General features: G+C 39.4%; 3 protein-coding genes across 3 annotated transcripts; all 3 read right to left on the bottom strand.

Annotated features, from left to right (window-relative positions):
* Positions 1–25582: 25582 nt before the first annotated feature.
* LOC112167556 lies at positions 25583–35068 on the bottom strand. Its single transcript, XM_024304589.2, is given in 16 exon segments — positions 25583–25795; positions 25883–26083; positions 26255–26590; positions 26932–27216; positions 27652–28179; positions 28590–28660; positions 28663–28765; positions 28847–29047; positions 29416–29751; positions 30038–30322; positions 30807–31331; positions 32601–32798; positions 32888–33088; positions 33202–33537; positions 33651–33935; positions 34373–35068. Coding segments are annotated over 16 exon segments (4611 nt in total). The 5' UTR covers positions 34895–35068; the 3' UTR covers positions 25583–25597.
* A 12510-nt stretch (positions 35069–47578) lies between these two features.
* On the bottom strand, positions 47579–52049 carry LOC112167549. The gene is made up of 6 exons (XM_024304579.1): positions 51873–52049; positions 51510–51758; positions 50142–51083; positions 47957–50039; positions 47709–47803; positions 47579–47614 (listed from the first exon to the last, which is right to left on the bottom strand). Exons 1-6 carry the CDS (start codon positions 52047–52049, stop codon positions 47579–47581), a joined length of 3582 nt encoding a protein of 1193 aa, XP_024160347.1.
* A 12751-nt stretch (positions 52050–64800) lies between these two features.
* LOC112178521 (cytochrome P450 704C1) lies at positions 64801–67361 on the bottom strand. Its single transcript, XM_024316659.2, has 5 exons — positions 66795–67361; positions 66222–66506; positions 65593–65925; positions 65268–65468; positions 64801–65188 (listed from the first exon to the last, which is right to left on the bottom strand). The coding sequence occupies exons 1-5, from the start codon at positions 67314–67316 to the stop codon at positions 64997–64999; spliced, it is 1533 nt and encodes a 510-aa protein (XP_024172427.1). The 5' UTR covers positions 67317–67361; the 3' UTR covers positions 64801–64996.
* Between the last annotated feature and the right edge of the window lie 4728 nt (positions 67362–72089).

Here is a 72089-nt window from a genome sequence, read left to right as displayed (position 1 = left end):
AATGAAGCCATAAAACCAGGTATACATTCGATTAGAGCTATTTTAGACACAAATTATTGGTTATGTTTCACTTTTTAAACTGATTCACTGTTGTTTGATAATGTAGAGAATTTGGCTAAGACTATGTCAGCAAGCATTAGGGCAGGTGTTTCCAAAAGTATGGCTTATAGAGCAAAAAGAGCTGCATTGTTAGAGGTAGAAGGGGGCATCAAGGAGCAGTATGCAAGGCTGGCTGATTATGGGAAGGAACTTCAAAGGGCTGATCCAGGAACCACAATTGACTTGGTTTCTGACTTCAGCAACTACGAGAAGGCACCTGTTTTCAAGAGGTTGTACATTTGCTTGGGAGCTTTGAAGAATGGATTCAAGGCAGGTTGTAGATCAGTGATTGGTTTGGATGGAGCTCATTTGAAGACATGTTTTGGTGGCCAACTGCTAACTGCTGTCGGAATAGATGCTAATAACACTTCATGGGTTGTTGCTTATGCAATGGTTGAGCTGGAGACAAAGGACTCTTGGATTTGGTTTTTACAGTTGTTGTACAAGGATCTGAGCTGTGAGAATAATGGTAGAGGCTGAATATTCATAAGCGATAAGCAAAAAGGTTTGAAACCTGCATTACAAGAGGTGGTTCCATCTGCACAGATCAGGTTTTGTGCTAGACATTTGTGGACTAACTTCACCAAGAAGTTTCCTGGAAAATTTATGAAAGATCAGATGTGGAAGTGTGCAAAGGCAACAACTTTGCCTTATTTTCAGAAGGAGATGGAGGAGATGAAGACCCTTGATAATGATGCTTATAACTGGTTGTCAGGTGATGTGTTCTCGATAAATGTCTTAACTTAGTATTTTAGTGTATTTTAGTTTTCTGTTGACTAATTGGTTCTGGCTTTGTATGCATGAATATCCTTTTGTTTTGCAGACCCCGAGAGGTCCCCAAAACATTGGTCAAGGGCATACTTCCGTGCTGGTTATGATTGTGACATGCTCATCAACAATGGTTGTGAGAGTTTCAATGCATTGATCGTGGACACAAGGAGCAAGCCCCCTGTCACTATGTTGGAAGAGATAAGGCTGAAGATAATGAGGAGGATTCGTACTCGAAGCGACAAAATGGAGGCTTACCATGGAAATGTATGCCCCAAAGCAAGGAATATCATTGAGAAGAATAAGGTGAAAGCGGCGGAGGATTGCATCCCAACATTCAATGGTGGTGGCAAAGCTGAGATTGAGAATATTGATGGCACCAAAAATGTTGTGGACACTAACTTGAGGACTTGCAGTTGCCGAAGATGGGACTTAACCGGCATACCTTGCAAACATGCCATTTGTGCAATTAATGGCATGAGGGCTGAACCCGATGACTACATTGCTCCTTGCTATCTCAAGAAGACGTACATGAGTATCTACAGTCACCTAATTCAGCCAATTAATAGCATGGACATGTGGTCCAAGGGTGATGGTCCAAGTATCCTACCTCCACAATATACAAGGCAGCCTGGTAGGCCAAAGACAAAAAGGATTAAGGATGTTTCAGAGGTGGTCATCAATGGTACTGGAAAAATTGGAAGAATACAAAGGTCCCTTAAGTGTAGCAACTGTGGCCAAGAAGGTCACAATATGAAAACATGTCAAAGACATTTGCCAAGTAAGGGAAAGAAGACTTCAACTGCCGGTATTAAGAAGAGGAAGCTCAAAACTGATGAGGGAGAAAGTTCCCGAAATATGGTGAGTTGAGTGTTTCTGGTATATGACTTGTTTTGCTAATTGAAATGCTTTAATTTTGTGATTTAATATGGTTGTTACTTGTTGCAGTCAAAGAAAGGGCAAAAAGCACCTATGACTGCAAATGAGTTGAGGCAAAAAGCTAAGGAGAGGGCTGAGTATCAAAGGGTAATAATCCACTTTATTATATAGATGTTTCGTATATGTTTGCTCTAATGGGCTGCCTTGATTCATATGCCTCTAAATTAATGTGTGTCAAGAAAAAGATGGCTAACTTGAGGGCAACAAGGCTTGATGCAAACAGACCTGCAAGAGGAAGGCCTCCAAAATCTAGTAGTGAAAATACAAGACCAAGGCCTCCGCCCCAAATGCCTCTACAACATCAAGATCCGTACAAGCTACATCTGCCAGTATCAGTTCAAGGCCTGTACAGCCTTCTAGGGCATCAAGAGACAAGGTTGCAACACCATCAAGGTCTTCACAAAGGATCAAGAACAATTCAGGTAAAGGAGATGCAAATTAGTTATTGAAATGGAAGATTAGTTTAGCTGCCCAGCAAATGAATTAGACATCCTCTTGTTTTGGGCAACCTTGTGCTGTGTCACTTGGTTGCTAGCTCTAATCTTTTGATAAGATGATTAGAGCTATATTAGTTTTCTGAACCATTGAGGATGTAATGCTCTGATTTTTGTTTTTGGTAAATTAGAGCTTTGTTTTAGGGCTGGATTATGCTGCAAAAACTTTGTATTTTTGGGACCATTATGAATGAAGGAAAGTTGTTGGTTTCATTGTACTTTTTGACTATTTTTGGTATCGTTTTGAATCTGATCAATATTTCTACTACAATGTGTCCAGATTTTTTTTGGGCTATTTTTGGTTTCTTTTTGGCTGCTTCATATATGTTTTGGTGGGAATTTGGGATGAAGAAGGGTGAAATTAGGCCATGGGTAATTTGGACATTTTATACTAACGTGACAGGCATCCAGTTGAGCTGGCAACGCAGTATTTGCCATGTTGGCAACTTAACAGAATTTTTTGACGGGTATTGGACGGCGTGGACCTTAAGTGTGAGAAATGAGAGTTTAAGGACTTACCTGTTAAATTTAAAAGTCGAGGGACTAAACTGTTTTTTAGTGAAAAGTATGAGGAGTAACAAGTATTTAACCCTTCTTTTTATTAAACAAAATAAGGCCATTTTCTGCCCATTCGGCCCTATTCGGAAGGCTGGCCCTTTCAGTCCTAGCGGATCGATCCTTTCGGGCGGGTAAGGATTAGCACATTTTAGCCCCGGCCTGACTCTACCCGACCCTAAATTTTGTTGACTTTGACTAGGCCCGGCTTGGCCTGACCCTAAGCCCTAAAATTTAGGGTAGGGCTGGGATAGGGCCGGCCCATGATGACCCCTACGACAAACCCACCTTATAGTACACTTTGACCCCCTTTGATATATACCTGGATATGGGTTTACCAGATCAGCTTCATTCATCAACACCGAACGTGAGAGAGCAGCCTACGAGAGGCGAAGAGAGTAGCCTGTCTGATGACAGAATCTTAGGGACGTGCCTCCAGACAGAGTAAGAAGCTTATCGAGTTTTCCCTAGAGCGCAGAATTTCTTGGGAAACTATCGTATTTTTACTAGGTTCATTATTATTTTTGAGTAATTGGGATAGTCTCGTTCCGAATATAATGGGATCAAAATGGTATTGTAATTTTAATCCATAAATGGTCTCATCATGTTCCAAAATAATTATATTTGTAATTTAAATTAAATATTTAATATGTATCTAATTGTGAAAGGTTGTTTGGTATTGTAGACTTGACCACAACAATTAAGAGTTGAGCAACTGGTTATTTTGAACTTTGAATGACAGATAATGCAAGGTTTATGCTAGTATGAAATTTGTTGTGATATTGGAGGTCTGACAGATTTGAGTTTAATTTCAAGTCTATTTCGGCTCATCCCCGCCCGTGCCCACCTTACTATCTTTGGCTGGTGGTTGCTTGCCTTTAGTTTAATAGCAAACTACATATACCCCCTTGATAAGATTTCAAAATATAAATAACTCCTCAACATTTGGTTTTACACATTTAAGGACAAAAGTTTACACTTAAGGACATTTTGTCTTTAATGAGTCTTTTACTTTCCTTTAGCATTTATCTCTTCCTTCAGTAAAAATAAAATTGACGGAGCGTAGTGGGCCCATACTTTTGAATTTGTTTGATTAAACATATTGCATGTATAAATCCATCCTCTATACTCGAAGGTAAACAATTATTTTCACTATTCATAATTCCGATCATTGACAGACTTGAGTTAACAGCTATCTGTAAAATTGCTAGCCAAGAATTGAAAAAGGAAAGAGAAAAATTGAGAAAATTGAAAGATTTTAGAGAAAATCTTAGAAGAGAAACTCTCGATTATTGAGATATCATCTTCAAAATTCAAACAAGAATCTATAAAGTTGAGCAAGATATTGAAAATATTTTATATATTCTTAAAGAGGAAAAAAAATCTCTTGATTATTTGAGCATTGGTTAGATCCACAAATCACTGGTATCAGAGCTTGTAAAGAGCTCAAAAAGGGAATCCCCAATGGGGACAATGTCTGATTTAATATTAGAGAAGTTAAATTCTCTACTTACATCCTCTGATGAGAAACATCAGAACCTGCTGAAAGAGTTATCTAGATATCAAGATCATCTAGAAAAACTACATGCTATAATCTACCAATTAGAAAAATTGGAAAATAAAATAGATTATATCAAAGAACTTCAAAAAACGGAAGAAGAAAAACTAACAACTGTTAGTAGAAAAATCAATGAACAGCAAAAAACGCTGGATTCTATGAAAAATATACTGCAGGACAAGAAAGTGCCTACAGTAAAACGAAAGAAATCTAATGGATTTAAACCATTAGAAAAACCAGATAAGAATTTTGTTCCTAACATGATTTTTCTGGAACCATCTACTAGTCATACTAGTATTCGGTACGAAAACCCGAAAGAAACAAGAGATGTCAAAATGATGAGCATCTTCGGGAAAAAGAAAGGAGTACAACTCCTCAATGATGAGGAATTCGAATTCAACGAAATTGAACAAGAGGTAAAAAAACTCCTCAATTCCAAAATTAGATTTCAAGAAAATCTATAAAAGGGGAAAATTTGATGTGTTGGATATCTATCATTTCAAATTATTGGAATTCACAACCCCCTCAACAACAGGAGAAACAGATCTTCTGATGATCACTCCTGAAGAAGTTGCCAGAGCAAGAACAAAAAATTATCAATTTATGCATATTGGAGCAGTCCAAGTAGGCATAAAACTTCTTGCCCGAGAAGGTATAAACTGTTCAGTTCTATGTGTCTTACAAGACAATAGACAAACATATTTTTAAGCTAGTCTGTTGGGAACACTTGAAGGTTCTTTATGCAATTAAGTGGCATACTTCAACTGCTTTCCAAATTTCTCAACCAGCTTGAAGGATGCAGCTCACTGTCTAAGACTGAGAGTCAAAACAGATGGCATATCAATGAAAAAAGATATGCAAGAACTGGCTATACTATACAGAATATACTATAAATTGATGAGTACCATAGTAGAACAAAAAACCAGGATATCAAATATCCCAGGTCTTACTACTAGTTTCCTCACCAGCCAAAAGAACCATTCACAACAGATTCACAAGGTTACTTGGAATGAAGTAACTTTTCCTATTTAATGGAAATTGTCTTGTCCGAAAAAACCAACAGAAAATGCCAAAGCTGTAAAAGTAAATGGAGATTAGAATGGTCTACTCATTTCATTTCATAGTCCCTTTATATAGGGAAGAAATTACAACGGAAATATTGATTACAATTATGATATTAAATACTGATTGATCTATCTTTTATGCTAATTGATTGGTAATCACTGATTCCTTGATTCCCTCTTCGTCAGTTACTTTGACGAAGGCACATAATATGTTTTTCCTTTAACACTCCCCCTTGTGCCAAGTCAAAGACGAAATGGTGCATAAGTTGTTGCCTCACTAAAAACCTTGCCAAGTAACAATAAAAACCTTGTGGGACAAAAAACAAAACTTGGTCGAAGGAAAAGAGCACAACGCACCTTCTACATTTGAGAATGACATGTGTGTGTTAGACTCCCCCTGACGTCTACACCTCCCCCTGATACTTACATTAATCAAGGGAGCTTGGAAAGTCTTCGCATTCCTATACTTTTCACATGTTTCTCAAATATGGCTTTAGGCAATGATTTGGTGAACAAATCTGCCACATTCTCCTCAGACCTTACTTGATTCACTTGAATCTTGAGGAGGGCCTATTGTTGCTGATTGTAGAAAAACTTCGGCGATATGTGTTTTGTATTATCACCCTTGATATATCCTATCTTCATCTGTTCGATGCAAGCTGCATTATCTTCATAAATGCAAGTAGGCTCTTTAGTGGTAGAACTCAGTCCACTAGTCCCTCGAATATGTGTGATGATAGCTCTTAACCATACACACTCACTAACCGCCTCATGTAGGGCGATGATCTCTAAGTGGTTCGAGGAGGTAGCCACAAGGGTTTTCTTGGTTGATCTCCAAGATATCGCCGTGTTCCCAATGGTAAATACATAACCAGTTTGGGAACGACCTTTATGTGGGTCAGAGAGATACCCAGCATCAGCAAAACCAACCAAAACATCATTTGGCGTTTCGGTGTAGTGTGTGGCACTTTCACCATCAATATTTCCTTCAGGGATTGCAGTTCCATCTGCGGTCCCTCTTGTCTCTCTGTAGGGAAAGAACAGTCCCAAGTCAATGGTTCCTTTTAGGTATCTGAAGATGTTCTTGATACCATTCCAGTGACGCTGCGTTGGCGCTGAGCTAAATCTAGCTAACAAGTTCACTGAGAATGCAATGTCTGGTCGAGTACATTGGGCTAAGTACAATAATGCACCTATTGCACTTAGGTAGGGAATTTCAGCTCCCAACACTTCTTCGTCATCTTCCTTTGGACGAAATGGATCTTTCTTTGCATCCAAACTTTGACCGATCATAGGAGTGCTAGCAGGATGCGCTTTGTCCATGTTAAATCGCCTGAGCATCTTTTGGACATACGCAGACTGGTGGATTAGTATTCCACAAACTCGGTGTTCTAGTTCAAGGCCTAGACAGAATCAAGTTTTCCTAAGATCCTTCATCTCAAATTCGGATTTCAAGTAGCTCGCAGTTTCTCTTATTTCATCAAGAGTACCTATTATGTTCATATCATCGACATATACTGCTACAATTGCAAATCCGGAACTTGTTTTCTTTATGAATACGCAGGGGCATAGTTCATCGTTCTTATATCCCTTCCCAATCAAGTAGTCACTTAGACGGGTATACCACATCCGCCCAGATTGTTTCAATCCGTAAAGTGAGCGTTTCAACCTAATTGCAAATGCACTCCGTGGTTTAGAGTCACTTGACTTGGGTAATGTAAGGCCATCAGGCACTTTCATATATATCTCTGAATCTAGATCCCCATAGAGATATGCAGTCACCACATCCATGAGCTGCATTTCCAGTTCTTCGGAAACTACTAGGCTAACTAAGTAGCGGAACGTTATAACGTCCATTACGGGAGAGTATGTCTCCTCGTAGTCAATTCCAAGGTGTTGGTAGAAACCTTGTGCCACAAGGCGAGCCTTGTACCTCAGGACTTCATTCTTCTCATTACGCTTTCTAACAAAGACCCATTTATGTCCTACAGGCTTTACACTTGGTGGGGTTAGCACTACTGGACCAAATACCTGTCTCTTTGTCAGAGAATCTAATTCTGCCTGGATTGCTTCTTTCCATTTAGGCCAATCTGCTCTTTGTTGACATTCTGCAACAGAGCGTGGTTCGATGTCATCGTGCTCTATGATTTCTTGAGCAACAGTGTATGCAAATACATCATCAATGTGTATGGAAGATCTTTCTATCAACTCATATGCACTCTCATAATCCATTGAGATTTCTTTGTTCTCTGAAATCATTTCAAACATCGGAGCGTCCTCCAGTATTGATTCATGGACATACCTATAATCAGAGACAATCTCATGAGAGGGATTCTCTACATTGATGATTAATGGATCGGTTTGTGCCTTACTCGCCCTCTTCTTCCTTGGGTGAGTGTCAATCGAACCTAGTGGCCTCCCCCTCTTCCTTTGAGGAGCCACGGCCTCAACCATACCTCCACTAAGTGTGGTTGTAGTGCCTCTATCTGCGGCACCGTGCCCCTTGTTGGGGACTTCTAACCTTGCAGGCACATTTGCAGCTGGTATATGTGATCTCGTCACTTTTGCGATATCAGAAAAAGCATCAGGCATCGAATCTGCTACGTTTTGAAGATCGATTATTCTTTTCACTTCACTTTCACATTGTGAAGTGCGGGGATCAAAATGAGACAGCGTGCGAACAAACCACAACAATTCCTTTCGTTCCCTTGGAAAATCCTTTTTCCTATCTCCCCCTAACGACGGGAAGACTGTCTCATCAAAGTGACAATCCGCAAATTGAGCGGTAAAGAGATCGCCTGTCAAGGGTTCCAAATAACGGATAATCGTTGGAGATTCGTATCCAACATAAATACTTAATCGTCTCTGAGGACCCATTTTAGTGCGCTGTGGGGGCGCAATAGGCACATATACGGCGCAACCAAATATGCGTAAGTGTGAAATGTCAGGCTCATATCCAGTTACCAACTGGTACGCAGAAAATGGTTGGCTAGCAGTGGGTCTGAAATGAATGAGTAAAGCTGCGTGCAATATTGCATAACCCCACGCAGATATAGGCAAGTTGGTGCGCATAACCAATGCCCTAGCCACCATCTGTAGCCTTTTGATGGTGGCTTCTGCGAGACTATTTTGTGTATGCACATGGGGTACAGGATGCTCTACATCGATCCCAATAGACATGCAATAATCATCAAATGCTTTTGATGTAAACTCTCCAGCATTATCAAGCCTTATAGACTTGATAGGGTGATCAGGGTGGTGAGCCCTTAAGAGTATAATCTGTGCTAGGAGTTTTGCAAATGCAGCATTTCTTGTGGACAATAAAACGACATGTGACCATCGTGTCGAGGCATCCACCAGAACCATAAAGTACTTGAATGGTCCGCATTCTGGATGGATAGGTCCACAGATGTCTCCCTGTATCCTTTGTAAGAATGGAATATTCTGTTTTGTATCTTTAGCATAGGAAGGTCTCGATCCTGTTTTTGCTAAAGAGCAGGCTTTGCAAAACGAGTGATGTGCCTTTGAAATAGTCAATGAGGCATAATGGGAGGGAGGTAGTGCTTCTGGTACTTCATAATGTGATGGCTGTATTTGAGCAATACGAGGACCGACACCTTTCAGTGTGGCGGATTTTTCTCCCATTTTATTTTTCACTCGAAAGAAGGGATGTCCGTGTGAGTTTTTCAAAATGCGGATCATCATGTCACGACCAGGGTGCCCTAGGCGGTCATGCCAAAGCCTGTATGAGTCAGTGTCCCACATTTCATTGTCGGTGACAGCATATGATTCAATGATCCGAATCGTAGTGAGGTACAGTCCACTAGATTGACTCATAAGTTTCTCTAAAATGCGTTTCCTTCCACATTCATTAGAGGTAATATAAAGGTATTCAATTCCATTCTCACAGTGTGTTTCTACATGATAACCGTTGGCACGAATATCTTTGAAACTTAACAAGGTTCGATTAGCTCTAGGTGCATATAGAGCGTCTGTGACTTTAAATGTTGTGCCATTAGGCAGCAAAAATTTGGCAGTTCCTCGCCCTTTTATCACTTGTGATGATCCAATCATCGTAGTCACAGAGGAATTATAGGCTATTAATTCAATAAATAATTGCCTATTCCTTAATATGGTGTGGGTAGTCCCACTATCAACTAAGCACTCGATTTCTCCTCGATTCATTCCTACAAATAAATGGGATATATTATTAATTTTGAAAATATAACTCATATTCTTTAGAGCATGACTATTTTAGTAGAATGATAATTTTTTCATTCTAATAATATGTGTATATATATATATATATATATATATTTTTTTTTTTTCTAGATGTATTGCTTTACATCTTTATAGTGCTTTTTCGAACCATGTGAATATTTGTGGTACATAAAAATCGAATAAATTCAATGCTTCAGAATAAAATCCGAAATTTATTAATAAGCCAATGATAATCAAATCAAGGTCTTATTCAGAAATCTAATTCAAACAATTATTGAAATAAACTTTAAGACTACGTAATAGTCTAATTAAAAAAAAAAAGAGGCATTATGCCTTCATAACTGTGTTTGGAAAAATAGAATAAATAAAGCAGATTGGTCAAAATCTGAAGCATCCATTGACTGAGCAAGTTCCTTGTTACCATTGAAGTCTGCAATTGTGAGGTTGACATCTGGGTCATTGCCTCCTTCTTCCATATAGTGAGCCTCTTGTTCTTGAGACTCCTTATACCTCTTGTAATTGGCTGCTACTCTGTTGCTTGCTTGACAGTTCTTGTACCAATGCCCCATGACTCCACACCTATAGCATGGTTCATTGCCAACTCTTCCCTGTTTGACTGAAGGGTTCTTAGGTGCCCTTTGCACCTTGTTTCCATGACCACTAGGGCCAGCACCACCATCTCTGCGCCATACATTGGGAGGGCCTCCACGACCCATACCAGGACCTCCACGGCCCATACCAGGACCCCCACGTCCCTTGCCACGTGGTGCATAGTTGCCACGTGGTGCCTTGTTGCCACGTGGGTAGGGATCAACACGTCCAACCCTCTTTTCATTTGGGTTCTTTCCACCTTTGACTTTGCCATAATTAGCCTCAGAAATTTTCTTTGTCCTAACGGGTCTGACATTGTTGCTCAAAAGAACCTCATTGTGCCTCTCAGCCACTTGCAGTAGGTTGATCAGTTTATTGAAGGTTGTGATTCTTTTATTATCATACTCCAGCCTATACTGATTCGCTAGTATAATTGCTGAAGTAGGAAAGGTGGAAAGAGTCTTTTGGATCATATCATCTTCTGTGAGTTCCTTTCCACAGAAATTTAGACGTGCCTTTAGGCGCAACATGTCTTTGTTGAAGTCATTGACCCTTTTGTAGTCAAGCAAGCGGATTTCATTCCACTGAACAGTCAATTCTGGGAGCAAAGTGTCATGAATGTTCCCAAAACGTCCCTTAAGGGCATCCCACAATTCTTTGGGTGTCTTCAACTGGAGGTATTCCCAGCGTAGGCTACGATCAATATGTCGCCTTAAAAACATTAAGGCGTTTGCTTTTACCTTATCAGACAGTCCATCGTCTTTGGGGTCAGTGGTAGTTTTGATGGTGGCAGTGTATTCTTTTGCCACAAATGTGGTTTCTACATCGGAAACCGGTGGTACTCAAGTCCTTCTGAGTCCAAAATGTCAAATTCAGGTCGAGTTGGATCAGCCATCTACATCAACAAGAGAGAAGATATAAATTACACAGTCACAAAAGACATCCACGTGTATTATTTTCCAAACAATATGAATTAGATTTCAAGACCAAGATTCGAAATGGTCACACATTTTTTTTTTCGATGCTATGTGAAAATACTTTATCACAGTAATGTTGTGTGTATAAATGCGCATGAATTTTCATTATCATGGCAAAGCAGAATTTTATATGTTGTATTACAAAAATAACTATAACACATTTAATAATAAAACATAGCATATATAAAAATAAATGACATGGCTTGTTCAAAATTTTACAAATATACAACAAATTATATACTACATATAACAATAGCAAGAATATATCATGCATAACATAAAATACAAATGAGAGCATAATATAAAGGCATGCTTAGGAATAATTTATATAAGGATAAATCATGCTTAAAGGTAATTATATAAAACATAAAAACAAGGCATGCTGAAAATGATCAAAATTATCTAATTAAACATGCGTAATAACAAAATATAAAGGTATAAACAATAAGGTATAAACATGCTTAAAAATAGAAAATATAAATAAAATTCACATGCTTTAGATTCCACGAATATATATCACATATATAACAAGCAATAAAATAGCATGCTCAAGAAATAAAATAATAAAAAAATTCTAATGATAAATAATTAAATATACCATAATATGAAAATAAAAGAGAACATACTTGGTTTCGAGAAAAACAATCCTAATGCACGCGCGTGTTGATGCAGACGTGCGATATTTGGGCCGCTTCCTATCTCTTTGGAGCCTTTGTTTTTTTTTTCTCTTTCTCTCTCTTTTTTTTTTCTGGGCCTCAAGGCCTGTTTTTTTTTTTTTTTTTTTTTTTTTTTTTTTTTTTTTTTCAGTTTGGGCCGGGTCTGTTTCTCTAGGCTGCCCTTTACTTTGGGTCAAGTTTTTTTTTTTTTTTTTTTTTTTTTTTTTTTTTCTGTTTTTTTTTTCTCTGGGCCTTCTTTTCTTTGGGCCTTTTTTTTTTGGGCCTGCAGGGCCTGCTCCTCTTTTTTGTTCTGTTCTGGGCCTGTTTTTTCGTTTCTGGGCTGGGTCCTTACTTCGTCCCGAGTTGCCCTCTTTTTTTTTTTTTTTCTTCTTCTTCTTCCTCCTCCGGCTTTCCTTCCTTCTGGTTTAGGAGGATCTGCAGGTGGGCGAGGACGGGGCCGGGCGTAGCTGGGCTGCAAGGAGGTAAGGCCGGGCGCTGCTGGGTTGTGGGGATGGGAGGCCGGACGCGGCTGGGCGGGTCGGAGGCGCTGCTACAAGCGTCGGAGGCTGGGCTGTGCGCGCGGAGGCTGGATCGGAGGTTCGATCGTGCTGCTGGCGCGGGGGCACTGCAGGTGGGTGGACGCAGGGGCGTCTGGGTGCCCTTAGTAATTCGGTGGAGGCCGGTGGTGGCTTGTGGTGCTCGGCCGGAGAGGCGAAGGTGAGGCCGGTCTGGGGATGTCGGAGCGACTGGGATGAGTTTGGGGCCGATCCGGTGGTCGAGTCGGTGCTGCTGGCCAGTTTGGATCGGTGCAGTGATGGGCGAGCAGGAGGTGGGGAGGAGAAATCGGGATTTTGGAGGATGGAGGATGGGGTTTTCGATCTGCTTCTGCAGATTTTTTTTTATTTTTTATTTTTATTTTTTATTTTTTGAAAGCGGCAGAAAAGAAAAACTTTTTCTTCTTTAGGGTTTGGAATTTTTTTCTTTCTTGGCTATTTGCTCTGAGCGTGCTGATAACGTGTAAAAGTAAATGGAGATTGGAATGGTCTACTCATTTCATTTCATAGTCCCTTTATATAGGGAAGAAATTACAACGGAAATATTGTTTACAATTATGATATTAAATACTGATTGATCTATCTTTTATGCTAATTGATTGGTAATCACTGATTCCTTGATTCCCTCTTCGTCAGTTACTTTGACGAAGGCACATAATATGTTTTTCCTTTAACAAAAGCGGCAATTTATGAAAGCAGAAAGACTGGAGATATCAGTCTAAAATTCGATGATCACAGAAAAAGTGACGTCTGTCCTGAAAATGTCAGGATAAACAGAAATCTTCTTAGAAAAAGCTACAGCACTAGAGAAGCTAGTGTCAGCGGTACTACATACTCTGAAGAACCATCAGAGTCTATCACTGAAGAAGATTTAGAAGCTGATCTAAACAGACCAGTAAATATGCTTAGAGCACAAAAGCTCTATGATCTCTATGATGAAGCAGAATCCTGCGAAGATCCTGAACGATTAGAAAAACTAATCGAAGAAATGAAAATTTTCAAACCAGGAAAGGGAAGAAAACTCCTTCCCTATCAAGATATTGAAATGGAAGAAGGAGAAAGCTCCAAAACTTTCATCATAAGAGAAAAGGGAAAAATAAAACTTCCTATACAGAAAGCCCATACGGGGAAAAATGGAGAAAGAAATTCTCAAAGATTTGTCCCAGATGACAATATACCCAGAATACCAATTTCCACTCATGGTATCTGGCTAAATCTAGACAAAGCTCTAGACAAAAGAAAAACTCTTGACCAATGGGTTGATAGCCTGATGATGGCCTCTGCTCTAACCCTCGGAAAATTTGAAGCATCAGATCTTTAGGTGTACTATGAAACTACTCTCACTGGAGTAGCAAAAAAGTATTACTTCTCTTTTAAAGAGACTGCCAGAGGGAAAGACTAGCTTGAAGAAATCAAAAATTCAAAATCTCCGTATGATTTTGCAGTACCCCTGTATGATCAGTTCTGTGGAGATCTCTCAAATTTGAGTGAGAAGGCTAAAGAAACGGCCAAATCAAATATCTATGCTCTCAAAATTTGTGACATGAGATATTTTGAAGAATACTTGAGAATTTCAAGAATATTACTGTACAATCGGGGAATTAGAAAATACTGATCTAGTCAACCTGTTGCACAGGAAACTCCCTGAACCATGGAGAACAGCTATCAGAGAAAGCATAGTTGAAAAACCAATTGAAAGATTTCAATTGGAGGAATTGCCGATAGAATTAGGAAATTACTAAAAGAGCAATGCAAAGCCAATCTTAGAGCTAAGATGGCCAAGAAACAACTCAAAGGAGTTGAAAATTTCTGTTGTGGAATACTGGATATGCCTACCAACTGGGGATGTCATGAAGCCAAATTCCACAGAAAAAGAAAAGAAAAATATTACTCAAAAAAATTCAAAGGGAGTAATAAGAAAAAGGATTGGAAATTTAAGAAAAGTTCCAATTACAAGAAATAACAGGATGAAGATCCAAAATAGAAATTCTTCAAGAAAAAGAAGAATCACCGAGTCAACCATCAGAATACTCAACCAGGCAAAAAGCTTGCAGATGTTGGTTATGCAAAACTGAAGGGCACTATGCCAATGAATGCCCAGAAAAGGGTAAAAGATCTACTAAACCTCTATTTGAAGCATATGTGCCTGTAATAGAAACAGCAAACATGAAGGGATATGAAATAGCCTATTCTGATGATGAAGAAGACGACAGGTCATTTTACTCTGCCTGGTCTGAAAAAGAAGACTCATTTGATGAAGAAACAGATTCTGAAGTAGAGTCCTTAGAATCTAGACAGATCAATGTTCTACATGTCAAAAACTGGGAAGAAAGTAAGACGGAAGCAATATTGTCTGCTTACCAGGTGAACCCTGGTACATTTGTCTTTGACTACTGTTTATGTCATGAAAAAAAATGGATTTCCTATGTTATGTGAAACGTCAAAAAAGACTTATCACAAAGAATACTTCATAGCTGAAGCAAGAAGAAAAACCAAGAATGGCCTTGTCAGCCAAATGGTAGAACAAGAATATGAAGAATATTTCTCTGAGAAAAAAGAGAAAGAATTAGAGACTCAGTTCCAAGAAATTATGGAACCGTCTTCCTCAAAAATAAAGGAAGAAAAAATCAAGGAAGAACAACTCGATCCAACCATTGAATTGGTTGAAATACCAGAAAATGTTCCAAAAGAATGTAAACCATTCATACCACCGGAACAAGCTCAGGAAAACGAGCTTCAACAATCGAAAGTCGTCTCTACTAGTAGATACAGCAACTACATAGAGATCGGACTCAAATTCTCTGATCACAAAAAATATCATCTACATGACTTTGTGGATAATGATCAGGATTTACAGTTGCAAAAAGATTTGTAATTCCAGAAGAACTCTGGAAAGAAGATAAGAAAAGAATAGCTACTGGTGTCCAGTTTGATGGAAGCCACCTAATCATGAGCAAGGTAGCTAGAAATATTCATATCACCATTGGTGGAGGAACATTTATTATCAACACTCTTTGGCAATCAGAAGGCCAAGGATATGATTTCTTGTTGGGAAATGATTTTATTCTCCAACAAAGATTCTTCCAGGATGATGAAGCGATAGGCTTCAGAAAAGGGGACAGAGTGTTCTGCGCAGACCGGCTCACTCAAGCCAAAAGTGTAGTAGGACCAAAATTTACTGCACAATATCAGAGATCGCAACAGAATAGTGGTGATCTTACCTCCTACAAACCCAAATTTGAAACCATCCTTCAAACAACAAGAAGAGTTACTTGTTGAAGAATCATCTTCTGAAGATGAAGAAGAAGAAGAAGAAACAACTAGCGCAGATGAAGAAGCGAGGTTCATACATGAGCATAACCTCAAGCACTTTCAGACTAAGCTTGAGTCTCAGAAAATTCCCACTCTTGACAAAATAAAGAAACTACTAGAGCAGAACATCGATGTACACCCTCAGAAGTTTTGGGGAAAAGACCCAGTGGTCTGTGAATTAAGATTACATGATATGAATGCCATCTGTCATGTCAAAGCCATTCCTCAATACAAAGAGGAAGATAAAAAAGAATTCAGAAAAGATATTGAAGATCTCCTGAACAAGAGATTAATCCAACCATCCACTAGCCCTCATCATGCTCCAGCATTCTACGTGAGAAATCATGCAGAAAACCTCAGAGGCAAAGCTAGAATGGTAATTGACTACAGAGATGTCAATAAGAAGACAGTCAAAGACGGTTATCAAATTGCTCAAGTAAGAGTACTGATCAACCAGCTCAGAGGAGCTAAAGTCTTTTCAAAATTCGATGCAAAGTCGGGTTTCTGGCAAGTCAAGATGCATCCTGAGAGTGTTCCTCTCACTGCATTTGGAACACCACAAGGCCATTATGAATGGTTAGTAATGCCTTTTGGTCTAAAACAAGCCCCCTCAATCTTCCAAAGAAAGATGGACAACATCTTCAAGCATGTGGCTGAATTCTACGTCGTCTATATTGATGACATCCTTGTCTTCCCCAAAAACAGAGAAGAACACATGAAACACCTCTATGAGGTTGTAAAGCTGATAGTTCAGCATGGAATTATCCTAGGTGAAAAGAAAATCTTCTTTATCCTCGATGAAGTTGATTTACTAGGAATAAATATCAAGAATGGAGTAATAAAACTCCAACCTCACATCCGAGAAAATCTGGAAGTTCCCACATAGAATTCCTGATGCTAAGAGTCTAGAGAGATTCGTAGGAGTCATAAACTATGAGAGAGATTTCATTCCCAAAATCTAAGGACTAACAGCAATGTTATCTCCTAAAACAAGTTTCAAGAGAAAATGGAACTTCACTGAAGATGATACAAAAATTGTGAAGCAGATAAAAAATCACTGCAAAACCTACCTCCTCTACAACAACCAGAGGAAAATGATGAAATTATCCTCAAAACAGATGCGAGTGATAACTACTGGTCTGGTGTTGTTCTGGCAAAAACGCCTGGAACTAACATTGAAAAGATCTGTAAATTTTGTAGTGGCAAGTTCAGCCATGCAGAACTAAATTATCCCACAGGGGAAAAAGAAATTTTGGCTGTCAAGAAAACGATTTTAAATTCTCCAGCTTTTCTTGGAAAAACCTTTACTGTACGCACCGATTGTGCTAGAGTAAAGAATTAAAATTTTAAGAACAGTACATGAAGTATAGGCCATTCTGAAGTTCGGTGTATTTGGTTTCAAAGAATTAAATTTGGTATATGATGTTCCAATCCCAACCCACTTTTAGTACATGACATCAATAACACTGTTAAACTTATGAAATTATTCAATTTTCAAAGGGTAATTTTGGGTTTTCTCATATATCTCTCTCTCTCTCTCTGGGACACCCATTTTTGGGCATCTTTCTTCTTCCTCCTCCTCCTTTTTCTCCTCCTTCTTCTTCTTATTCCTTCTTCTTCCTCTCTCCCTCCCTCTCTCGGACACCCATTTCTGGGTATCTTTCTCCTTCCTTCTTCTTCTTCCTCCATTTTCTCCTTCTCCTTCTTCTTCTTCTTCTTATTCCTTCTTCCTCCACCACCCCCCCTCCCCCGCGATTTGATTTGGATACCCTGATTATTTGATTTTTTCCTCCTTATTCTTCTTCCTTCTTCCTTCCTCCCTCCCTCCCTCCCTCTCCGATATCAAGATTTATTTGGATACCAAATCTAATTTTCTTCTCCTTCTTCCTTCTTCCTTCTTACTTCTTCTCCTTCTTCTTCTTCTTCTTATTCATTCTTCTTCCTCCCTCCCTCCCCGATTTGATTTGGACACCCAAAATCTGGGTACCCAAATATGATTTTCTTCTTCTCCTCCTTCTTCCGTCTTATTTTTCTTCTTCTTCTTCCTCCTTCTTCTTCTTCCTCCTTCTCCTTCTTCTTCCTTCTCCTTCTTCTTCCTTCTCCTTCTTCTTCTTCTGCAATTTTGCTTCTGCAATTTTTCTTCCGTCTCCTTCTCCTTCTTCTTCTTCCTCCTTCTCCTTCTTCTTCTTCTTCTTCTTCTTCTTCTGCAATTTTGCTTCTGCAATTTTTCTTCTTCCTTCTCCTTCTTCTCCTTCTCCTTCTCCTTCTCCTTCTTCTTCCTCCTTCTCCTTCTTCTTCCTTCTCCTCCTCCTTCTTCTTCTTCTTCGTCTTCCTTCTCCTTCTTCCTCCTTCTCCTTCTTCTGCAATTTTTTTGTTAATTCATGAAGAGACGAATTTGCCCTTATAAATTTGACTAAAATCAGATTGACTAATGGGGGCCGTAACGGCATACACTGATGTTGGGTCGGGATTGTAACGTCATGTACCAAAGTTAATTCTTTGAAACCAAATACACCGAACTCCGGAATGGCCTATACTTCATGTACTATTCGTAAAATTTTTAGAGGAAGATTAGCAAACTGGCAATTATTTCTTAACCAATATGATTATAATGTGGAATTAATTGCAGGAAGTAAGAACTATCTTCCAGACGCCCTAACCAGAGAAATGACAATGTTCAACCGAAAAGATGACGACGAAGGTCGCAACCCCAGAAGCAGAAGAACTGGGAAAGAACATGAAACTGCTGAGGATCCTAAAGAAAAAAATCCTCAAAAGGTTTCTGCTTAGTCCAAAAGGACTAGCCACAACTGATCAATCCCAGGGTAAAGGATTGGCTAGCCCGTCTCAAACGGCAGACGGTAAAGGCTCATCAAGCCCGTTGACGGCTGTTGCTTTGCCAAAAAGCAAACCGACTCCAACTGGAGTTATAAATGTTTTTAATTATGAATTAAGAACTTTTGCTGATCTTGTGTTCAGAACTGGCAGGAGGCTAGCTTACCACCAGAAGGTAATCCTAGATAACCTCTTATTTGCCTTTCAAGAAAGAAACAATGGTATTATTTTCCCACCTTTGTTCGTATTAGCTGAAGAACTCTATGAAAATGCTAGACCACAGCATGAAGAAATTCATATACTCAGTGGTGTTAGAAGTGAAAAAATTCACTATCTTGAAGATCCAGAGAGTGCTAGAATTCCTATCATAGCACTAAAAGAATCAGATTGGTTTGAATTCCATAATTTAATTGGAAGCCATAATTCTGAAAACTGTATTCCTCCAACCCTCTTCATTGTTGCAGGACCTTATGTTGGAAGGTACGGAGTTAATGTTCAGAGTGAACATCCTCAAGAACACAAGGTTTGGCTTGTTGAAAATGGTTTTGTCAACAATCTATGGACTAAAACAAATGATGATCTCAAAGGCCTACCCCCTATCATCGTCAACACAGTCAAAAATGTCAAGAAAAATGACTGTACTCTCATACTGAAGTTCAGATCTACTCCGCCAGAATGGATTCAGAGAACAAACGGTGAAGTTAAATATATCTCTCCCTATCATTATGTGAGAATTATTCAAAAAAGATATTTTCAGCCCGCCTGTGTTGGATACAATGGTCAGCCAAATTCAAGTATTCCATGGATGAAGGCCATGTCTCTCGAATACATCAAGAAGATCATCCAAGAAGATACAAGAAATACTTTCCTGGCAGCAGGAGAAAAAACAATTATCACTGCTTATGATCATCCTGAAGCAATCAACAGTGACCTCTTCATATCTCTCACAAGAAAAGAGATAGACTCGACACTGGCATGCTTACAATGGGTTGAAAAGCTTGAAAAGGACAACCATTACAAGATCTATGTAGATACAGATGTTAAGGAAAATGCAACTATTGCCAGAATGGCCAGGATGGATAACAACTCCTTTGTCCTCAGTCACAATTCAGAAACGGACGAGAACATGTGAAGTAGCAGATGTAGAAAGCACCGAAAGCAACTTTGGACTTTTCCCAAAGGCTGCTTTTGCTTTTCAAAAAGAAAGCAGGTGAAAAACATTTCACCTAAAAGGAATCTGCTTTTGTCATCCGACCTCCATCATCAGAAGCATTCACGAAAGCAGATAATCACGGAGTTGTTCTGTACATTTTTATGTTTTGAATTTCGGTTTGAGTTCCGCTCCCTATATAAGGAGCTTTAGCTTCAGTTGTAAGGCATCAGAAAATTGAGCAGAATCAGATTCTCTCAAGAAGTGAGAAAGCCATAGTAGCAGCAGTAGCAAGTTTTCTATAAGTCTTTTGATGCAGTGTGCATCTTATTCAAAGTAAGTACTTGTAAATCAGTTATGAGTAGCTAAACAACTTTCAACTGTTTGCCCAAGAGTGAGGCTCTGGGTTCTGTATCTGTATTTATGTTTGAATAAATAAATTAAGCTTGTGCCCAATACATTGTCACAAAAATATTTTGATTGCTTCTAAATTTTCTACATTTGTAAGTAGCAGTAGCAGTTATTAGCAGTAGCAGTTGTTATGTTCTTGTTTTTAAAATCTCTAAACCCTTTATCACACTAAGACAGCAGTGATTCATCCCTGTTAGTAGCCGCTTAGACAGGAAGTCGTTAGGCAAAATTGTGGCATGTTAAAGGCTAGTCCTTAGGCTGATACTGTGTGAAGACTTTTTAGCAGAAAATATTGGCTGATACTGTTAAAATTGTGAAAGGGTAAAAAAGAATAGGGTTTGTCCTTAATTGTATAAGGGAAAAGGTTGTGGACTTTTGTGTTAAATGAAAGCTTGTCTGGTAGTCCTTTGTAGTTGTCTATTAGTTTAACTCGTATGAAAAGACCACCTTACTATCTTTGGGTAGTGGTTGCTTGCCTTAAGTTTAATTCATATGAAAAGACAGGTGAGTCAAGTGAAGTGTGATACTGAAAAAATTGAAAAATGAAGACAAATTAATATCACATGCAGTTCTGATCGATCTTGTTCTTACCTATTTAGGGACCAAAGTTTGTTAGGTCCACGTGTATCATCTATAGCAAAATGATGCTACCCCGCTAGGGCCGCAAATCTTGAAGATCCGATAATGTCTGCTACAAATTGCTGTGAAGATTAATATGGCGAAGAAATAGGCTTTACTTGAGGACAACAACCTACATGGATTGGGCACCATTGGAGTAAGATAGCCGGTCCAAATTGCGCATCTTTGATGGCTCACAATCCACAGTGAGGGAGACTTCTTCATACAAAGGAGTGAGGTCTCCATTTTCTTGTAGAAATAAATTTTCATATCATTCTTGAATTAGATTACACTTGTTCTCTCAACAACATCTAAATCCGGGTTTCTTAAAGACTCCAAGCTCATTGCCACATACAATTCCCTATCCAGTTCAAATTAGGGTTTATGATGTCAACTCGACCTTAAGATAATTTTACCGTATCAATAATTGAAAATTCTAGCCATCCATCCAATTGTAAAAAGTGCACTTGATGTTATTCAGCCGTACATTCATGTCGAGATGCAAGTAAACATCTGTGCTCTAATTATTTCCCATCAACAGTATCACTACCGCAACGTTACTATACTTTGGATTGGAGTAAGAAATTAATAAGTAAATTTAAAATAATTAATGAATGTTACTGCCTGTAAAATGTAGTGTGCATGCATTGGGATTAGCATTAGATTATCTCACTGGTTGGTCTAACGTGCATATTCTTGCAAGGTCCTCTCCAGTCATTCGTGGAATGAGCTCAAATGAACGTCGAATTAAAAATAGGCCTTGGAAGTCGGGCTATGCTTGTCTTGACTAGAGTGATCCTCCGGTCTTGGTCTTATATTAGTCATATGAATCTTGGATTAATACTGGGTTAGAAAATTCACTATTGCATGTGTTGATGCTTACAAAGGGGTTAGCGGTCGGTCAATCCGCATAAAGAGAGCACCTGCTGTTTCTATTAACTAATTAATCTGTAACTCTAAAACCAAACCCAGTTTTAGAAGGTTAGGGAATCCTTGCTCATCATTTAAATTTAGATTACTTGACGATCAAGCTTCGAAACCTAGTTAAACACAGTTTCCAAATCGGACATGGAATGCTTCTAATTCTAAAACCTATATATGTGAGTTCTATATGTCTGATGCTCGGAAGTGTTTAATTTCGTTGGTTTCTATATATACATTAGTTTGATTCTTCAATTTCCGAAGTCGAGAGACCAAGAAGAAAACCAGATGGAGCTTATAAGTAAGCGAGATTTCGAGGGCAAGGATTTTGGTCCCAACTTGTCAAGTTTGGAGATGTTAGCAATGGTTACTGCTGTTGCTGCAAAGAAATTGAATCGAGAAAAGCAACAGAGGATGATGGGTACCTTCAACTCTAAGAAAGAAGAAACTGAGGCATACCAATCAGTGTCGACTAAGCAAGAATTTCGGGTGGCAGAGAAGAGTGCTTTAAATAAGCCTCTGGTAATAACCTCGAAGAAAGGGAAGCCTACGGTAATAGAGCCTGAAAATACCCTAGGAAGTTATAGTGGGTACCTTCAACTCCAAATGGGTACCTTAAACTCCAAGAAAGAACCAGATTATGTTGTAGAGAAAGAATCTGGTTCATTCATTCCGAATAAGCCAAGGGGATGGCAGCCCAAGAAAGAAAACGGTGTTAGAGAACAAAAAGTTATGAGCTTCAAAAAGAATGGTTTGAAAAGAAAATTCCAAGATGAGCATGATTGGGAGAACAAGAAATTAGTACCCAATAGTACCAGCGACTTGCCTGAAGAGTTCAAGAACGAGATTGAAACTTCCGGACGGATTAAGGTGGAGTGGATGATTGAGAACAAATTGTTCAAGTCTGATGGTGTTGATAATGCTGCTCATGATCATGATTGGGATTTGGATTATGCATTTAAGAACAATTACAAGAAGCACAATGGTTTGATGAAAAGGCAGAAGAAAAAATTCGTACCAAATAGAAGTAGTACTCCTACTCATGACTTGCCTGAAGTGTTCAGGAAGAAGATTGAAACTTTGGGAGGGACTAAGGTGAACTTGGTGATTGAGAAGACATTGTACAAGTCTGACTTAGTACAGGGCGAAAACCGGTTGTCAATGCCTTTCAAACAAATCCGCTCCAAATTCTTGGAAGATGTTGAAGTTAGAAGGCTTGCGAACTATGAAACCTTGACGGTCCCATTGATAGACACCATGCTACAAGAAAGAGAGATATGCTTGAGTCGGTGGAGCTTGCACACAAGCAAATGGTATGTGCTGAAAACTCAATGGTACAAGAAAATTGTTTTGAACAACGGGCTTAGAAAAGGTGACTTGATCCAAGTTTGGTCATTCCGAGACAAGGTGAACAACCTTCACTTGGCACTTGTTTTGGTTGAGAGAAAAGGCGATCAGGATATATGATGCTGATTGGTGTAGAAAGAATGGTTTTGTTTTTTCTTGGTGAAAGCTCTAGGGGGAAACTGGGAATAGTGGTGAAAGCAGTAATGTTTGATCTAAATGAAAAATTTTGTGGAGATTTCAACTGCATTGTAATTAACTTACTTTTTTTTATTTTTAGGAATAGATAATTTCATTACTTATTCATGGCTGGAAGGCGTGTACATCATATGCTGTCTTACACCAAATAAAATCTAGATGACACAAGCTGCCAAGCAAATGACAGGTAACCCTCATTGTAAACAAAATGAGCTCACTTATTCGAGCCTAAAAATCAAATGATCCAAACCCTCACAACCTAACTCCCCTAAAATAGTAAATCTAGTCGCCTAGAGACCTCAATTGGTGTACAACTAGAGAAACTAAGAATTAAGCCGACAAAGACCAAAATCCATTTGATAGGCTAAACTAGAGAAGAAACTGGAATAGGCAGAAGCCCCTAAGTCCACTAGAAAAGGCTAGACAAGAAAACTAAAACAAGAGGTCCAACCCACATGACCACTAGACTTGGCCCAAGGACAAAGCCCAAGCACCCAGACCCAACCACCATGATCAGCCCCAGGGACGTAGCCAAGACAAGGGCTACTTGGGCTACAGCCCTTGTCTTGGCTACAGCCCAAGGGAAAATTTGGTCCAAAATCGACCAAGTATGGGTATAGCCCAATAAAAAAAAAAATATATATATACACACACACACACACACACACTGATGTAGGTCGACTCTCGACTCTCCCTTCTGACCTTCTCCCCCTGTGGCGTTGTGCATCTGTTCCCAATTTGCTTCCGCTTTCCAAAGGCCTTCCAACGTCCTGCAGTCCGCCAGTCCGGGAGCCACCTCCACCGCTCCACGCCTGAGCCACCTCCTCCGCCACCGAGCCACCTCCACAGCTCCATTGCGAGTCTGCGACTTCCGCAGTTTCAAGGCTTCAATCCAGATCCCAGGTATTGAATTTTTGGCTGATTGATTGTCATTGATGATGGGTTGATAATTGGGAATGTTTTGGATTTTTGGTTGATTGATTCATTGATTGTCATTGCTGTAGTGGGCAGGGACGTATTTTTGTTGAATGTGTGATAATTGAATAAATTGATTGTCATTACTGATGGGTAATGGGTTGCTGATGAATGATGAATTGATGATGGGTTGATAATTGGGAATGGATCTCTGTATCGGGTTGTTGCTGTTACAATGATTAAGGTTGATAATTGGAAATGGATCTCTGTGAGCTTTATCCCTTCATTCATTCCAGAAATTTGTTCACAAAATAAGCTAGTTCGCATGGCTATGATCGAGTTTGTATGATTATACTCAGTAAGCTGCGAAAAAGAGTACAGAAATAATGAAAGATCATAATCATATTATCCTTTCTTTTCTTTTTTTTTTAATTTTTTTTATATCTGGCTTGTGTTATTTAACGGTCCAAATTAACCAAATACTAAACAACGAGTAGAATGGTAATTTGTTGCAAAATATATATATATATATATATATATATATTAAATCATGAATCCAAATGCATTGAAAAAAAGAAAGAGTTCTTCGCAAAAATTTTGTATGTATAAAATTAGCCCAACCCTTCTGTCATTCCTGGCTACGTCCCTGATCAGCCCAGAACCCTAGCGACGAGCAAATCACCAGCACCACGAGCCAAAACGCCGTCAAAGCAGCCACTGGTAGCCATTGAAGTCGCCGTCTCTATAGCACACCGAGTGACCACCCCACCAGCGCACATCGACCCAACCAAACTAGACTCATCTCGTCGCCATAACCAATCCACGCAACCACCCCATCTGCATTCAAGCTTCCTGCAATCGCCAAAAGCTTCCGATCCTCTCACCAGCCCGTAACCAAATTGAAACTGATCTGATCACCAAACCGGATCTAGGTCTCGATCACTCATCTAGAGGCATCCTAGAAAATACTAGTCCTGTCTGACCACACAGTGCATATCTACAAAGCTAGAGGCCCGCTCGGCATGGCGGAGCAGTCGGACAATCGAGAAGGCCAAGTGAAGAAGAGAGTAGGTTGTGGAGGTGCGCTAGGGTTTTAGGAGGTTGTTAGAAAGAGAACCTTGGTAAAGGGACGAAAATAATTTCATCTCCTTCAGAAAATTAACTTATTGTTATTTTGTCAGTGATTGTCTTATATATGTTTATTCTTACAGTAAAAGAGTTTTTCTTTCTGTTACTAACTTAAAGAGCAATCAATTGCAACAAGAAGTAATGAGGAAGTAGAAAAACTATTACCGGAAATTTCTAAAATCACATGATGGTTCATCTGATCAATGACAGCTAGTTAAGGGAACATAACGTACATCAATACACTGATTTAGACAGAAATAGCATTCACACTCCAAGACATTGTTTTTGCTCATGAAATGTTCAAGGATTTCCTTGGAACTGCAAGCATAGTGAGGCTGCAATCCATGTGAAGGGTGAACATGGTTCTATAGGTTACGTTCTGTGTTTCATCAGCCAATTCAAAGCGGAAAAAGCAGAGAAGAGCCATTGCTACTATCTTCATCTGTCGGTAAGCAAAGTCCTTCCCTAGACAGATCCGAGGCCCTGCCTGCAATAGCACAAGGGAAACTAGCCATGAGTGAGTGCATCATTAGATATGTTATAACTAAGAAAATGAAGAAAATGTGATACGAACATGAAATGCAACGAATTTGAAAGGTGACTCTGGCTTGAAAATTCCATTCTCGAGCCATCTTTCAGGTCGGAAATCCTCAGCATCGTTTCCCCATATGTAAGGCATTCTTCCCATGGCATAGGCCATATAGGTTATTCGATCTCCTTTTTTCACTCTAAAGCCATCAGGAAGAATGTCATCTACCTCAGCAGATCTCCCATCCTAATTAGAGTAGGACATGCACACATATTTTTAAGTTTTCAATTGATGTTAACTTTGGCATCTTAAAATTAATTAATCTAATTAAAAGATTTGAAGTTCGACTTCACAGACAGTTACAAGAGTTATTTTGGAAGTGTTTAATTGGATCTTTGAGTATACATACATACGTACCAGGGGAACTGCAGGATATAGCCTCAATGTCTCAGTTAGAGTAGCGTGAAGATAATGCATTTGTTCGAGAGCTGCATCAGTTATATCTGCCACAAATTCATCAATGTTAGCTTCATGATTTAGACCAACGACATCCATCACTTCTTGTGCAACTTTCTCCTGTATTAGAGGATTCTTGCTGAGCATGTAGAAGAACCATGAGAGTGTATTTGCACTAGTATCTTTGCCAGCAATCATAAAATTCAGAATTATATCACTTAGATATTTGTCATTCATTTGCTCCGGATCCTTCTCACTTTCCACAAGGAACCTCGATAGTATGTCCTCCTTGTCATTCTGTGAAACATTAATAAATGGTCAAGATCCATTTCAAAAAGATAAATAAATAAATAAATGGTCAAGATCTTTATTAAGTACTACTAAAGCAAGCTTTGACAGGAGTGGAAATGAAATCATGCAAGGAACTAAAGGATTAAAATATAGCAAACCCTGCAAAACTAAACCCAATACATATGGCCAAACATTTACAACAAATAGCATTCAGAGATCACACAATTATTGTTAAGTTGATTTACAAATTCACTTATCACTTGGAAGATGCAAATTCATAATACAATTAGAACAATATTATTATTCACACAGAAAGAAGAGAATGAGGAAACATAAAATTTACTTACACCAGCTTTCTCCCCAGCTAGCAATTTCCTCTTGCTCCTGATTAGATGGTCCACAAAATCATTAATGACTTTGACATACTTTCTAAGGCTGGCCTCAGAACCAACGTTGAGAAATTTTTTAACTTTCCAGAATGGATCAACATATCGCCGGTAAGTCAGAGCAGTTGACTCATCAAAAGCCTTCATAAATCCTAACCCTGATTTGCTCGACTCCTCCAGGCAATTCAGCTCTATTCCAAACCCAACTTTGAATATTGAATCCAAGGTACATCTCATAAGCAAGTCCTAAAAAGAATCATATTTACAACTTATTTCTTTACTAGAGATAAGAATTAAAACTTCAAGGTTTGGAGTTTAACAAGCTTTTATGGATAAGTTTTAGATCAGTAGATCACAACGAATTCGGTTTTAGTGAATGTGATGAATGTCTTAAACTTCAGTATGTCCCCCTCAGCATGCTTTAAGTACCAACCTAAACTAAAGTTGACTTAGCTTCCCAAGCTTAGCTCAGCTCTCCAAATGGATTCAAAAGATTTTTAAAACCAGTTGATCATGCAACACAGAACAAGTCTAACCCAGAAAGCCAGACTAAACCAACCACTTAATCTATGCGTGACATATTTATATATTTATTTTTATTATCACCTAACCACCAGAAAATCTGACAAAGACTCATTAGATAAACAAAGAAGAAAATATTTTTGGTTTCAGATTACTCACCTGCATATCAAAAGAACAATTGGAATCTGAAAACTCATGAACAACTTTAACCAGTTTGGCTGCATTTCTTCTAAACACGGAGCAGCTAAAATCTCTAAGAATCCTGGTCGAGAACTCCATACTTGCAAGCTTCCTCTGCTGCCTCCACTTCTCTCCATCAACAACAAATATCCCATGACCAAAAGTGTCACCCATTATAAGTTCATTATATGCACCTTTCGTATATGTGGAAAATTTGGTTTTGAGGACATGCTCTATATTTCGCACATCACATGTGTATACAGAGCTGTGGTTAGGAGAAAGAAGCCGGTAAGTTGGCGTTTCTCTGGCTATTTGGGTTTGGTGGTCATAGAGTTTGGTGAAGTATAAGAGCTGGTGAAAAACGGTGCCTTTTACAGGCGGGTAGCTTGAGTCTCTGATGGACTTGCCTGTGAAGATTCTGAGTATGAGGGAAGACAAGAAAGTTATGAAGAGGAAAAGTAACAGACATGTGAAAGCAAAGATGAAATAGAGAATAACCATCTTTCTCTAAGCAAGTTAGAGGAAGACAGTGTAATATACAGAGAGTGAGAAAGAAAGGGAGTAGAGTCCTCTGGGAAAATGAAAAGAGTTGCTCGTCTCCATGAAAGTTTATTGAAGAGCTATAAAAATGCAACCAAAAAGATGGCACATGCTGATGTTGATTAAAGACAATAGAAAAATGCAACTATGAGAACTCAGATTATTGCAATAGATTCCTGGGAGGGTATCCAATCAGCAATGAAACTGCAACAGTTGGTTCAGGCTTCAAGACAGCATTAAATATATCATTCACACTCCAGTAAGAGAATATAAAATGTATCCTCTAATTTACATAAATATTACATTCACTCTCTAGTATCATAATAGTTACTTAAGTGACATTGTTTCTCTACATATATGGAAACTAATCAGGTTTTCCTTGGAAGTGCAACCAAAGGAAGACTTCCATCAATGTGAAGGGTGAACATGGTCCTATAGGTCACATTTTTGTTTCATCAGCCAATTTGAAGCGGAAGAAGCAAAGAAGTGCCATTGCTACTATCTTCATCTGCCGATAAGCAAAGTCCTTCCCCAGACAGATCCGAGGACCAGCCTGCACACAAGTAAAACTATTAGCAAGAGTTTGGAAGATTAAGATCTGTGATAAATAAGGAAAAGAAGACACAACACGAACATGAAATGCGACGAATTTGAATGGTGATTCAGGCTGGAAAATTCCATTGTTGAGCCATCTTTCAGGTCTATACTCCTCTGCATCCTTTCCCCAAATATAAGGCATTCTGCCCATGGCATAACTCATGTAGTTAATTGAGTCTCCTTTTTTCACTCTAAAGCCATCAGGAAGAATGTCATCTACCTCTGCATGTCTCCCATCCTTGCAGAAAGATAAAAGCCATGAAAATACCAATATTGACACAAATGACTATGACTCTGGTATGAAAAGTTATCAAGCTAAAGACTTGAAACTCACTACTTGAAACTCACTAACTAATCTTCCCCTAAAGCATTTGAAATCGACCTAAAATTACTGGTGGGTTGAGAACTTCTAGGTCACCTTTAAATATGCAAGTCAATATATATTGAACTCATTTCTTTAACTGAAGCTCAAAAATTATTAAACTTAACTGCTTTGATATTCGACCTTTGGTGCTGTCCTATTTTAAATCTCAGACACATATGACATGTATCTCATGGGAAAACTAGAATAAGAAAGTAACTAGCAGCAAATTTGAATAGACATACAATAGGAACTGCTGGGTATAGCCTCAAGGTCTCTGTTAATGCCGCATGAAGATAGTGCATTTTTTCAAGAGCTGCATCGGTTATATTGGCCACAAATATATCAATGTTGGCTTCATGATTCAGACCAACGACATCCCTCACTTCTTGTGCAACTTTTTCTTGTATTAGAGGGTTCTTGCTGAGCATGTAGAAGAACCATGAGAGTGTATTTGCACTGGTATCTTTCCCAGCAATCATAAAATTCAGAATTATGTCACTTAGATATTTATCATTCATCTCCTCTGGATTCTTCTCGCTCTCCAATAGAAGTCGTGATAGTATGTCCTGCCTGTTATTCTATGAAAAATAATACAATCTAGTTAGTACAGTTTAACTTTGAAATGTAATGTCAGTTTTCACAACCTGACAATTGTGTAAATGAAACATGTAGAAGACATAGGATCAATAGGAGATAAACATCCTGCAAGACAAAACCCAAAATGCACGTATAACCCCTAATATTGGATGGACCACATAGTTCCATTTGAAATAATGTTCATACTGCGAGATGTTAAATAGAGCAAACACACACTCAGAAAAATAATGACAGCAAAGAAAATGCAAAGTTCTAAAATTCACTTACACTATCTTTCTGGCTAGCTAGTAATGTCCTCTTTCTCCTGATAAGTTGGTGCACGAAGTCATGAATGACTTTGACATAAATTTTAAGGGTGGCTTCAGAACCAATGTTAAGAATTCTTTTCAATTTCCAGAATGGATCAACATAGCGCCAGTAGGTCAGAGCAGTTGACTCATCAAATGCCTTCATGAATGCTAGCCCTTCTTTGCTTGAACCCTCCATGCAACTCAGTTCTATACCAAATCCAACTCTGAATATGGAATCCAAGGTGCATCTCATAAGCAAATCCTTCAAAATTAATCATATGCAAGAAAAGTGAGTTGTCTGTATCAAAATAAGGGATTAATTATAACATACATGGTGCATGCTTAGAACACAATATGCATATGCTTCCCTGTTTATTAATTCAGTCATGTTCTGTTTTCATTAATAATGAAAGATGGTAAATGCTAAGCTTTACAAACAATATACAGAATAGTTTTGGGTGACACACAATTAGACCCCCTAATTTTACAAGTTCCACTCTCTCTCTCTCTCTCTCTCTCTCTCTTTCTCTCAGTTGCTTTCTTCTCATAGTAGTGTGGAATCCATGGAGGAATTCATAATTAATAACAACTCCCAATTATTTCTATGCACAAAGTCATTAGAAGTCATCTCTGATAAGTTAATCAAATATCAAACTAGGCTCTTTTCTATAATTGCATGTATCAAGTAGCTAACTTTGTAACCCACTGAACAAGTAGATGAGTTTTGTGGTTCATGATTTACTAACCTGCATATCAAAAACCTCACTGGACTCGGAAAACTCCAAAACCTTTCTGACAATTTTGGCAGCACTTCTCCTAAAAACAGAACAGCTAAAATCCCTCAAAACCCTGGTTGAAAACTCGAAACTCGCAAGCTTCCTCTGCTGCCTCCACTTATCTCCATCCACAGCAAAAATCCCATGCCCAAAAACATCTCTCACAATAGTCTGGTTATACTCCCCTTTCGTGTAATGAGCAAATCTGGTTTTGAGCATGTGCTCAATGTTTCCTGGGTCACACGTATATATGGCGCTGTGGTCCACCGCCAGTAGCCTGTAAGTAGGGTTTTCTCTGGCGACTTCGGCTTCGTGGCCGTAGAGTTTGTTGAAATATAAGAGCTGGTGGAAGACGGTGCCCTTTACAGGGGGGTAGTTTGGGTCTTTGATGGACTTGCCTGTGTAGAGTTTGAGTATGAGAAACGAGACGAAGGCTAGGAAGAGGAAGAGTGACGAAAGTGTGAGGGTGAGGAGGAGATAGAGAAACCCCATTTTTGTTTGAGATTATTGGAGTAATGGGGAGGAATATATATATATATAGGGAGAGGGAGAGGGTTTAGGACTCTTCAGTGTGAAATGAAGTGTGGAGAAATGCAACCAGACAGAACTTGTTACGTTGGAATTCCTATTTTCGTATTCATCTAAACATAACTCATCCTCGTAGACGATTTCATTTCCGCTCTGGTAGTGATGTTACCTATTAAAGTTTTGATAAGTTTGAGAGGTAGTTTGGCTCCTTTTGTATCTCTAAAAACTAAAATAAATTAACGTATTGGTACATTAATCATATATTAACTTCTACTACAGCTTCTTACGGTTGTAGACTAGATTGAGATCAGGCCGAGCAAGACTACCAATACATGAAGCGAGTTAACCACCATATCGAATTGATCTACTTGATGTATCGATATATTAATGTACCATAGATGAACTCAAGTTATAGAGGTAGTTGGTCGTCTGCATGACGAAGAGAACAGAAGTTTCTGGACCAATCCAATAGATGTAAATAAGAGTTCCAAGAAATAAAATAAACTAAGAAATTTTACAATTTTAGATTACGATGTTCTATGTTTTGGGCCTATAATATGTTGTTTTCAAAACGTCAAACATGTATGATCGTAAGAGTAAATCAAGCCAAACTCAATGATCGTGTCTGTTTGTGCAAGTATTATACCAAAAGAACAGTTGAGTGGTACCAAATTAGTTGTAGTGTATCCTCCTAAACTTGATAAACTTGACGCAGATGTTTTAGAGCCTAGTATTGAAATTTGAGATTTTCTCTTTCAGTTTGATGCTTGATCTACTCTCGAAATTAATATATCCATCGTTCAGAGTCCGGCATATATGATATTGTTTGATTGTGCAAAGACAACGAGTAGCGGATAAAAGGACGATCCACAATCCAATGAAAATAAGATCGTATCAGCGGTCACGATCTTCTGATCCCATTTCTTATTAGGAGGCACATCCTGATATTTCAATTGAAAATAAGATCGAATCAGCGGTCATGATCTTCTGATCTTCTGATCGATGTTCATGGATGATAATCTCATACACTCTAAAATGAGAGCTAATCGGGTTTAATTAGTTACAATTCAATAAAGCTTCACACTCGAGTAATACTTTTACCAGCTTACAGAGGGTGTTTACACTAAAAGAAAGAGACTGGGAAGCCATGTTTACTAATTGTTATTATTACATTGTAGACATTAGCATATCTCAGAACAGAGGTGAGATTCAACTGTACAAATGCTATCGATTTACTTGTATATATGAGTCCATTGTCCTTCGAACTGCAAGCATGGGGAGACTGCCATCAATGTGAAGGGTGAACATGGTCCTGTAGTTTACTTCTCTTGCTTCATCGGCCAATTTGAAGCGGAAGAAGTAAAGAAGAGCCATTGCTAATATCTTCATCTGCCGGTAGGCAAAGTCCTTCCCTAGACAGATCCGAGGACCAGCCTGCAAATAGCACAAGTAAAACTACAGTATTAGTGAGAGTTTGGATGTTAAGATATGTGACAAACAAGAACAGAATGTATGATACGTACATGAAAAGCGACAAATTTGAAAGGCGATTCAGGCTGGAAAATTCCATCCTTGAGCCATCTTTCAGGTCGGAAATGCTCTGCATCTTTTCCCCATATATAAGGCATCCTGCCCATGGCATAGGTCATATAGTTTACTCCATCTCCTTTTTTTACTCTAAAGCCATCAGGCAGAATGTCATCTATCTCTGCACACCTCCCATCCTTAGAGTAGAAATCAAGATAAAGACACATCTCAGCATTCATCTTAAACACACTTACAATTAGAATTAGTACATTACAAGTTTTCTATTGGAAATTTGAGTACATATACATACCACAGGAACCGCTGGGTATAGCCTCAAGGTCTCTGTTATTGTTGCATGAAGATAATGCATTTGTTCAAGTGTTGCATCAGTTATACTGGCCACAAATTCGTCGACATTAGCTTCATGATTCAGACCAAAAACATTCCTAACTTCTTGTGAAGCTTTTTCCTGTATTAGAGGGTTCTTGCTGAGCATGTAGAAGAACCATGATAGTGTATTTGCACTTGTATCTTTCCCAGCAATCATAAAATTCAGAATTATATCACTTAGATATTTATCGTTCATCTCCTCTGGATTCTTTTCACTCTCCAAGAGAAACCGTGAGAGAATGTCCTCCTTGTCATCCTACGAAACACAACATAAATTCAATATTTTGTCAGTACAATCAAATATTTTGTTTTTTGGTTAGTAAACTAGGCAAAGTTCTGTGAAGATTCAAAAATGTAAAATGTACTTACACCAGGTTTCTGGCCAGCTAGTAATTCCCTCTTGCTCTTGATAAGTTGGTGCACAAAATCACGTATGACTTTGACATACTTTTTAAGGGCGGCCTCAGAACCAATGTTGAGAAATCTTTTCAATTTCCAGAGGGGATCAACAAAGCGCCAATAGGTTAGAGCAGTCGACTCATCAAAGGCCTTCATGAATTCTATCCCTTCTTTGCTTGACCCTTCCAAGCAATTTAGTTCTGCTCCAAACCCAACTTTGAATATAGAATCCAAGGTACACCTCATAAGCAAGTCCTACAAAAAGAATCATATGCAAGAAAAAGTGAGTATTTGGATCACAGTAAGCTATTTGTTGATGTTTACAAACATTAGAATATATGCCTATCCTTTTCAGTTTCTCAATCATCTTTTATATTCAAAGATAAATTGGAAATGCTAAACCTTTTGGGACAACATACTGAAATTGTCTATAAAGGAAAATATATTGTGTTTGATCAGAAGAATTTTGGGATATGAAAGTTATAATGGTGTTTACTTTTCTTCTGGACTCCCCAACTTTACAAGCTTAGCTCAGCTATCTAAATTGATTAATCAATTAGCTATATACCTAAACCAATTTGAACAAACAAACACTGAACAAGTCTAACAGAGTTGTGTCTAACTATGGTTCATTTGATTATCAAATAAAAACCAGTACAGAAAATTGAATCTTGTGGTTTAAGATTTCTCACCTGCATATCAAAAACCCTATTTGAATCCGAAAACTCAAAAATAATTTTCACCAGTTTTGCAGCACTTCTTCTGAACACAGAACAGCTGAAATCTCTAAGAACCCTGGTTGAGAACTCATAGCTTGCAAGCTTCCTCTGGTGTTTCCACTTTTCTCCATCAACAATAATTATCCCCTGCCCAAAAATATCACACATGATTTCCTGATTGAACACGCCTTTTGAATAATGTGCAAAGTTGGTTTTGACAACATGTTCGATGTTTCTTGAGTCGGTTGTGTATATTAAACTCAAGTCCGGAGTCAGTATCCGGTGAGTTGGGGTTCCTCTGGCCACTCGGGTTTGGTAGTCATAGAGTTTTTTGTAGTAGTAGAGCAGGTGAAAGACTGTGCCTTTCACAGGGGCATAGTTTGGGTCTCCGATGGATTTGCCTGTGAAGATTCTGAGTGCGAGGAAAGAGAAGAAGGTTAGGAAAAGAGAGAGTACTGAAAATATGAAGGTGCAGATGAAGTAGAGGAACCCCATATCTGTTTAAGATGATGGGAGGCAGAGGAAGCAGGTAGTATAGAGAGAGTGAAACAGGGAGTTTTGGATTGTTATACTTGAGTTGATTGCATACAATATCGAGAAAGGATAGAACTGCAACCACAATTTTTGTGAAGAGATAGTGCAATGCCACTAGACAACGCTTCGATGTGTGCTGTTGTGATGCGAATTTTATATGTGTATCGTATCCTTTATATTTGTTTTTTTCTATTTTAACGGTCCCCTCTGTATAGACCATATGATTGAGTCCGAAAGTAAAGATTGTCTTTTCATGTTTTCTTTGGGGCTGAATATGTGTCTTCATCTTTGATAATATAGAGGTCCTCTGTATGTATCCCATACGTCTCATTATCATTATAAATTATTAAATTTAGACAACACATGTCTAAACTGGTCTAGATCACATGTGCTTTGTACATGTGGAAATATTACTTGTATTTAAAGGATCAACCACTTGGAGAACGTGCAACCGTTTGTTTTTGTCGATGAAGAGAATGTGAAACCTTGAATGGGTCAGTCATTTCTCCAAATAAACAGGTTTTGTAGCATAGCTTCAACTTCAACCTACTACACCACGGCTTCGTGAAGGAACTTAATAAGAAACTAGGACAGAAAGGTAATTCTGGCAAAAATAAGAGAGAAAAAAAGTCAGCGCATTATTTATAAGGATGGTACAGCGCATTATTATAGAGAAAAAAACTAGAACTGCAACCACAGTTTTTGTGACGAGCCCACCTTTATCAATCGGGACTGGCCTAGAATTCGAATGGCTGAGACCATCTCCAACTTTTCTGTCAAATGAAATGGTGGAGACTCAGCGACAACAAATTAAATGTTTTAGAATGAGAGATTTGAAAGAGATTGATGAGAGAATTGTGTGTTTTATTATTGAGAATATGAGCCCTACATATAGGAATTACAAAGTACATGTTCTAATGATACAAGAAAAACTATTCTGAATAGGACTAGAAATTCAAGAACCTTCTCTCCTATTACAATCATGGAACTAATCCTAATTTGAATATGCACACATAAGTCGATTTCCTTCAACACTGCCCCTTGTGCTGCTCAAATTTGGTGGTGACGCTTCATCCGTTGCCTTGTTAAAAACCTTGCTCGAGTGAAAAACCCTGTGGGACAAAAACAGGCTTGAAGATGAGAAAAAGAGTACAACACGTCATTCACTCTTCGAGATCGAACATGTAGACATCATAACTCCCCCTAATGTCGATATCTCCCTCTAATTGCTATAATCGTGGGAGTTCGGATAACTTTCTCAATCCGATGCTCTTCACATGTTTCTCGAATGTGGATTTAGGTAACAATACAGGCTGCGTTATCCTCATAAATGCATGTAGGTTCATCCGTGGTAGACTTCAAACCACAACTTCCTCGAATATGTCTAATTCAGACCTTAGCTATATACATTCACGCATGACTTCATGTAGAGCAATAATCTCTACATGATTTGAGGAAGTAGCAACAAGGGTCTATTTTGTAGACCTCCAAGATATCGCAGTGGTTTCCATGGTAAAGACACAACCCCTTTGGGAGCGACCTTTGTGAGGGTCAGAGAGGTACCCTGCATCAGCAAAACCCACCAAAACATCATTGTCATTTTGATGAAGGGAAGGAGGAGGATGCCGGCCACCATGGATGGCGGCTGCGTCTGCGGCGGTAGCATGGTCGGCGGCAATTTTCCTCTTGGGGTCCGGTCCCAAATTTCCGTCATTCCTCTTCTCTCTGTAGGGATAAAATATGCCTATATCAATCGTACCTGTTAGGTATTGAAAGACTGTCTTTACACCAATCCAATGGCAACATGTTGGTGCAGAGCTATGTCGAGCTAACAAGTTCACTGCAATGAGATGTCCGGTCTTGTACATTGAGTTAAGTATAATAATGCGCCTATTGCACTTAAATAGGGCACTTCTGCCTCTAACAATTCTTCGTCCTCATCCTTTGGACGAAACAGATATTTTTCGGGCTCAAAACTACGGCCAATCATGGGAGTACTCACAGGCTTTGCTTTATCTTTATTAAAGCGCCTTAGAATTTTCTGAGTATATGCAGACTGATGGATCAAAATCCCATCACTACAGTGCTCGAGTTCTAAACCGAGACAACACTACGACAATAAGTTAATCAGACGACAGTGAATTTGTGTTGTCTGATGACCAACGCCATTATGGTCTAAACACGTGTTGTGTGATTGAATCATCAGACAACGATGATTTCACCGTTGTGTAATATTCATTACCTCAACAGAATAGCTATTTCTGTTGTGTGAATTCTGCGCAGGCATGGCATGTGTGGAGATGCCTTGGCATTGACATGATCATTCAAACAACAAAAAAGAATGGGAAAATCGTCCAAACAGTGTCTGAACTTTTCCAGACTATTAATTTTGATACCTATACTTTGAAAAACATCAAAATGGTACCTGACGATTTAAGCCCGACCCAATTTATGTACTTAGCAACAGTAAAGCCGTCAACTCCGTTAAATTTTGAGGGGTAAAAGTGGCACTTCATGTATTTTGGTACAGTAAATCAATTTTAAAACAATGAAAATCCAAAATAAACTCCAAACTTTGAGGTTGTGGAGACTCGAACTCATTCCAACACATGTGCAAATGAAAGCCCTAACCACCAGAATACTGGAATGGTATTAGCATGTGGCAAACAAAAATTATATATATCATTTAGTTTAAAAAACACTTTTTCTTTGACCATTCTATCATCTTCCTTCTAGTGTTTTGCACTCTCAGCTCTCTCCTCCTTCATTTTAGATTTCTAGCCACAAAGTTTCTTACTATTAATTGGAGAAGGAACACAAGTACATCTATTTCAACTCTTCGATCCAAAACCAGTTCTTTTCAACACCATAAATCAACAACAATAACAAATCCTTGACAATTGGATTCTTCAACAAAAAAGCCAAAACTCTTCATTGATCTAACCATATCCAGTGGCCAGAGCACCAATCCCAGCTCGCAAAGCCCAAACCTGACTCCACCACTCTTCTTCTTCTTCCCAACGTAACAATCCCAGCCCCATTGCTTCATGAATACGTCAATCCACACAGCTCCGGTCAGAGAGAGAGAATTAGAGAGACCATCTTCTTGATTAAATTGTCCTCGTCCTCATCCTCTGGCTGCTGCTGTGTTTCGAAGCCATAAACATCCTTGTACCAAACAATTGAGTCTAATTCGGGAGCCCCAAACACCACACCCCATAGAACAGGGGAGATCCGAGCCGGCCTTGTAAGCCACTTGCAAGGGATGTTGCCGAAACCGTCGAGTATGAGAGTTCACGAAGCAGAGTTGACTTCAAGAAGAAGACGATGGCTGACGTCATGGATCTAAAATAGAAGATCTTAACCAGCGGGAGCCCCTAGCCACTGTGATTGGCTACGGTCTGGTCTAGCCACACTATGCCTCGCATGGAGTCAGGTTTGAGCGGGGGATTCTGGGTCATTCGATCTTTTGCGACGTTGCTGGTGTTGGTGAGTAATGGGGATGGGGTGGTGAGGTGGTGGGGGGTGGAGAATGGGTCGTCGATGTTGCAGGTGGCGCGTGAGGTGGAGACAAACTTTTCCAGCTTCCGAATCTTGGCCTTCACACTCGCTCCTCCTTCGGCTGGCTTCGCATGCTGCTGATTATAAAACCCCACTCTGCATCAAAATCAATTTCTTGTTCTTCTTTCTTTCTTCCCCTAAAGAGCACTATTGTGAAGTCAATCAATCAATCAGAGAGAGAGAAAGAAGAGAGTTAGAAAGCAGCTGGAAGAAGGGGGTCAACTCCAAAAAAAAAAAAATTTCAGAAGTACCAATTTTACCCCTCTAAATTTAACGGAGTTGACGGCTTTACTGTTGCTAGGTACATAAATTGGGTCGAGCTTAAATCGTCAGGTACCATTTTGATGTTTTTCAAAGTATAGGTATGAAAATTAATAGTCTGGAAAAGTTCAAACACTGTTTGAACGATTTTCCCAAAAAGAATTATAGCTGTTGTCTGAGATTCATAACACACAACAGTTATAATTCTTTTTCTGTTGTCTGAGATTAATAACACACAACAACTATAATTCTTTTTATGTTGTCTGAGATAAGTACATACAACTAAAATGAAATTATCTCTCTTGTCTGTTGATACATTCAGACAACAAATAAAATTTTGTTTTTATTGTGTGTTATGGATCTCAGACAACAGAATTTTGTTTTTTTTTGTTGTTGGTTGTTAGTTCACACAACTACTATATTTGGTTAGCTGTTGTGTGAATATTGTAATCAAATTGGCTTATGACCAATGACTGTGGTAGGAGGAGCCTTAATTTTGAACACTTTTACAATCATACAACACATTGTATTGTGTTGTGTTGTATCACTGAATATTGGATAGTAATTACCACAAAAATAGTACTCTAATCCATATTATTCAATTACCATTCTTCCAATATCCAAACATTCAAGTAACTAGATAATGTACCAAACAAGAAATCATTCCTAGCTAGCTACACATGAATCAAAAGCTGATATAAAATCATTCTTATAAGTCATTCCAACTGTTGTTCCACTGAAGATTACTTTGCTACCTGATCTGCAACTACTTTGATGAGCTCCTCAATATCAGCCTCTTTATTTTTTGCATCATTTTTGTCACGCCCCTGATTTTACACACATGAAAATCGATATATATAATCTCATAATTATACATGCGTGAACGTTCAGTCATCAATACAAAATACCTGAAATCTTTTTCCCTTTAAACCAACTACATACTGATGCCTTGAACCCTCAAAGTTAATATACACTTGCTCCATAGAGTTATATATTACACAAGCTTACGAATTAAATTGTCAACAACAAAATAAAACGTAAATGCTCCTTAGAGCTCACTACAAGCGGAAGTCTTAATAACGGTAAAGTCACAAAATTGGCTTCCTACCGTAAAGCTGCTAGCTCGCTGCCTCAGTTTTCAGCCACGATTACCCTGACCTGCAGGATTAACCCCTACACCGTTTGAATGGTGTACCGGGTTGCCACACAACAAACCCAGTAAGCTTTTGCAAGCCTGTATGAGTAACTCAAACCACACACAACTCACACCAATCACGAGAATAACTCACACGAATCACGTTTAAATCAATAAACAAATCACGGGATAAACCCACACAAATCACAAGATAAACTCACACGTTTAAATCAATAAACAAATCACGTTTCAATCAAGAAACAAAGCACGGGATAAACCCACACAAATCACGTTTAAATCAATAAACAAATCACTGGATAAACCCACACAAATTACGAGATAAACTCACACGATTCACCTTTCAATCAAGAAACAAAGCACGGGATAAACCCACACAAATCACGTTTAAATCAATAAACAAATCACGGGATAAACCCACACAAATCACGAGATAAACTCACACGTTTAAATCAATAAACAAATCACGTTTCAATCAAGAAACAAAGCACTGGATAAACCCACACAAATCACGAGATAAACTCACATGATTCACCTTTCAATCAAGAAACAAAGCACGGGATAAACCCACACAAATCACGTTTAAATCAATAAACAAATCACGGGATAAACCCCCACAAATCACGTTTAAATCAATAAACAAATCATGGGATAAACCCACACAAATCACGAGATAAACTCACACGTTTAAATCAATAAACAAATCATGTTTCAATCAAGAAACAAAGCACGGGATAAACCCACACAAATCACGTTTAAATCAATAAACAAATCACGGGATAAACCTACACAAATCACGAGATAAACTCACACGATTCACGTTTCAATCAAGAAAGAAAGCTTGGGATAAACCCACACAAATCACGTTTAAATCAATAAACAAATCACGGCGGACAGACTAGAGCTCTAACTGATCCTATTCACTAACCCGGCCAAATGCGTGAAGTCCCGATTTTCCCACCCACGATCACATTTCGTGACCCACGATCCTCAACTTGTAAGTCTTTAGACCCACGGTATAAATACCAAAACATTTAAAGGAGTCACAGTGGACCCAAAATGTTAAATGAATCTAAACTGAAAGATTCCCCGTAGTTGACCCCTATCAATTACTCCCGGTATAAAACCCATATTTAAATTAACCACCCGCGAACTAAAATGTTCCTCAAATACACAAATCACAACGCTTTTCAAAACAAATCAAAATCAACATTTCCACAATCATTTGTTTTCCAAAAGCCACAACCCAAAACAATAAAAAGCATCATTTCATGCATATTGTTTTCAAAATCCACAAACCACCAAAACATATATATTTCACGTAAATATATATATATATATATATATATACGTAGTCATCCGCTCAGGAATGCCTACTAATACCAACTATAGTTTGTAGTTAACTAAATAACTCTCAAAACAATATGGTGAACCCGTTCGGGAATGAACATCGTGAGATTACTCACCTCGAACTCCCGCTGCGTCTTCAATACAGAACAAAGCAGCCAAACCACCCAAAATAGCTGTCCAAAGAATACCTCGTCACGTACCTAAGGAATTATAGCTCTGATTCAGTCAACGAATCACAAGGAATAACGTTCGAAACCCTAAATCGAACCAAAATTCCCAAGGTGACGCCAAATGAGGCGAAACCACATCCGAGACCACCCAATGTCCCCGGAATACTTATACGATCGATATGTCAAAATCACAAGTCGATCGGATGCTCAAATCCTCACGGATCAATAAAACAACCGGTATGAAACTGTAAAAATCATAACAAATCCATTCGAACTCCAAAATTTGCATATTATATATCGAAAAGCTCGTATCAACGAGTAGAACATATATAATACCAAAAACAGTTCCTTAAGTGGCCGGAACACCGCTGGAACACCACCACAGTAATCCAACATCAAAGTTCTTCACTAAGCATGCTTGTGAACTTTGATAACTAGCTCGAAGTCAGAAAACAAGCATAAAGGGTTGAAAACTACCTCACAAGCCGTGAACAGTAATCCACTCTGAGTTGAACAAAGTTTTACGTGAATCGATCCAAACAACCACCAAGGATTGATCAAGGAGGCTGCTCTGAGCTACCCAAGCTCAACTTGAAGCCCCGTCGACGTCGGAGATCGGAGAACTGATCGTGTCCGAAAACACTCAACTGCGCCGCCCTACAGTGCCGCTGTGGAGGAGAATCGGTGCTTGAGGACACCAAAGGGACGACCAGACGGAGGAGACGATCCTATTTGGAAAGTTTCGTCGCCGGAGACAGCCGCAGTTCGCCGGAAAAGCCGGGTCGGGTAGGCCGGGTCCTGGTCGGGTAAGTCGAAAAACTCAGATGCTGAAGGTGCAGCCGAGAGAGAAGAGAGAGAAAGAAAGTTTCCAAAAACAGAAATGAAGAATTATGAAGATATTTCCGGAAATTCCCTATTTATACTAAAATGGAAACTTCTTCCAATAGCCATAACTTCCTCATACGAACTCCGATTTTCGCGTTCCACATGTCCACAAACTCGTATCGACACGCTCTACAACTTTCGTGAAGGAAGTTTTCAGAGAATCCCAACAAATAAAAATTCAACCTTGAACCCCCTCTAAAGTGGCGCCTCCTAAATAATTATTCGCCTGAAACACTTCCGCTCCATCTACGAGCCACGAAATCGTCCAATAACCATAAAATTAATTCCGGAAAAATCCTCGAAAAATAATTATGAATTTCTGGGGCATCACATTCCACCCCCCTTAAAGAAATTTCGTCTCAAAATTTACACATACTACACCCACAAGTACGCAGAAACCAAGCTCAAATCCAAATTTTCATTCTAAGCAAGAATGCCCTCATCTCAAAGTACAACTTACCTTGATCAATAATGGATACAGGTACCTCACCTAGTATCACAACAGCATCTGCATCATAGCTCAATACTCGTCCTACCATCTTAGAACACAAAATCACGATAAGGTCTAGCCTTGATCACCCTTACATAACTCCTCACATGGCATTATCGCACAATCGAGCCATATTGAAGAAAGATGCATCACGCACATACTACCCTCTCCCAAAACGGAAGTCATATGACAAAGTCTAACTAGAGACATCAAGCAAAACTCAGCACAACACAACACAACACAACACAACACAAAACAACACCACAGAACGAAGTACTCTATCACCTCACACAATACTAGCAAGGTAAGCAAAATTAGATAAAGTACCTTCCTCCCTAGCACCTTGCTGAACAACAGCAAACAACCTCGCATTTCCCTGAGGTAGCTGTCTCTGCTGGTTCCCTTGTCCCCTGCCTTGTGCCTGGGTACAATCTCTGGAGAAATGCCCTATCTGACCACATTTGTAACATGACAAATTCCTCGGCTTCGTGCAAAATCTAATTGCATGGCCTATCTCATTGCAATTGAAGCATCTCGAGGGTACCACTTGCCTGATAGGTGCAGCTGATTCCCTAGCTAGCGCCTGCTGATGAGTCCTCCGCTTCTTCCAGGACCCACCCTGATTATCTGTTCCTTCACTGCTCTCAACAATTGTCTTTCCCTTCCTTCGGGAGTCCCTCTCAGCCGATTCCTGCTCCTGGAAAGTCAGGTTCTCCTGCTTAATGGCCATAGCCTTAGCGAAAATGAGCTCCATCGTCTTCAGTTCCAGAACAGCGACATCTCGCCGGATCGAAGCATTCAGTCCCCACTGAAACTTCATAACTAAGCTCTCAGCATTCAGCTGCCTCACAAAGTGATATAACCTTGAGAACTCAGCCTCATACTCCCTCACACTCTTAGTCCCTTGGACTAATGAGATGAATTCCCTTTCCATTTGCTCCTTCACTGAAGGCGGAAAGTACTTCCTCCTGAATAGTTCCACAAACTCATCCCAGGTCATGGTGGACACATCCATAACTCTCTGTGTGCCGCTCCACCATACCCGTGCATCGCCTTGGAGCATAAACACCACAATCTTTCTCTTCTCAACGTCGTCGCAGACGACCATCTCGAAGTAGGTCTTCATGTTCTCGATCCATTGATCTGCCAACATGTGATCCGTACCTCCCTGGAATGGGACTCCTCCCAGCCTCGAAATCTCCTTTGCCAACTTTGACAACCGAGTGGGATCAGCAACATTCACAACCTCTACAACAGGTGGAACAGGCAGCTCAACATTCGATGCCTCAATATCATTCTCAAACATCTCCTCAACAGGAGGAATCCTGCCCCTACCTCGAGTTCTACCCCTGCCTCTGGGTCTACCTCGACCCCTCGCTCTGCCTCCTTGTGAATCTATCACCTAAAGAGCATAGCAACACGTGGTTAACACCTGTATAACTCTCAACACAAGCACAAGTCAATGCTATCATCAAAGCAACCACAACACTACGTCAGAGTATACAATTTCCACTCCCTACGTCAATCCCACGTTAAATCTAAAGGTCCTCATTCCTTAAAAGACTATAACTCCTAGAAGCTACCTTAAGCTCCTACACTTTGTTCACTGAGCCAACACTACCCTGAAGACACACATTTCAACACTCATTGCATACCCAATGACTATATCAATATCGAAGAGCATCGGATGGGGATCCGCTGCAGACGGGCCATCACTCGAGGAGTATTGATTGTCACAAAATATGCACCTTACGCTCTGATACCAAACTGTCACGCCCCTGATTTTACACACATGAAAATCGATATATATAATCCCATAATTATACATGCGTGAACGTTCAGTCATCAATACAAAATACCTGAAATCTTTTTCCCTTTAAACCAAGTACATACTGATGCACTGAACCCTCAAAGTTAATATACACTCGCTCCATAGAGTTATATATTACACAAGCTTACGAATTAAATTGTCAACAACAAAATAAAACGTAAATGCTCCTCAGAGCTCACTACAAGCGGAAGTCTTAATAACGGTAAAGTCACAAAATTGGCTTCCTACCGTAAAGCTGCTAGCTCGCTGCCTCAGATTTCAGCCACGATTACCCTGACCTGCAGGATTAACCCTTACACAGTTTGAATGGTGTATCGGGTTGCCACACAACAAACCCAGTAAGCTTTTGCAAGCCCGTATGAGTAACTCAAACCACACACAACTCACACCAATCACGAGAATAACTCACACGAATCACGTTTAAATCAATAAACAAATCACGGGATAAACCCACACAAATCACAAGATAAACTCACACGTTTAAATCAATAAACAAATCACGTTTCAATCAAGAAACAAAGCACGGGATAAACCCACACAAATCACGTTTAAATCAATAAACAAATCACGGGATAAACCCACACAAATCAGGTTTAAATCAATAAACAAAACACGGGACAAACCCACACAAATCACGAGATAAACTCACACGTTTAAATCAATAAACAAATCACGTTTCAATCAAGAAACAAAGCACGGGATAAACCCACACAAATCACGTTTAAATCAATAAACAAATCACGGGATAAACCTATACAAATCACGAGATAAACTCACACGATTCACGTTTCAATCAAGAAACAAAGTTTGGGATAAACCCACACAAGTCACGTTTAAATCAATAAACAAATCACGGCGGACAGACTAGAGCTCTAACTGATCCTATTCACTAACCCGGCCAAATGCGTGAAGTCCCGATTTTCCCACCCACGATCACATTTCGTGACCCACGATCCTCAACTCGTAAGTCTTTGGACCCACGGTATAAATACCAAAACATTTAAAGGAGTCACAGTGGACCCAAAATGTTACACGAATCTAAACTGAAAGATTCCCCGTAGTTGACCCCTATCAATTACTCCCGGTATAAAACCCATATTTAAATTAACCACCCGCGAACTAAAATGTTCCTCAAATACACAAATCACAACGCTTTTCAAAACAAATCGAAATCAACATTTCCACAATCATTTGTTTTCCAAAAGCCACAACCCAAAACAATAAAAAGCATCATTTCATGCATATTGTTTTCAAAATCCACAAACCACCAAAACATATATATTTCACGTAAATATATATATATATATATATATATATATACGTAGTCATCCGCTCAGGAATGCCTACTAATACCAACTATAGTTTGTAGTTAACTAAATAACTCTCAAAACAATATGGTGAACCTGTTCGTGAATGAACATCGTGAGATTACTCACCTCGAACTCCCGCTGCGTCTTCAATACAGAACAAAGCAGCCAAACCACCCAAAATTGCTGTCCAAAGAATACCTCGTCACGTACCTAAGGAATTACAGCTCTGATTCAGTCAACGAATCACAAGGAATAATGTTCGAAACCCTAAATCAAACCAAAATTCCCAAGGTGATGCCAAATGAGGCGAAACCACATCCGAGACCACCCAATGTCCCCGGAATACTTATACGATCGATATGTCAAAATCACAAGTCGATCGGATGCTCAAATCCTCACGGATCAATAAAACAACCGGTATGAAACCGTAAAAATCATAACAAATCCATTCGAACTCCAAAATTTGCATATTATATATCGAAACACTTGTATCAACGAGTAGAACATATATAATACCAAAAACAGTTCCTTAAGTGGCCGGAACACCGCCGGAACGCCACCACAGGTGGTGGCGCACCACCGCCGGCCAAAACTCAATATTTCACAAAACTCCCAACATCAAAGTTCTTCATCTAAGCATGCTTGTGAACTTTCATAACTAACTCGAAGTCAGAAAACAAGCATAAAGGGTCAAAAACTACCTCACAAGCTGTGAACAGTAATCCACTCTAAGTTGAACCAAGTTTTACGTGAATCGATCCAAACAACCACCAAGGATTGACCAAGGAGGCTGCTCTGAGCTCCCCAAGCTCAACTTGAAGCCCTGCCGACGTCGGAGATCGGAGAACCGATCGGATCCGAATACACTCAACTGCGCCGCCGTGGAGGAGAATCGGCGCTAGAGGACACCAGAGGGACGACCAGACGGAGGAGACGATCCTATCTGGAAAGTTTCGTCGCCGGAGACCGTCGCAGTTCGCCTGAAAAGCCGGGTCCGGGTTGGGTCAGTCGAAAAACTCAGACACTGAAGGTGCAGCCAAGGGAGAAGAGAGAGAAAGAAAGTTTCCAAAAACAGAAATGAGGAATTATGAAGATATTTCCGCAGAATTCCTATTTATACTAAATTGGAAACTTCTTCCAATAGCCATAACTTCCTCATACGAACTCCGATTTTCACGTTCTACATGTCCACGAACTCGTATCGACGCACTCTACAACTTTTGTGAAGGAAGTTTTCAGAGAATCCCAACGAATAAAAAGTCAACCTTGAACCCCCCTAAAGTGGCGCCTCCTAAATAATTATTCGCCCGAAACACTTCCGCTCCATCCACGAGCCACGAAATCGTCCAATAACCATAAAATTAATTCCGGAAAAATCCTCAGAAAATAATTACGAATTTCCGGGGCATCACAATTTTCTGCTATAAGATGCCAAAATAACATGAATTAAGCCATTTTGATACATCAAACAAACTTCAATGGATTCGCCGGCCATATACAATTTTATAAGCATTGAAACAAACTTCAATTGATTCACCATAAGTTGGAAGAGAGAATAGGATGTACCTCTCTCGCCATTGCTTGCCTATACGGCTTGGCAAGGACTTTGCTATTTCAGAACATTTCTTGTTCCCCTACTTTGCAACTAACTTAATTATTAGATCATCTTCCTGCAAGTTGCAGCATAAAATTTAGTCACAATGATTTATTACAATTACTAGCAGAAACATTGCTTTTAAGAGAGATAATATGAACTTAACTCACCTCTTTATTCCAAAATCCTTTAACAAGATCAAGTGAGATGAGTTTCTGCCAGAGGTGAAGGCACTGAACATCTGTTCTGCCACGAACACATTCAACTGCATGGAATTTATAAGTTTGTTAAATCAACATAGGCCTACACAACATCCTCCAAGCTCAGACATAACTAAGACAAAAAAACCAAACATCTTGCACTTCTTTTTTTTTGAGGTAAAAGGTACTGAAATTTCATTAAGGTGAAATGGAGTTACATTCTTTCATGACTAGATCATGAATACAAGCAGGAGGTAAGACCTCCCATGTTTCACGATGAGGTGCTTCATAAGCATAACTAGCTAATCTGTGTGCAATACTATTGCACGATCTAGGTGCAAATACAAGTTTCACACCATGCATAGAACTAATTTTGGTTCTAATGTCTAGAACCATATTACTAAGTTCAGAGAGATCTTCAACATCATTGTTAATACATTGGACTGCTAAGAGACAGTCCGCTTCCACTTCCACCTGCTGCAGTTGCAAAAGTTCAACATATTTCAGTCCTTCCATAATGGCACAAAGCTCAACTTGCTGTGCAGAATTTGCATGAAGCACCGGTTCTGCAAAAATAGTCTGAAACCGACCATGTGAGTCTCTAAGCACTCCTCCAACTCCCCCATGAGAAGCATGTGCCCCAAAAGCGCCATCAACATTGAGCTTGGGGATGCTTTCCAGTTTCCACCTCTGCACAACCTTCTGGACCCGACCATTCGGATTGTCTCTAGCACGTTTAAACTCTATGAACCATGTAAAGCAGCCCAACATAATGTCAACGGAGGTCTGTACCTTATCCTCCCATAGTTTCAAGTTGCGGTTCTTCCATAATCCCCAGACAATCATGAGTAGTTTTTCAAACAAATCAGTTTTAAGACTCAAAGATTGTTCCAACATCCACTCTTTAAAGTTTGGATGTGGTAAGCTGTTATGCAAAGAGAAGGGAGTACCCGAGAGAATGGTTTGTGCTGTAGGACATTTACAAAAGAGGTGTGCACTGCTTTCAATTCTGTAATTACAGAGTAAGCAACTCACAGCTCCTTCATATCCCTTCTTGAGAAGTTGCTCTCTAGTAGGCAGAATGTCATTACATGCCCTCCAAACACAAATTTGTACCTTCCCTGGAACCTTAGCCTTCCATAGACGCTTCCAAAGCTCCAAGTAAGGGTCTCCATGAGAAGTAGATGTTAACACATGGCCTAAAACTTGTTGCCTTGCAATCCAGTACGTACTTTTTATAGTGAAGGAACCTTTTTTCTCTGGGTTCCAGCTTAATTGATCGGGAGTAGCAACCTGCCTAAGAGGTATGCATAAGATGCTATCTGCCACATGAGGAAGAAATAGAGATTGTATAGTTTCCCTTTTCCAAGTTCTTGTATGGGGATCAATCAGCTCCGCTACATGAACAAGCTCCATGTTATCCGGTTTTTGTATCATGTATCTTGGACAGTGAGGCACCCAGTTATCCTCCCATAATTTGATCTGTGTACCATCACCCACTCGCCATATCGCACCTGCCAATAAAAGAGGTCTACTTTCCAGAATACTCCTCCATGAATATGAAGGTGCCGTACCCAGATCTGCTTCCCAAAAAGAACAGTTGGGAAAATAACGTGCTTTGTAGACTTGAGCAATCAAAGAAGTAGGTTTAGTAAGCAATCTCCATCCCTGTTTAGCAAGCATTGCAAGATTATAGGCATAAATATTTTTGAACCCCATGCCACCTTCATGCTTAGTCAAGCACAATTTTTCCCAACTTCTCCAATGTATTTTCTTTTTCTCATCTGTGGCACCCCAAAAGAAGGACGCACAAAGCTGATGAATGTCATCACACAAGATCTTTGGAAGAAGGTAGCAGTTCATAGCATAAGTAGGCATCACTTGGGCCACGGCTTTGGCTTTGATAAGAATTTCTTTTCCGGCACAACTAAGGATTTTAGACTTCCAATTCACCAACTTTTTGGACACCTTATCCTTCAAGTATTGGAATCGTTTCGTTTTGGACCTCCCAACCCTCAATGGTAATCCAAGATACCAATCATGCTCCGAAACACATTTCACTCCCAAGATGGAATCCAAAGTGAACTTCAAAGCAGGTTGAACATTATTGCTAAAAACCACACTACTTTTAGCAAAGTTTACCTTCTGACCAGAGGCACGTTCATAAATGTTGAGAATACCTTTAAAAACTGTACATTCTCTTATGGTAGCTGCACCAAAAAGAAGACTGTCATCTGCAAAGAAGAGGTGATGGAGTACTGGAGCTTGAGGACTCATCTTTAAACCCTTGAAGGTGCCAAACTGAACCGCTTGAGAGATTAGAGCAGATAATCATTCGGCACAAAGGATAAACAAATAAGGTGAGAGTGGATCCCCCTGACGGATACCTCTGGTAGGACGTACAGTAGGAGAGGTTTCACCGTTTACCAAAATAGCGTAGCTTACAGAAGTCACACATGACATCACCATGGAAACCCACCGCGGAGCAAATCCTAACTTGGTGAGAATGGCTTGCAAATATGTCCACTCAAGGCGATCATATGCCTTACTAATATCAAGTTTGAGTGAAAAGAAACCCTCCTCTTGGGACCGAAGTTTATACATAAAGTGTGCTACCTCTGTGGCAACCAGGGTGTTGTCCGAGATTAATCGACCAGGAACATAAGCACTTTGCAGTGGTGAGACAATATTGGGCAACCATTTTTTGAGTCTGTTAGCCAGAACTTTGGAACAAATTCTATAAATAACATTGCATAAAGCAATAGGACGAAAATGAGCTGCCTCAGTAGGGTTCTGAATCTTCGGAATTAAGCAGATGTGAGTGAAGTTGGATTCCTGCCAAGCTTCACCTTTCTCCAAAAAGTTTCTGATAGCCAAACAAACGTCATATCCAACTATATGCCAATATTTCTGATAAAAGAAAGGGGACATACCATCCGGTCCAGGACTTTTCGATGGGTGCATTTGGAAGAGAGCAGCTTTGATTTCATCATCAGAATAAGGCAAGGCAAGGTCATCATTCATGGCAGTTGTAACTTTCAATGGTGTAGCCCTGAACACCTCAGAGATAGCCTCATCATCAATTGTATCCGAGCAAAAAACTTGATTGTAATAATCTGCAAGCAGCTGTCGCAGAGCTATAGGATTAGTCTCCCAAGTGCCATCAAGAATTTGGAGACCCTTAATCGTGTTTTTATTTCTTCGTTGTGAGGCTGCCCGATGAAAGTAGGCTGAGTTACGATCACCATCTTTTAGCCATAGAGCCCTTGACCTCTGCCTCCAATAAGTCTCTTGGAGTGCAAGCAATTGACTTTGCTTGAGATGAAGACGTCGTTGTTCTTCATACTGGTCCGGAGAGTAAGGTTATTTCATGAGTGCAAATAATTTTTGTTGAACATCATGAAGCTCTGCCTTCTGCTACTGCTTATCAACCTGATGCCATGTAAGGAGTTGACGTCCCGCATTTTGAATCTTCATACCTAGTTGTTGTAATACATTACCAGTGAGAGGTGTAGCCCAATTTTGTTGAATGATGGTGTGGCACTGCTCTTTTCCAAACCAACCTTCTTCAAAACGGAACTGTTTGGGTCTCCATGTTGGAGGGCTCGGATCAGTCCTCACCTCTACAAGTAATGGATTATGGTCCGAATCAGATGGTGGAAGTGTGATAACCCGACTGAAGGGGAACCTGTTCCTCTACTGCATTGATTGGAAACCCCGATCTAATCGTTCCTTAGTGAACTTATTTGACCAGGTAAAGCGGCATCCCACAAATCCCATCTCCAGAAGACCAGCGTTCATCATAGTTTGTTGGAACACATTCATAGCTGCTGCAGCCTTAGGGGGACCGCCTGACTTGTCTGCCCTACACCAGACCTCATTAAAGTCCCTGACCATTAGCCACGGTAATCCACAGTTTTCACCAGCAAGCTGTGCAATGAGGTTCCATGTTTGACTACGCACCCCTCTAGCTGCAAATCCATATATGCCAGTGAAGCGCCAAGATTCTACATGCCCAATCTCAGAGACAATAGCGTCAATATGATGAAAAGATGAGGTGTGTATAGCAACATTGAGATGATGACTCTATAACAGTGCAAGTCCTTGACATTCAGGCTGTTTGGTAATACAGACGTTGCCGGCAAAGCCAAGCCTGTTTGTAAGGGAATCGATAAGTTGCTGTTGAGCTAGGGTTTCGGAGAGGAAGATGAGTTGAGGGCGTTTAGCTTGAACCATGTCAATTAGCGCCCTTTGTGTTTCAGTGTTGGTGATGCCTTGACAATTCCAGACGAGAATGTTGCCTTGCCACATGGTGGTAGAGGTGGCTGTGCTTAGCAGCTGCGCACAAGGACTAGGCGGCGCTTAGGGCGTCGTTGAAGACTAGGTTGAGAGGAAAACTCTCCTTTTTTTTTTACACAATCGCTCTGTTTTGAGGCGTTAGTGGATAAATTCAACATCTTGCACTTTGTATTTAAGAAATTAGTCATAATTGCAGCTTCAAAAGCAAAGCATAATGTTAATGTGAAATGAATAGAGTCTGATGCGGATACACACCGATCCTTTTCCAGTTTTTGCCATTGTACTTCTCAACAGCATCTACTAGAATTCTGTCTTGTAAACAAGATGATAAGATCATCAATATTCGATGAAATTTGAAAGTAAAAAAAAATAGAAACTAAAGCTCCTCTCACACAATTTGAAGTAAAAACATAGATCAAGACCAAAAAGATACTCAATCCTTATTGACTGCATCATCTGCTTCTTCCGAGATAAGCTAATTAGATGCATGTAGTAAGTTGTCCATATAAAATATCAAATAAACCATGTGTTTTTCGTATACTTTTTGTTTTTTTCCAGGAAGAAGCAGTTGTCAATGTTATAGTAACAAAGTATTGACCCACATCTTATTAACAACTTGAACTTTTGGTAATAGTGATAAGCTAACAAATCTTAAGATGATATCAGAGAGAGCACAAGTTCATATCCTGCAATTGCAGCCCTCTGAATTTTTTAAGAGGATTGTTAAGAGTCTATTGTCCCACCACCATCTAATGATCCAAGCTGGTTTTAGAAATAGAGTTAACAAACAAATACATTCTATAGTATGGGCATGGGATCTTGTGTTCGAATATTAGCAAGTGCAAACCCCATGGTCTATAGAGGACCATGTGAAGACCAACCAAGATGTTAGAAACATAAAACGATAAAATTAGTATTGTTCCTACTACATTCTTGTAGGTTGACTTTTGTAAACAATCATTGAAAGAAAAGATAAGGACAAAAAAATTTAAGAGACAATGATACCAACACTATCCCCAAAAGAAACAAATGATGCATCCATATCTAAATAACTGAGATATGACCAAAGTATCTGCTTTACAGCCTGCTCATTCATTTCTCATGACCTCTGGGATATGATCAAACCACTGAAACCAGCATCCTTCAAGTTCCTTCTGAAGGCATTCACGAGACTGCTGGTATGAGGCCTGTCCAGATAAACTAGAACATATAAAACTTTAGAAAATTTGGGAAATGTAACTACATGAAAGACAAGATCATGAGGGTAAATGTGCATTTCAAACAAAGATCTAATCCTGCCTCAAAGACCAGTCAGTCTACGTCAAACTCTGTATAAGTTTATTGGCTATATATAGGTCAGAGAAACTCAACCTTAAGGTTTGTAAATCTGAAGCTTTAACAACCTGCTCACTGAGTAGAGAAAAACTAAATAAAAATAAACTTTTTTTTTTCCAAGACAAGTTCCTATGCCTAAGAAAAATAAAGAACCAAAATTATCTTCTTTTGTTCATCACTAGTTCACTACAATCATTGATGGAAGCTGAGAACAAGAAGGGAAACTGCTAATACACGACCTACTAGTAATGGTTTGTATTAGTATAGAGAAAGGTGTTGACTTGCTAAAACCTTCAATAATGCATTTAAAATCTGTAAAATGAAAATTCAGTTCATTATAACACTGAACGCCACATTAAATTAGGATACATTGGCTCAGAGTTTAAATAATTAAATTTTGCTGACTAAAAATACTTAATAAATAGAGATATATGATTTAGGCAAGAATGATCAAAGATGCCCTATACCTGATCCCTATATATCACAAAGATATTTTTGGTATTTCCATCTGCTGCATGTTAAGAAACAAAAAGAATATTATGAATTTCCAAATGCATATACAAGGTTTCAAAATCCAAAACACTCAAAATCCAGGTGCTCTAAAACTATGTTCCTCTGAATTCATGATCCCATAAGAAGAGGACTTGATACAAGGTATAAGATGAGGGGAGGACACCAAGCTGCCCTTCACCTCCATATCCCCATCCCCACACCTGTCCCATATCTGAACTTTGGGAAATCAGAATACATCATATGTCAAGCTTTACATAATAGAGCTTCAAGCATCTAACTTAATACCATTCCAGACGGAGTTCGTACTTTACTGATCCTAATACAAACACTCTTCCATTTCAAAATTTTGGATAAACCAAATTCAAACCTGCATAAACCAAATATAAACACTCTTCTGAGTAATGAATCTCTACAAATAAACTTAAAATTCAATTTCACCAATCAATCCTCAATTGAACTAACAGTAAAAACAAACAACAATTCCTCCATAGTTGCAAAAGTAAATTATTCAAAATTACCGCAATTCAACTAGCAGATAACAAATGTTTACCTACGTGCCCCACTGGCCTTTCAAGCAAGAGCTGGAGTCAATGGCGCCATCCCTGCCGAACAACAAGGCCCTGAGGTTGTCGATCTCGCGCTCGTCTTAGATGTAAATATTGAGGTCAACGATGGGCGCCGTAGAGGTAGGCCAGAGTGTTGTTCCTAGCCGAATATTTGGAGTGGTAATTAGGGATGTAAAACAAGCCCCAATCACAGAGATGCAGAAGAAATCCCCAATCTAAGCAGATGCAGAACCCTAAATCTAATCATAATTACTCGCAATGACAGACCCATAACCCATTTCAATTTCTGTAAACAAACTGTTTGTTGGAGAGAGAGAGAGAGAGGTTCACGAGAGAAGACTGAGAGAGTGGGTTCACGAGAGAGAGCACTCTGGTCAAGAGTCCGGGCTATCTGTTGAGAGAGGACTAAAACGACCTCATACTTGGTAGATATCTCGCTTGGGCATGTGGGAAGCGGAAAGCGAAACCCTTAATATGTTGTACTCCCAAACCAATCCAATATAGGGTTTGACTAAAATGAAGCCAAAACAAAACCCACATACGCCGGAGCAAATATTCTCCCCATTTTGATTTCTAGGGTTTCAAGAAATTCGCAGCAAATGGGTTTGATTTCTAGGCTGAAAAGAAACAAAACGGTGTAAGTGGTTGGCTAGGTTTTGATTTCGAGCTTATGGGTTGCTGGTTGGAGGGAGCAAATGGGGCTGTTTTGGAAGGAGTCACAGTGGTCGTCGGGTTTGGTGGGAGTTCCTCATTTAGGTTTCAATTAAGTTGTTTGGTGGGAAACTTCAATTTATATCAAGTTTCTCCAACAACAGATAAATAAAGCACTGTTGTGTGAGTACATAATAACAAAGCAGGCTGGGAGGGAAATTTTGCCGCCTATGCCTACATAGGTTTCATAAATTAAAACTTTGCCACGCTGTGCAACTTGCTTCCATGCTCAGACAACAGAACCATGATAATCTATTGTACAAATTTGTGCATCTTACACTAGGTGTACCAAGTAGGATTTCTCAAAGTTCATACAACATTTCATTGTACAACAGATTAAAAAAAACTGTTGTGTGATAGTTCAAATTCCATTCTGGTGAGCTCGTTCTGGGAGGGAATTATGTGCTCATTTCCCTCAATTCTAGGCCTCACATTTACATAATAGACAGTTCTAAACTCAGTTGTGTAATATCTTCCTAAAAAAAAGTTTTCAATTTGCTTACATTCACACAACAGAAACATATTTGTACAGTTGTATGATAGAGTTTGTGTTAACACACAATAACAGATTTTTGTTTTGTTGTGTGATGAGTTGTGTGTTTCGATTTTTGTAGTAGTGCAAAACTGTGTTTTCCCAAGATCTTTCATCTCAAATTCAGATTTTAAGTATTTAGCAGTTTCCTTTAACTCATCTAGAGTTCCAATTAGGTTCATGTCATTGACATAAACTGCTACACTTGCAAATCCGGAACTTGTTCTTTTAATGAACACGCATGGGCATATTTCATTGTTAATATATCCATTCCCAATCAAGTAGTCACTTCGACGATTATACCACATCTGTCTGAATTGTTTTAATCCATATAGTGAGCGTTTTAATCTTATTGAAAATGCGTTCCATGGTTTACAGCCACTTGATTTGGGTAATTGAAGTCCATCTGGAACCTTCATATATATCTCTAAATCTAGATCCCCATAGATATATGCTGTAACCACATCCATAACCTGCATGTCAAGTTTTTCAGAAACTACCAAACTCACAAGGTAGCGGAACGTTATAACGTCCATTACGGGAGAATATGTCTCCTCGTAGTCGATTTCAGGGCGTTGTGAAAAACCTTGCGCTGCGAGGCGGGCTTTATATCTAACCACCTCATTTTTCTCATTACGCTTTCTAACAAAGACCCATTTATGGACAACAAGCTTTATATCTGGGGGTGTCTGCGTTATAGGCCCAAATACCTGTCTCTTTGCTAGTGAATCTAATTCAGCCTGGATTGCATCTTTCCATTTAGGCCAATCCGCTCTTTGTTGACATTCTTCGACAGAGAGAGGTTCGATATCATCATATTCTATAATTCATTTCGCAACATGATATGCAAACGCATTATCAATAGCAATAGAATTTCTATCCATCATTTCATGTACACTAGTGTAATTCATGGAGATCTCCCTATTCTCTGGAATTGGTTCTAACATTGGAGCGTCCCTCAATGATGTCTCTTAGACATAACCATAATCCGGAATATTCTTATGAGATAGATTATTTACATCGATGATTAATGGATTATTTTGTGTCAAACTCACTTTCTTTCTTGGGCGAGAATCCATCGAATCTTTGGGCCTCCCGCGCTTCCTGGCAGGAGCCGTGGGCCTAGCCACATCGTCACCATGGGAGGGGACGTTGGCACCATGCTCAGGTGCCCTTGAGATGGCGTCATGTTCTCTAATTTTAGGTACATCAATCCTTTCAGGCACGTTTGCAGCAGGTATATGTGATCTCGTCACTTTAGCGATATCAGAAAACGCATCAGGCATCGATTCTGCTACATTCTGAAGATCGAGAATTCTCCGCACTTCAATTTCGGACTATGCGGTTCGGGGATCAAGATGAGACAAAGTTGGGACAGACCACGACAATTCCTGTCATTCCTGTTGAACATTAATGTTCTTATCTCCCCCTAACGATGGGAAGACTGTCTCATCAAAGTGACAATTCGCAAATCTAGCGGTAAAGAGATCACCTGTCAAGGGTTCTAAGTAGCGGACAATAGTTGGAGAGTCATATCCAACATAAATGCCTAATCGTCGTTGAGGACCCATTTTGGTGCTCTGTGGCTGCGTAATTGGCACATAAACTACACACCTAAATATGCGTAGATATGAGACATCAGGCTCATATCTAGTCACCTTTTGGGACACAGAAAAGGGTTGAGTGGTAGTGGGCCTTAGACGAATAAGCACAATGCAACATTGCATAGCCCCAAGCTGAATGGTATATTGATTGCACGCATTTATATGCATATAATTGTATCTAAAACACTAGAAATAAGCTAATACTTGAGCCAATTATAATGTAGTTAATCTAATTTGATTTGTTGTGTAGGAAATAAGCGGAATTGCAGTAATCGAGAGAAAATGGTAGAAAAGTGGAGTAAATTGGAGTTTCCGACAAAATGATGAAATAGTAAAGCTTGGTCAACCGTGGTCAATGTCATCGAAGGAGTGGGATCTAATTGCTTCCGGTAATCTGTCTGAAAATACATGGAGACGAGTGAGAAGAAAATGGAAGAAAAAGGAGGAAAGAAAAATAGAAAAGAAGAAGAAGAAAATTGGTTTTAGTTAATCAATTATTTGATTAATTAATCAAACCTTTGATTAATCAATCAAAGTCAGCCATCATCCTTCAATCATGCACGTGCTGTGTAGCTAGCTAAGCAAGGAGAGAAAGAAAAAAATAAAATTCTTTTCTTCTAACCAATCACACACTGCCACCTATCCCCTGTTTTATCTCATTTCTCTCCCAGCCACATGTCTTTTGCCATCCTGATTCTATTCTCTCTTTCGGCTTACACAGACCACGACCTAATATATATATATATATATATATATATATACACACACACACATTCCTACAGCAGCGGAGAAGCTATTCACACACACCCCATTCTATATCCTCTTCATTCCTTCTTCTCAACAGCCGCACACTCCACTAAACCCCAGATCCCCTTTCTCCAATAGTGCCACAGGACACACCACCACCCACCTCCATTTATCATTCATTCATTCCTTCCCATTTTCTCTCACCCATCACCTCACACCCTCTCCTCTTCTCTTCTTTTCTCTAATTTCAATCTTTTGGGATTAGACACTCAAGGCCTCAAGAGAATCATCATCAAGAGTACTACACCTTAATTTGGGTAGTTGGGTAAAGAAATTGCTTGATTCACACTAGCTCATAGCTAGAAATGACCAAGCTAACTCTCCCCTCTCTTCCTTATTATCTATTTCATAATTTTTATATACTTTTGTTGATGGATTCTTGTATGGGTTGTGAGTAGTTCAATTTTGGGAGTTAGGGTTGTGAAGCCCTAACTCATCTTGTATAAATATTGATGTTTTAATTTTAATAAATGCAATTTCCATTGTGTATGCTTTAAATCCGAATTTATTGGTCCTTAGAAGCATGTTTCTAGGCTTTGTCACCCTTTGAAATTATGTTGTGGGCAATTGTGATGAATAGATTGATAAATTGACAACTTATTGGTCTTGTTGCATCTAGGATTTAAGTGTGGTGACCATAAGCTAGCTTAATTGTAGCTAAGCTTGGTAGCTTAATTGTAGCTAAGCTTGCTTGGGTCTCTATTATCTTGCTCTCTAGGCCTCTAATTTTGGATATTGCGGCCTTAACCAGCGTAATGCCCAAAGTAGAGAGTTGATTGTGGCCCTAACCGGCATAATCGATACACCGAAAGGATAATTGGTTTAGTAGCCTTAACCGGTACTAGATACGGGACTCAACACATATAGGAAATGCATGCATTTGTGAAATTGGTATCGATATTTGCAAGAGAGTTAGTGTGAATCACCCAACACTTCCATGTTTCCATTAATTTGAAATCCGAATTTAATTTCTTGCTTGATAATTAGTTGTTTGCTTTTATTTTAGTTTGCATTTAATTTAGTTAATTCTCCATTCAAAACTCCCAAGCAAAATTCTACCTTCCATTGTGCATAACTCATTTGGGCTACAAGTTGGTGGCTTTGATTAGGCTTAGTGTGAGCTAAGCCGAGCATTGCCGAGGCTTGGTGCCTTGTGAATATTATTTTACTTTATTTTATTTTTATTTTTCATTGTATGCTTTTGAGTCACTCTAGCGCCAATTACCTCGGTTAGGTCCAACACCTAATCCCCGAGGTACGATAATCAAGGTTTTAATACTTCCCTTACTTGACAACGATTCGTACGCTTGCGAGAGTTTATGAATCAAGTCATATATTTTCTTTAGTGTCATTTGCATAGGATGGTCTCAATCCTACTTTTTCTAAATAGCAGGCTTTGCAGAACGAACGATGGGCTTCAAAAACAACCAATGAGGATTTTGGTTGAGCCATGAAGTCACAATGGACTTTAGAAGTAGGAATGGGAGTCATATGAGCATAGGTGGCGTCAAAGCCACCCTCGGGCCGTAGGGGGACGGCTGCGCCGGCCGGTGATGGCAGGTTTTGTAGGAGGACGGCGCCATCAAGCGCAGGGGCTCCTTTGTGATCCAAAATCTTATTTTTACTTCTTTTCGTTCAAAAGAATGGATGTCCGTGTGAAGTCTTTAATATACGGATCATCATATCACGACCTGGGTGTCCCAAACGGTCATGCCAAAGCCTATTTGTGTTGGAATCCCATAAATCATCTCTCATAACATGATTGGATTCAATTATTCGAATAGTGGTTGCATACATTGCACCCACTAGATCGACACAATAGTTTCTCTAAGACTCATTTATGTCCTTAGTCATTAGAGGTGATGCAAAGAAACTCTTGTCCATTCTCACAATGTGTTTCCACATGAAAACTATTGGCTCTTATATCTTTGAAACTCAATAGGGTTCTTCCAGCCCTAGTAGCATAAAGAGCTTTGGTGATATTTATATTTGTGCCATTTGGCAACATAAATTGGGCTGGTCCTCTACCATGAATCAATTGAGATGATCCAGCCATTGTAGTCACAGAAGATCGAGTAAGCGTCATCCATAGAAAGAGTTGCCTATTTTGAAGAATAGTATGTGTAGTTGCACTATCAACGAGGCATTTTAGCTCTCAAGGAAACATACTGAAACATAATAAAGTTTGAAATTAAAATATGTCCAAGACATTGAATAAAATAAATTGAGACTTTATTAATAATAGCCAAAGATTACATCAAAGTTTCTTGACCAAAATCTAATAAAAAAAAAATCAAACTGTAGACGAATCGTAGTCACTCAATTTGTGTGGTAACTCCAATTTGGTTGTGACCAGGTAAGGAAAGGCGAGATTTTGGTGGAGCAATGCTCACTTTTAAAACCGTTCTCTCAGTTCAAGTCTTTCCTAGACATCACAATTACTCTGCTTGGATGAGCCTAGTGAGAAAGAGTTAATACAATAAGTCATTTTATTGATTTAAGGCATAATTGCCATTACATAATTCTTGGAAAATAAAAGACTATTCTAGATAGAAATCTGCGGCATTTTGTCTACATCTCCAGATTTAAAGTCTTCTTGAACTCGATGTCTTGATCACCATGATGCGGCTACCTTCTTAGGTACATTACAAATTCAGGTCCATTGATCAGACGTTCCATATCAGAAATAGACACCATAAAGATGATTCTCCCTTGATTGAGGCGCATTGGCGCAATGTGCATGGTCCCTAGGACCGGTGGCGTTGGAGAATGATGACCATGGCCGACGTTGGCTCCATGGTTTCCAACCCTTCTTCCCTAAAAAACATGCCTCCTACGGTCGTGTGATTGTCGCCTTGAGTGATTACCTTCTTGAGCATTTCGATTGTATGGATCACGACGTCGATGAAGACTTTCTTTAGCCATGGGATGATGCTCTTGATGGCTATCTTGAGGCCTATCAATTTCTCTGTTCACAAGTTTGTTGCCATGTCTTTCAGCAGTGGCTATAGCGTCAATGAGCTGTTGAAAACTTGTGATCCGTCTTGCATTTATATGAGTCCGAAATAAATGAGAGGACCTCATAGCATGGACGGGGAAGGTATTGAGGGTTTTCTCAATCAATTGGTCTTCTATGATCGTCTTTCCACAGAGACGCATCATTGCTCTGATGCGGAGAGCTTCCGAATAAAATTGCATGACTGTGTCAAATTCAGATAAGCGAAGATCATTCCATTCTGCTTCTATATTCAGACGGATGGAGTCACAAACATTTCCATAACGTTCACGAAGTGCTTGCCAAAGCTTTCTAGCGCTATCCTCATTTATGAACTTAAACTGGAGGTCATTATCCATGTGACGTTTCATGAAGGCGAGTGCCCTGGAATAATCGATCTCAGTTTGAGGGTCTGGAGCTGTTTCTGAAGGACAAAGCTCTTGGATTGTATGCAATAAATCGCGGGCAATAAGGTGAATCTCGACATCAACGTCCCATTTTAGGTACCTTTTGCTTGCATAATCCAATGGAACAAAATTGAGTTTGTTCACGTTTGACATCCTGAAAGATGAAACAAGAACAAGTTAGTTTCGGAGTCAATGCTTCCACGAAAACTAGTAATAAGATTTCGGAGCTATGTTACCAAGAAATCGATTTCCAAGAATTTTTGGATTAGACCGAAACAATAATGTTTATATGGTCATAAATCGATGCTTACCGACGCTCTTAGTCCCAAGTCTTACAAACGCTCTTAGTTGGTTTATAGCGTGAATCCCACGATTCCGCTTTCAAAGAATCGAACCCACATTATAAGAAAGGTGGGATGTAGAAGAAGGGAGGTTGCAAGTCCCCCGAGAAAAAGAAAAGAAATTTAAATTGCAAAAAGCAGGAACTTTAATTTTAAATACTTACTTGTTTGTTTGGAGCTTGAAACCTTGAAATCTTGGACTTGGGGATGATGTAGGTCGAATTGATGGAGAACTTTATGTGGCTGGTGATGCTTAGCTTGGGAGTTGCTTGTAGCGATGGAATGTGACCGAGAAGGTGTGACCGGTGGGCTGGTTGGCTGGCCGAGAGGGTTGCAAGTGCAGCTGGGATGTGTGGCTGTCCGAGAGGTGCTGCAGGGGTAGCAAACTGTTGTGTGGAGTTGTAAGGGGAAGGGAATGCAAGGTAGGTGAGGCGGAGGTGCGGCTAGCGCGGGCTAGGTGCAAGCAAAGTTCACGGTGGAGGGTTTGATTGTTGTGGTTAGGGCTCGTGCTAGAATGAGAGATTTGAGAGAGATTGATGAGAGAATTTTGTGTTTCATTATTGAGAATAGGAGCCCTATATATAGGGATTACAAAGTACATGTTCTAATGATACAAGGAAAACTATTCCGAATAGGACTAGGAATTCTAGAACCTTCTCTCCTATTATAATCATGGAACTAATCCTAGTTTGATTAGGCACACATAAGTCGATTTCCTTCAACATGAAAGATGAAAATGCTCCAACAGATCTGTCAAATCCTACGTGGATTTGACATTCCAATTCTCACAGTCAAATTTGACAGTTCTCACAGCTTTGGCAAATTGTTTCTTTTCATTTTTTAATGCCTCGAGTCCATCTCTTCTTCTCCCTCTTCCTTTTCTTCTCTCTTTCTTCCTACCCAGATATGTTCTTAGAATTTGGGCATCTGTTGATGATGAAAGAAAGAGATTAACCACTGCTCTATCAACAAAGATTGATGAGAGAAATCAAGCCATATAAAATCAATATTAAAAGTCGAATCCTAAGCTAAGAAATCAAGTCATCTGTTGTTGGCTTGTTGCCCATCAAAGAAGAAAAAAGATACCAAAAGAAGAAGAAGAACGAATATCAGAAGAGATAAAGAAGAAAAGTCAAATCATTTTCCTGCAGATCAACACCCAAGCTGAGAAATCAAGCCATCTGTTGTTGGCTTGTTGCCCATCAAAGAAGAACAAAGAAATCCAAAGAAGAAGAAGAATGAAGATCAGAAGAGATAAAGAAGAAAAGTTGAATCATTTTCCTGCAGACCAACACCCAAGCTGAGAAATCAAGCCATCTGTTGTTGACTTGTTGCCCATCAAAGAAGAAGAAAAAAACCCGAAGAAGAAGAAGAACAAAGATCAGAAGAGATAAACAGAAAGAGAAAAAATAGTTTTCTTTTCGTTATAAAAAAAATTACGAAAATAATAAAATAATATTAAAATATAACTAATTTGTTAGATAAAAAAATTGTCAAAAATGACCATGACACGTCATCCTTCAAATTCAAATTTGACCCAAGATTTTTGAATAATCCGTTAGAAATGCTCTTACAACATCAGCAATGTGGACCCCATTTTAGGTCCAAAAATTAAATTTATGGCCAAAATTAGATGAAATCAGCTACAATGGGTTGGAAAAATTTAAACTTTTTTAGTTTGAGACCCATAACTTGGCTCAAATTTGAGTCAAGGGAGGACCCAAACTGAATTGGAAAATGCAATTGGGATACAGAATAAAGTTTGGGTCCACCATTCCACCCACGTGCATCTCATTCCAGTTAGGTGCAATCGGTATAAATTAATTCATGCATGATTTGTTTTTTTTTTCTTAGCTGAAACTCATGTAAAGTTCATAATTTCATTGATATTTTTTAACTTTTCTGTTCCTTTGGTATAATATTTAATAAAGTTTTTATTTTTTGGTTACAAATAGGGCCTAGCAGACCCAAAAACGAAAAACAAAAAGACTAAGAACTGGAGTAAGCACTTCTTATTGCTCTAGACACAAAGGCTATGTCATCCAGGTAAGGTTGAGCAGCATGAATGGGAGTGTCATCAAGAGTAATGAAACCAAGCTCATGGTTAATACTATCTTTGGCCAAGGCGTCTGCAGTCATGTTGCAGTCTCTGAAATATGCCTAATATGAGCACACCCATGTTGTTCATGAGATTTAGGCAACCAGTCAGAAGAGAACCAAGAGGATGATTGTCAAGATCAGCACTCTGAACCAGCTGCACCAACACTAACATTTAATAAAGTTTCAACAAAATGAAATTTTTTTTTTCAAGATTCTGACCAAAGCTAAAAAAATAAATAAAAAAATAAATAAAAATAAAAATAAAAATTCTGACCAAAGAAAATTTCAGTATAGTTTTATTGTTGACCATTTTTGTTACCAAGGGAAAATAACATTTCAATTTATTTGCTTCATTTCTCCTTACACTAACCCATTCTTAAAGAAATTCATCATACTATGTATAAAGAACAAAATAAAAACAAAAAATTCATTTAAATTTGATACAAAATATAACTCTAGAATATGAGTATAAAACATGAGTCCTACACCATTGTAGAACAAAATAATTATAAGTCTTTTTAATACACTATTTAGATGGAATCATATCACCATTCCAGCAAAATTGGACCCAAATTTGAGTCTAAAATTTAAATCTCCACTGCTGATGCTCCTAGCGGGTGCTTAGTGTGACTTCACCAAATTAAACAAAATCAAGACAATCACACCTCATCAAAGAAAAATCACTCACAGACTAATCACTTTAATACCATACTAAGTTACAATCCTTCTCCTACAAGGCTTAGCATTTAGACAATAATTTTCATATCATTTGACTCTAAACATTGATTTAACCATTATGAAGAAGATGCAAACTATGTAAAAGAGAATACATACCATCAATGCCTGGAAATATTGTTGTAAAAGAAATATGTAAAACATGAAATGTAGGAGTTTTGTATTTATATCCGAATATACATACCATCAATATCTACCAAGATACAACCATGTTTACTATATCTTCTTGTAAACACATAAACAGAACAACAAAACTATTTGTTATCATTATCACAAATTGTAAACCCCGGGATTCTAACTATATAAGTACGTTTTATTTGTGCTTGGTCCTTGGAACTGCAAGCATAGGGAGAGAACCATGGATGTGAAGGGTGAACATGGTTCTGTAGGTGACATTTGTTGTTTCATCAGCCAATTTGAAGCGGAAGAAGTAAAGAAGAGCCGTTGTTACTATCTTCATCTGTCTGTAAGCAAAGTCCTTTCCTAGACAGATCCGAGGGCCTGCCTGCAAATAGCATAAGAGAATTTATTAGGGAGCGCTTCAGTGATTAAGATATGTGACAAGGAAAGAGCATGATACGGACATGAAATGTGACAAATTTGAAAGTTGATTCAGGCTGGAAAACTCCATTGTTGAGCCATCTTTCAGGTCTGAAATCCTCAGCATCTTGTCCCCAAATATAAGGCATTCTCCCCATGGAATATGCCATGTAGTTTATTCCGTCTCCTTTTTTCAGTCTAAAGCCATCAGGAAGAATGTCATCCTTCTCTGCACATCTCCCATCCTTAAAGCCAAAGACACAAACATATCAATCTGAGTTATTCACAGTGCCTTGTATGAAATTTAGATGCATTGACCTTAACTTCAATAAATGTAAAGTATCGAAGTGGAAATCTGAGTAGACATACCACAGGAACTGCAGGGTATAGCCTCAAGGTCTCTGTTAGTGTGGCATGAAGATAATGAAGTTGTTCAAGAGATGCATCAGTTATTTTCTCCACAAATGCATCAATGTCTACTTCCTGATTACCAATTACATCCCTCACTTCCTGTGCAACTTTTTCTTGCATGAGAGGGTGCTTGCAGAGCATGTAGAAGAACCATGACAGTGTGTTTGCACTGGTATCTTTCCCAGCAATCATAAAATTCAGAATTATGTCGCTTAGATATTTATCATTCATCTCCTCTGGATTCTTCTCACTCTCCAATAGAAACCTCGAGAGTATGTCCTCCTTGTCATTCTTCATAACATAATAGAATTCAAGACTACATAAATCTTTATTTGTACTATGGAAATCATGTAGACAAACAAATGGGACTGAAATATAGATATTGACACATGGGGCATGACTAACCATTTAAACAAAGATATCTGCAGCCACCAGGCAATCTTAAGTTGATGCATTAATTCATAAACCAATGTATTCAGAAATTGAAACTTCAAACAGAACAATTGAAGAACTTATAACGATATGCTTTCACTTTCAAACCCAGAGAGAACTAGCAAGAATGACAATGCAAAAGATATAAAACTTACACCATCTTTCGTCACAGCTAGCAATTCCCTCTTTCTCCTGATATGTTGGTACACAAAATCATGAATGACTTTGACATACCTTTTAAGGGTGGCCTCACAACCAATATTGAGAAACCTTTTCAATTGCCAGAATGGATCAACATATCGCCAATAGGTCAAAGCAGTTGACTCATCAAATGCCTTCATAAATTCTATCCCATCTTTGCTTGAACCCTCCAAGCAATTCAGTTCTATTCCAAACCCAACTTTGAATATTGAATCCAAGGTACATCTCATAAGCAAATCCTACAAATCCAGTGATAACATATGCAAAAAAAAAATGTAAATACCAATTTGCATCCTAAAAAGAGAAATTTTACAGTACATTAAAGCATTGGTACATCAAAGTTACAGTTAGACCTGACCATACAGCAGTAAGGTCATGCACTAGGAGATCAAGCTGAGCTAGTCGACCAGTACATAGAGGCATAGAGTCAGTCTACCTTTATATCAAATTAGTCTACTTGATGTATCGATAAATTGACGTAGGAACCTAAATTTGTACTTTTATGACCAAGAAGTGAAGTGACTGACCTGCATATCAAAAACTCCATTTGCAACAGAGTACTCAGAAATAACTTTGACCAATTTAGCACCATTTCTTCTGAAAACAGAACAGCTGAAATCCTTTAGAACTCTCGTCGAAAACTCGAAACTGGCAAGCTTCCTCTGCTGCTTCCATTTCTCTCCATCAGCAACAAATATTCCCTGGCCAAAGATATCAGACATAATACCCACATGGTAATCACCTCTTGTGTAATTGGCAAAGTTGGTTTTGAGAACATGCTCGACGTTTCGGGGGTCGGCGGTGTAGACTTCGCTGTGCTCCGGCGCGATGAGCCGGAAAGTGGGGGTGTCTCGGGCGACTTTGGTTTGGTGATCATAAAGTGTGGTGAAGTAGAGGAGCTGGTGGAAGACGGTGCCCTTTATAGGTGGGTAGTTTGGGTCTCTGAGGGATTTGCCGGTGAAGATTTTGAATGTGAGAAAAGACACGAAGGTGAGGAACAGAAGGAGTAACAGAAATGTGAATGTGAAGATGAAATTGAGGAAACCCATTTTTTCTGTTTTGGTGATTAGAAGCAGAGGCAGTCCATATGTAGGAGTGAAATGAGTGAGAAAGGACAGCGACACCCAAACAAGGGGAAAACCAAAAACCTATTTTTGGTAAATAGAAACCTCGGTAGCTCAAAGTCGAGGGTTCGAATACAAAATTATGGAAATTTTTGTAATTTAATCTTTATTGAAAATTAATTTAAGGGTTTTTGTCCATTTACCTTAATTCTAGGTATTTTTTTTTTCCACCTACCCTATTAAGTGTTTTTAATTCTCCTTACCCATGAAGACTTTAATAATAGTCTTTCCTAATACCCAATTATGTTTTTTTTTTTTAGATTATTTTACCCTCACCTTTTTGTTACATAAAGAGAGAGAGAGGCCACAGGAGAGTTCGTCGGAGTCTGGCCAACGATCGCCGGACTCTGGTCATCGGCCGCCACCCATTAGATTTCTCTGAAAACCTCGTCGGAGATCTCATAGGTTGCCGGAAAGGTCTATTACCCTCAAATAGACGTCTATTGCCTCCAATAGACTTCTATTGCCCCCAACAGAGGTCTATTGGGGGCAATAGAGGTTTATGAAACTTTGCCAGAAGTCCCCAAAGAGGTTGTTGGAGGTCTCATATGGGGGCGAAGAGGTTTCTTGCCCCCCCCCCCCCAAATAGACGTCTATTGTCCCCTAAAAGAACTTTCAGTTGCCGGAATGGGAACTGATCTCCATAAAATTAGACAAATAAAACTTTGATTAAGGAAAAATACGAGGAGATTACATCAATTTAAAACATTTTTTGCCCCCTAATAGACATCTATTGGAGGGTAATAAAACTTTTCTTTTTGCATAGAGCTAGTACTAACTTTAATTCTGGGATATAGCTACTAACTTTAATTTTGGGGTCCCCTTACAACTTACAAATTGATATTTAATTCTGGGATACTTTTGGTTGGTTTGAAGATTGGGATTGCCTGGAATGATTTGGGTATGGAGTTGGAATTCAAAGTCAAGTTAATAACTTCAATTCTTTAGTAGTACAACAATTGTTTAAGAAGTTAATAACTTTATGCATTCATTTCAAGATATTCACACAACACCAGAACTTACGTCCTACTCTCGTTGTCTTCGACCTCGATTACCCTCCTGGCTTTTCTACTGCGAATACGAAGAAGCCCATAATCCATTCCCTTAGAGAAAATGGAATATCAATGGCCGAGCTTCAGGATCCCCCAACTTCTGATGTAGCCAAATCGTTCCTTCCAACTTCTGACTACCGTACCGTAGCCTCCTCCTCCTCCTCTACCGTGTCATCTCCGAAGCCGGAGTCATGGAGAGAGAGAGAGAGAGAGAGAGAGAGAGAGAGAGAGAGAGAGAGAGAGAGAGAGAGAGAGAGAGATGGCATGGCTGTAGTTTATTAATTAAGCTGAGGGCAAACTTGTCGTTTTACTTGAAATTGGGTTAGTGGGAATAAAAATTTGTTGCTGGGGTAAGTGGGATAATTTTACCTCATTTTGGTGTTTTAGGTCAAGGACCTTTAATTTAAATCGAAAGTATTTGCTATATAGTATTTTAAATATTTATATTGATCTGATAAAAAAATGGCATTTTTATGTCTTGCTTAGGCCGTGTCGAGCCCATAACTGGTACTGTTCGGGCAACCCATGGGCTAATATACCTTACCCAACCCGGCCCACCCTTAATCTTGCTCGAGCCGTGCCATGCCGATTTTAATCGTGTCGGGCTCGTGCCGAAAGTGAGTTTTGTTTATGAGAGGGTTGAGGGTTTCTATAGGGATCGAGTGTGGATTTCTTGAACATGAAGATATAGGTTGTGATAAATTGATGTTAAAGGAGAAGGAAGAGCTGCAGGCCCAACCGCCACCAGCAACGTTGGCTGGGCTTTCTCTGTTTTTCAGGGGAGCCTACTAGGGTTTCTGGGGCGGTCCCGTCTAGGGCTTCTAAGGCAGTGTTTCAAGTGGAGGCAGTGGCAATCTAATACCGCGTGGTGATCGAGTGGAGCATGGTAGCGGAAGTCAGGCATTGTTGGAAGCTCAGGCGTCACAAGAAGATCATGCGTCGCATGGCTCCAAAATTATAGGAGTTTCCATTCTTTTAGAGCAGGTTCTTGCAGGGCTTAAGGCTGCAAATTTTCTTAAAATTGAGCATCTCCTGCCTCCTCTAAGGCCAATTGCTAACCTGTTGAAATCGGTGACACTGCCTTTGGTTTTGGTGACGCCTTCAATACAGGTTGAGAACTCGAATGTTATGGTGAATCTATTAGTGATATGCAGGCTTTAATTGGGCCCTGGAGGAAGACAATGGATATTCTTGCTAGGCCAGGTAAACACTATCTTGACTTTTCTTGCGCCAGAATTGCAAATTTTAGAAGATGTGTCATTGGCTTTGAAGCATAAACATGGAAAGTTGATTATCTCTCTGAAAGAAAAAGTTGAGACGACCTAATGGAAATAAGAATAAGACTAAGGCTGCTCGGGAGGTTGATGAGGAACTGAAAGCGAAAAGGCCTAAGAAATGGAAGTATCATGCTACGATTGATTAGATTGACACGTCTAAGGTTGAAGTGTCTGAAGCTGAGACTACAAATGATGCTGAGACAGCTCACGTGGAGGAGGTGTTGGTGTATGAGGAGGGAATGGAAGTGCTTGTCATCTTCTACTTGATATTGCTTGATTTCTGTTTTTGGGTCACAAAAACCAGTTTCTCTGTTGACTTATTTATATTTCAAAGTCTCTAGGTTTTTGTTAGAATAAAACAACGTAAAATTTAAAAAGTTTGGATCAACTGGGGGTATGCTAGATTCTTATTCTGTTTTGGAATAGGGTTTTAGGGTGCTCTGTAAAATCAGGATTGTAAGGACCAGCAGAATAACATGATGGTACGTTAGTATCGCCTTCGGTCTCTTGTCAATCTATAAGACAAACAAAGGTCAGAAGGAAGACCGGGTGTGCCAGTCTTCAATTCTCCGATGTCTAAGTTAGTATCATTATAAGATGTTGATAATTAAAAAGAGATAGTAAACAGTTACCTCATGATGGTGAGGGCGATGCCTTATTTGTAATGAGTCTGGAGGGTGAGGTTTCCCTCATTACCAACGTGGGAAGGTTGGAGCTTCCTGATATCGCAAGTGCATGGTATTGGCATCATGTCTGGGTGCTATTGGCATTGTTCTGAGTGGCTAGCGAGCCTTGTATTTATGATAATTATGCTTGAAAAGCATGTATACAAACAAGTCCACCAAGTCCCCAGTCAAGAGTTCTCTTGGGTGGGGAATTTGTCATGGTATAAATATTGGAAGTGCAAAGCAAGCATTCTTGGCATGTGACTTCTGTACAGTGATTACCCCTAGTTTCCTAAGTCCCCGGCTAAGAGGAGTCTTGACTGAGGTGGCGAGTTTGACTAGACCAATATCGCTATCGGGATTATTGGCGAAAGGTTGCATGTGTCTTTTGGCATATCTTCTATACCCTAGCAACATGTGTCTCACTGTGATTTGTATTTCTTGCACAACAAGTTCGCATACTGGATTCTATAACGGGTAATAATGGTGTCGTGGGCAAAACCAAGGTGGCAATGCACATCCATCGTTACGTCAGAATGTCTGACACGTGGCCAGATCTGGCGCCATCGTCCTTTCAAGGCTAACAGTCCCCGTGCTCTCGTCAAACCTATATAAATGGAGGAGATAGAGGGAGACGGTTATTGGTTTGATATTCTGGCTAAATTTACCAAGAGAGAAATAGGAAAAGATTGGAGCTTTGTTTTCTAGAAAGCTTGAGTCTTTCTTTGTCTGAGTGTCCTTGAGGTTGAAGAAACCTCCCGGTGTTCGCGACCACGGTTCATTTCAACAATTTCATCAAGGAAGATAAACATGTACCGACTCAGTTTTGATTTTTCTCGATTTTGTGTTGTTGCTTTGGTTTTCTGATATATAATGTGGGTTTTAGGTGAGTTTGCTTCAGTTTTAGCCGGAAAATGAATCTTTTGTGTCATTGCGGCGGTTTCATGTATTTGGATTTTTAGGTTTTGGGGGAAGATTGCCTTGGGCGTTGTGGCTCCAAGAATTTGTCTTTTGGGTTTTTGAAAGAAATAAATTCATGGAGTGGAGTTGGGAAGGCGATAGGGAGTGTTGACTAACTTTAGTGTACTGTTGGCAGTATGGCTGGAGAACGACGTGCTCGTGGTGGGTGAGGCGATGGGTAAGGGCTCTCTCAAGGGGGTGGCGATGCCAATAATCCCCTAGAGGATAAGGTAGATTACGATAGCTCGATCCACGGGAGTACGAGGTGGTAGAGGTGCCACGATTGCATAGTGAGTGACTAGTTCTCCCTCCCGATGTGTCGATTGATCAATCGGGGCTGAGTATGACCCAAGAGGAGATGTACGAGATGAGGATCACGTGGGAAATTCCTCTAAAAGTAATGTTGTACCTGGATAGAGAAGGCGAGCACTTTAGTCATCTCGATGAAGGATGGGCATGTTTTTACGAGTATCAATTGAAGTATGGGCTATCGTTTCCCCTGCCTATCCCACTTCAATATTTGTTATCCTGCCTCAACATTTCCGTGGGTCAGCTATCGCCAAACATGCTTAGGCAGATTATGGGGCATTGCTGCAATGGAAACTTTGTTACCAGCAGCATTGATGATTTCAATGCCTTGTATAAGCTGCATTACTCCAAGAAGTCTGGCGATGGCGGTTTTGTGAATTTGAAGGCACGTGGGCATGCCGTGATTGAGGATTTGCCTTCTAATATCTACGGCCA

This window comes from Rosa chinensis, chromosome 1, assembly GCF_002994745.2.
Source record: "Rosa chinensis cultivar Old Blush chromosome 1, RchiOBHm-V2, whole genome shotgun sequence".
In the NCBI taxonomy this organism is placed as follows: Eukaryota; Viridiplantae; Streptophyta; class Magnoliopsida; order Rosales; family Rosaceae; genus Rosa; species Rosa chinensis.
The sequence above is the reverse complement of the archived record's forward strand: the minus strand, read 5'-3'. Positions and strand labels throughout refer to the sequence as shown.

What these genes read in the sequence shown, in the direction of transcription:
- LOC112167549 (XM_024304579.1), bottom strand. Translation starts at nt 52,049, where the DNA reads ATGTGGCAAGGCAACATTCTCGTCTGGAATTGTCAAGGCATCACCAAC. An exon ending in GGCTTGGCTTTGCCGGCAAC is followed by an intron (nt 51,759 to 51,872) that starts GTCTGTATTACC and finishes ATTGTCTCTGAG; the next exon opens with ATTGGGCATGTAGAATCTTG. An exon ending in AAGGATTTTGGAATAAAGAG is followed by an intron (nt 47,615 to 47,708) that starts GTGAGTTAAGTT and finishes TGCAACTTGCAG; the next exon opens with GAAGATGATCTAATAATTAA.
- LOC112178521 (XM_024316659.2), bottom strand. Translation starts at nt 67,316, where the DNA reads ATGGGTTTCCTCAATTTCATCTTCACATTCACATTTCTGTTACTCCTT. An exon ending in ATGGAGTTTTTGATATGCAG is followed by an intron (nt 66,507 to 66,794) that starts GTCAGTCACTTC and finishes CTGGATTTGTAG; the next exon opens with GATTTGCTTATGAGATGTAC. An exon ending in TATACCCTGCAGTTCCTGTG is followed by an intron (nt 65,469 to 65,592) that starts GTATGTCTACTC and finishes TTTGGCTTTAAG; the next exon opens with GATGGGAGATGTGCAGAGAA.